General features: G+C 46.7%; 1 protein-coding gene and 1 non-coding gene across 2 annotated transcripts; one reads left to right on the forward strand and one right to left on the reverse strand.

Moving 5' to 3' along the window:
* The first annotated feature begins 5,052 nt into the window (after positions 1-5,052).
* NCAPH (non-SMC condensin I complex subunit H) lies at positions 5,053-32,815 on the forward strand. Its single transcript, XM_016219243.2, has 17 exons — positions 5,053-5,240; positions 5,402-5,492; positions 6,179-6,271; positions 6,598-6,736; positions 7,141-7,265; positions 13,488-13,677; positions 14,659-14,750; positions 15,503-15,708; positions 19,891-20,039; positions 20,623-20,729; positions 21,085-21,207; positions 23,980-24,090; positions 25,641-25,823; positions 27,090-27,203; positions 28,899-28,990; positions 29,355-29,430; positions 32,321-32,815. Exons 1-17 carry the CDS (start codon positions 5,074-5,076, stop codon positions 32,378-32,380), a joined length of 2,118 nt encoding a protein of 705 aa, XP_016074729.2. The 5' UTR covers positions 5,053-5,073; the 3' UTR covers positions 32,381-32,815.
* Positions 32,816-51,078: 18,263 nt separating this feature from the next.
* On the reverse strand, positions 51,079-51,235 carry LOC148091701 (U1 spliceosomal RNA). The gene has a single exon (XR_015715596.1). It is a non-coding gene; the product is annotated as a U1 spliceosomal RNA (small nuclear RNA).
* Between the last annotated feature and the right edge of the window lie 6,241 nt (positions 51,236-57,476).

Consider the following 57,476-nt stretch of genomic DNA (forward strand, 5'->3'; position numbering starts at 1 on the left):
GGTCCCTCCTTCCCATCAGTCCAACCTCTTGCTTCTGTCCTTACATCTCTGACCCTGACCCTTTTGCTTCCCTCTAAAAGGACAGTTGTGATTACATTTGGAGATGAGGATTGCATCATACCTAGTTATTGGTAGTTGCCTCCTAATCCATCTTCCTGCTTGTCAGTTCTCCCTTTTCATCACAACAGCCATTGTGATTTTCTTGAAGCATAAGTTGAATTACTTTATTCCGCTTCTCACCATTGTCTGATCACTTCCCTTCTTGCTCCACCTGAAAGCCACAGTCTTTACTGTGGCCTGTGAATGAAGCTCTATCTCCGTGCCAGCTGTCCTTCCCTTATCCTGATTTGTTGGTGTCCCCGTTCTACCGGGCCCTGGAGAGCCTGACCCCATCCTCTCACTCCACTTCAGCCATATGGCCCCTCAGACATGCCAGCCATGTTCCAGCCTCTTTGTTTACTGTTCCCTCTTCCTCAGTGTAACTTCCCTCAAATATCTGTGCGGACTTGGTTCTAAGGCTCCCTTCTTAGTGAAGCCTCTCCTGGCTACTGTATTGTTTTAAACTGCCTTTACCTACATTTCTTAGTCCTATTTCCAAGCTTTACTTTTCTCCATAGCATTTATCTCCATCCAGCATGCCATCTTGTTATGAAAATGTTTAATACATAGGGACATTGAAAAGCCAAGACAATAAACAGCTTATACTGACTACCTAGATCCAACAATTGCTAATTGGCCAGACTAACTTTAGCCTCACCCCCTCCTTACACACACACATTTTTGACTGATTCAGATGAAACTTGCACATGTTATATCACCCCTAAATTGTTTCTCATGTATCTCCTAAAAGTAAGGATATTCTCCTACATACTGTGATAACCATTATCACACCTAAGAAAATAAAAATTGGTTTTAAAATAAAAATCAATGTTATCTCATATTCAGATTGTATTCTAAATTTCCCTTTTTGTCCCCAAAATATTTATAACTGATTTTTTTTGTTTGACCAAGGATTGGCTGAAAGTTCAGATGTTGTTTTTGGTTTGTATGACTCTTTGGTTTCTTTTCATTGAGAAGAGTCCCGTCCCCCCTACTTTTTATTTTAATTAAATCATTAAACTTTTTTTCAATTACAGTTGACATACAGTATTATATTAGTTTCAGGGGTGCACCCCAGTGACTAGACATTATAAAACTTATTAAGTGATCATCCAGAAAAATCTCATACTCATCTGACACCATGCATAGTTATTAAAATATTGACTATATTCCCTATGCTGTACTTTACACCCCCATGACTACACCGTAACTATTAATTTGTACTTCTAAATCCCTTCATCCTTTTCACCCATCCCCCAACCCCACCCATCTGGCAACCATCAGAATGTTCCCTGTATGAGTGTTTCTGTTCTGCTTGTACATTTATTTTGTTTTTTTAGATTCAATTGTTGATAAATATGTATTTGTTGCCATTTTATTATTCATATTTTTTATCTTCTTCTTAAAGAAGACCCTTTAACATTTCATGTAGTACTGGTTTGGTGGTGATGAACTAATTCTTTAGCTTTTTCTTGTCTGGGAAGCTCTTTATCTGACCTTCAATTCTAAATGATAGCTTTGCTGGGTAGAGTAATCTTGATTGTAGGCCCTTGCTTTTCATCACTTTGAATATTTCTTGCCACTGCCTCTGGCCTGCAAAGTTTCTGTTGAGAAATCAGCCAACAGACTTATGGGTGCTCCCTTATAGGTAACTAATTGCTTTTCTTTTGCTGCTTTTAAGATCTTTGAATCTTAATCAAAGAGAGATCTTTGTCTTTACCTTTTGCATTTTAATTATGATGTATCTTGGTGTGGGCCTCTTTGGGTTCACCTTTTTTGGGACTCTGTGCTTGCTGGACTTATATGTCTATTTCTTTCACCAGGTAAGGGAAGTTTTCTGTCATTTTTTTCAAACAGGTTTTCAATTTTTTGCTCCCTCTTATCCTGGCACCCCATGATATGAATGTTGGTACACTTGAAATTGTCTATAGGCTCCTTACAGTATCTTCATATTTTTGGATTCTTTTTTTTCTTTTTTGGGTTCTGATGGGGTGTTTTTTGCTTCCTTATATCACAAATTCTTGATTTGATTCTCAGCGTCCCCTACTGTTGTTTCCCTGTAAATTACCCTTTTATTTCAGTTAGTGTGCCCTTCATTTTTGACTGGTCCTTTTTTATGTTGTTGATGTTCTCACTAAGTTTCTTGAAGTTCTCAATAAGTTTCTTGAGTATCCATCCTATAACCATTGTTTTGAACTCTAACTGGTAGTTTTCTTCCATTTCATTTAGTTCTTTTCCTGGAGATTTCTTCTGTTCTTTCATTTGTGACATGTTTCTTTTTCTATGCATTTTGGCTCCTTCTCTGTATTTGTTTCTATGTATTAGGTAGATCTGCTATGTCTCCCAGACTTGGCAGAGTGACCTTGTGTAGTACGTGTCCTATAGGGCCCAGTGGCTCAGCCTCCCCAGTCACCTGAGCTGGGCACTCCTGGTGTGCCCCTGTGTAAACTGTGTGCACTGTTCTATTGTAGTTCAGCCTTGATTGATGTTGGCATTACTGGGAGGGGTTGACCCCCCCAGGCTAATTGGTTGCTCCAGGATCAGCTGCAACTACAGCTGAAGAGCTACTGTGCAGGAACTGACCCTATGGAGCAGGACTTGCTTCATTGGGGCTTTGGTGCTTACTGAGTCCACCCCTTGAGTGTGTTGCTTATGGAGGTGGTAGGTAGGGTTGTAATCTGATGTGGTTGAAGCTGACCACCAGGTGCACTGGCTTTGGGGCCTCCCAGGAGATGCAAAGTCAACCACTGCCTGTGCCCTGCACGGGCCCACCCAGCACGAGCTACAAAGCAATCCACAGATGGCTGCTACTTGTGTTGGGCTTGGAGGTGCCCAGGAGAGGCCAAGTGGCAAACCAAGTTTGGCTGCCACTAGTGCCGGGCCTGGGGCCACTTGAGAGGTACGGGACACACTGAGGCCAGTTGTTGCTGCTTTCAGAGATGTTAGGAAAGTCCAAAGCATGAGGCAAGAGAGGAAAGTTGTATGGCACTGGAAATGGCTTTGGATGAGCCTGTAAGTAGGGAGGGGCAGCGTCTCAGGGAATCACCAGGGCAAGGTGAAAAGTTGATGGAGATTCAGATATGGTGCCTGCCTGTTGGCTCTGTGCTGGGGAGGGCTCAGCAAAGGAACAGTGGCCTCTGCTGGCACTTCTGTCTGGGAGAAAGCTGCCCCTCCAGCTCTTGCCCTAATTCCAGACAAGTTAGTTCCTCCCTGAATTCCCTGGTTCCTTTCAAGCTGCTAGCAGTCCCAATGCTAGAGCTCAGAGGGAGTGAGTCTGAGTAAGTCCCTGCATGGGCCCTTTAAGAGAAACTGCTTGGGACTCCAGTAGCATCAGTGTCACTCAGCCACAATCCCCACTGTTGTTGTTTTTCTTTAACCCTCACCTGAGGATATTTTTTCCATTGCTTTACAGAGAGAGTGGAAGGGGGAGTGAGAGAGGGAGAGAGAAACATCAATGTGAGAGAGACACACCAACTGGTTGCCTTCTGCACAAGCCCTTACTGGAATGTACCCTTGACTGGAATTGAACCCAGGACCCTTCAGTCTGCAGGCCGAAGCTGTAACCACTGAGCCAAACCCGCTGGTTTTTATAGCCAGAAGTTGTGGGGAGTTCTCTTCCTGGCACTGGAACCCTGGGCTGGGGGGCCTGGTGTGGGGCTGAAACTCCTCGCTCCTCAGGGAAATCTCCACAGCCAAGATATCCCTTCTGATTTTAAACTGCCACAGGTGGGTGTGGGACCAGTCAGTTTGCGATTCCGCCCCTCCTACTAGTCTCGAAGTGCTGCTTTAATTTCCTAGTTGTAGGACTTCTGTTCAGATAGATTTCAGGTGGTTCTGCAGTTTAGCTGTAATTTTGATGTGGTCGTGGGAGGCAGCGAGTAGTGTGTTTACCTATGGGGTCATCTTGCCTGGACCCATCATTGTTGTTTTTTAAGAGACTAAGTCAGTTGTTTTGTAAACTGTCCCACATTCTGGATTTGTCTGAATGTTTCCTTGTGATATTTAACTTGTTCTTCTTCCCCTATATTTCTTATAAAGTGGTAGTTAGATCTAAAATCTTAGTTAAATTTAGGTTCTCCGTCTTTGGCAAAAATATTTTATGGGCAATGTTGTGAGTTTCATATTTTGTCCCATCAGGAGATGAGTTTCAAGCTATCTCATTTTTATTTTTTTTAAACATTTTATTTATTGATTGATTTTCGAGGGAGAGAGACATCAATTTGTTGTTCCACTTATTGCTGCATCATTGGTTGATTCCTGTATGTACCCTGACTGGAGATTGAATGTGCACCCTTGGCGTATTGGGGGCGATGCTCTAACCAATCAAGCTGTCTCATTTTTAGGCTACATTGATTACTTGGTTAATGTGGTGACTGCTAGATCTTTTGTTTTAAAAACCATCTTTCCCTTTGCAGTGAACGAGTAATCTGTGAGTGATTCTTTGGCACGATATATTTATTTTACACATTTGCGATGTTTGTTCTCTGTGTCCTGCTGGGGTTAGAGCCTAGTCTGTCTGACGCGATAGCCTGGACCTCACCCTTATCTCAGCATCTGTCTACCTCGCCCAGGAGGATGGTTTATGTGTTTTTTGTTCTGTTAGTTTGTGAGCTTATCAGAGGCAGCAACTTTTTCTTACCCTCCTTTATATCCTAATAGTGCTTTAGTTTCACATAGTGGATATTTGTCCCAGATGGGCAAGGAAGCATCAGAAACCCACCATTCCCCCAAGAAACACAAACTATAGAGGTTCTAGCCATAGGCTCTAAGAGTTGACAGCAATCTTGAGCATTGTGCAGTGAACTTACACCCTGTGACGGGCCCCAAGACCCCTTTAGATCTAGGAAACATTCTGTTGAAGGTTCTTGAGCAAGTGTTTTGTTCCATCACTGTGAGCCACAATGAATCAATCACTGTTCTTCAGAGACCCGTGGACACCCCCTCAGTGCCTCACCGTCAAGACGGGTGTTCTCGATGCCCCCGCCTAAGAAGGCCCCTCTCAACACTCCTGGCACCCCAGTTCTTGAAGACTTCCCTCAGAATGACGATGAACAGGAGCGTCTGCAGCGGAGGCGCTCCCGGGCCTTTGAGCTGCAGTTCAGCACAGACTCGCCCCGTCTGCTGGCCTCTCCTTCCAATCGGTGAGTGTGTTCTGGGCTGCCTCCTGGAGTGGCCCGCTACCCTGACATCGGGTATGTGGGTCTGGCATCTCCACACTACCTCATGGGTTCTGGGTCTTCATTTTGAAAAGTTACAGTATCCTGGATCCTTGCCAGAGTTTTTATTTTTGTTTTTTATTTAGGAGTATTGACTTTTCAGCTACAATTCCTAAGTTTACAAACACACAGATTACAGAGCATTATTCTACCTGTATCAAACTCTCCACTGAGAACGTGAGTATCTGCTGGTTTATCAGCGAAGCTTCTGCAACTTGAGCAGGGGGAAATTTAGCGTTCTTGATTCTATAGAGAATGCATGATCCATAATAACTGTGTACTTCTATTCTCCAGCAACTCGCCTTAATGTTAGTGTTTTCAGTATGGTTTTACTGTTTCTTATATACCTTTGGTGTACCTTCTGACAGATTGCCTGCCACCTGCAGTATATTGGCATGGCATAAGGGAGATAATGTGTGAGCTCTGGAGCAGATAGTAGAGAGATAGAGTTCTGGAGCTAATTGTGAGTTTTAGAGCTCACTTGAGTTGGAATCCTATCTCTGACACTTACAAGCTTTGTGGCCTTGGCATGTCACCCAACCATTTTGCTACAGTGTCCTCTGTAAAATGAGAATGAGAATAGTGCCTGCTCATAGAGTTGTTCTGAGGATGATGGGGTCCCTTTGTGTGCTGTTTTTAGAACACTGAACACTCAGGAGTTGTGTGCTGTCACTCTCTAGGCCTTGAGAATGGGAAGGGACACATATGCCTTTAGCTACGTTCCCCAAGTGTTTGTGGGAATTGATATCTGTGGCGAGATGTGGGATATCCCTGTTTAAAAACTTAGCTACCTCTCAGGGTAGCATCATTTATGTGAGCCTGGGCTATAAATAACAAACCTTTCTGCAATTTTTTCTTTCCAGAAAATCACTACCAAGAATGCTTTTGGCTTGCACTTGATTGATTTCATGTCAGAAATTCTTAAACAGAAAGACACAGAATTGACCAACTTTAAAGTAAGTAAGAAGGATTTCCACCTTCTCTTGCATCTGAATTAATAATGATTATTTCTGATACTTAGCATAGCACAATCATTGAATTCTACAAACACGAGAGTCTTCCTTGTTTAAGACATTTTATTAACTCTTTACTTTCTTTCCTAAACTGATGAAATGTGGAGAAGCTATCTTTCTGTTATGTTCTGTCTAATCTCTATTACTTTTAGGGAACCTTTGTGATGTTTTTCATAGGGCAAGTAAATATTTTATGAAGCCTGCTGTGTTTTGCCTGTTCAGTCTCTTTTTATGTATCCCCATGAGTACAGCTCTGCTTGTCTGACTAGGTGGCTGCGGGCACTCTGGATGCCAGCACCAAGATCTATGCTGTGCGTGTAGATGCCGTCCACGCTGACGTGTACAGAGTTCTTGGGGGACTGGGCAAAGATGCACCATCTCCAGAAGAGGCAGAAAGCCATGGTGAAGGTACATGGGTGGGGATCTGGATAAGGTAAAGGCTTTTTAAAGGGCGTGGCAGATTATTTGAGTAATATACTAGAATGAAGTCACAAGAAATCAATTATCTCATCTTGTGAAGACATGGACATTTTTAGATTTGTCTATAAAAAGTTTTTAGATTTTATTTAGGCCAGATTGAGTGAACGTCACCAGTTAGGAAACTTCTGATTTGTGGGTCTTTGGAAATTGACTTGTCTTAGAAGCTTAATTGAATAGTTTGGTTTTTCCCTCAGCTGCAGATCAGATGTGCCTGTTGCTGTGAGAATGGTGTGTGTTTAAGTCACAGCCATTCTTTAGAGTTTTGAGGAACTTGAAGTTGCACCCTCCAAAGCAGTCCTCGCAGTCAGTCCATGGTCTTATTCCTTCTTTAGATGGAAGTGTGACTGAAATGGGAACTACTAAAAAGGCTCCAAAGCCCAAGAAGAAGCACTCACACAAAACCATCGAGCAGAATATAAACAACCTCAATGTCTCCGAGGCGGATCGGAAGTGTGAGGTGAGGAGCTGTGTGCACAGTGCGGTCTCTGACTCATTGGAGACCTGGGGGCTGAGGCTGCCTTGCTGGTTTGTGCTTGTTTAGGCCTCAAGGGGGTAAAGTATTCAGCTGCTCTCTTCAGTGTCACCCTTTAGCTTTGCAGTAAAGATGGATGGGGGCAAGTCCCTCTTTCCCTCAATGTTTCAGAATGACTGAGCAGAAAAAAAATGACAAATTACTGAGAAATCTGATTAAAACATTTCTTTCCTAGTACATGCAGCAGTGATGGTGCTAGGAACATTTATTCTATTCTTGCTGGGCACATTGTGCTGCCCTGAATCTGTGACCAGTATTAACTCAGTTAATCCTTACAACATCCTTGCTACATTTTATGAAGAGGTGATTGAGGTGCAGGGCTGTTAAGTACTTGCCCAAGATGGCACAGCTAGTCTCTAAACCTGGATGTGAAACTCAGTGGTGTGCTCCAGAGTCCTTGCTCTAAGCAGCCAATATGATCTGGCAAATCCTAAGGAATCTGCTTGAAGGCATGGCACTAGAGGCCTCATTTATAATTGTCACAGTTAATTTGAAGCAAACAAGCATCACCACAATTTTTTTTTACAAATTTTGCTATTAAAAACAATACCTCCATGAACATTTTTGCACATACCATCTTTGCACTCTTCTAGGAGTATATCTGTAAGAAAATTCTGAGAGGGAATTTCCACTGCTCTCAAAAAAAGGTTGTACCAATTTACTTTCCCACCAACAATGGACTAGATTACTTCTGTGTCTTATCTCCATGACATTCATAAATGGTAATTAAGGTCATGAGACTGGACTTGATCACCAAGGGGATGTGTGCTTGTGGAAGAAGGACTGGGCCCTGGGATGCTCCAATTTTAAGAGTTCAGAAAGCTGAAGAAGAAACATCCAGTAGGTAGGAGGAAAGCCAGGAGAGTGTGGTATCCAAATGAGGGAGCGAGGGAGTTTCAGGGAGGAGGGAATGATGAGCCATATCAAATGTTGCAACGTGAGGCTTCTGGTGAGCTTGGAGGGGACCCTGTGGAACTGAAGGTCAGACCTCCAAGGAAGGGGTGCCATTCGGCTGTGCTGATGTTCCTGAATTTGAAAAAGGGTCTCAAGGATCCAGGGACCCTGGGACAAGGATCCAGAGGAAATGCTGGTTGGTGCTGGTGTCTGTGAGGGGCACACAGTTTGGCTGGTTCTATGAGTGAGAAAAAGTACAGATTGAATGCAGCTAGTGCTACAGGTAGGACCTGTCGCATCTAGAATGAAGAAGCACTGCTGGGTGACACAGAAATAGGAAGCCTGCAGAAAGAAGCAAGTCTCTTCTCCCTCTAGTCCTGCAATTTCCCTCTAGTGCTCCCCTATTGGTGGATTCCAACAGCAAGCTGCTGGCAAAGGCAGAATGTGGCCCCAGACCCTGCATCAGAGAGGATAGAAGGTAGGTTTGGAGCTGAGAAGCAGAAGTTTAATAAATGGCAGACAGGTAAAGTGTCATGGTCTCTACTTTCAGAAAAGTTCTGTGGGTAGGGAATGGTTAGAGAAAGACAATCTGCAAAATGTTACCCATTGGGGAATCTAGGTAAAAGTTACATGGAGGTTCATATTACTAGTTCAGAATTCTTATAGGCTTGAAATTTTTTCATAATGGGGGGAAACGAATGGGAAGAGACTGAATGTAGGCTATTATTTGGATTGGCAAATGGAGGGGAAAGTAAGGTCTAGAAGTTCTGCATTTTTTAAAATGGGATAATTAACAGCATGTTTGCTTGTTGATGGCAACAATCTAGTGGAGAAAGAATTACTGCCAATCCAGAAAAGAACAGAGAAACGCTAGTTTGGCATCCTTGAGCACGTGAGAAGGGAAGGGAATGGACAGCATAGATGGGGCTGGGCCAAGGAGCCCCACACCGATGGGAGAGGGGCGCATGTCTCCATTATAGACATTCTCTTCTGATTGAGTGTCCCCTTGCCCCCCATTCAGATAGGAAGCCAGATCCTCAACTGACAGTGTGGAGGAAAAAAGTGTTAGAGGTTTGAGGAGAGAAAAAGGTAGGAAAGAATCATCTGGGGGGCGGTGAGAAAATGGACTAAGGAAGTATAGTTTGCTTACCAGACAACACTTTGGGTCCACTTGATGGATTTGGAGTGAAGTCAGTCAGCATACTTCGTTTTTCCACCATGATTAGCTGTGTGGGTACAAGCATGGAGTAGGCAGAAGGTTAAACAAAGGGTTGTGTTTAGCTGAATGAATGTGACAGAAAGAGGCTGGAGTTAAGAGCATGTGCATGGGAGTGGCCACAATCATTGCTTTTGGAATTTCAGCTGGGAAAGAAGGCAGTAAGGGGCAGCGTAAAGTCATTTGATCAGTAGATGTAGGGCCTGGTGAGGTCAGAGACTTGTTGGTGTTGGAGACAACACCTGTAGGCTGTAAAGGTGGGAAGTGGTTGTTAGGCACTTAGAATTGAGGGTATGGAGAGCTTGCAGCCATGGTTAATGGTTCAATTTGGAACAAAAAGCAGAGGAGGTGTGAGGGTCATGCTAGTGTCTCTCTGAGTCTTGGAGTCTTAGGATGAGGCTCAAGACCATTGAAGGAGAGGATATCAAGGAACTGAGAGGCCAGAATGTTGGATGAATCAACATATGGATATTGAAATCACCAAAAACTATGACAGTAGTAAAGTCAGAGACTATGAGCCAAGAGCTAATACTAACAGCTCCCAAGAAGGGGGTAGGCCTGGGGGTTAGAAGGTAATTATAACATGGGCAGAGGGTGATAACATCCCATGTCCTGTTAAAGCTGAGAGTTTTAGAAATTGGGAAGAACAGTGGGGAAGCTGCAATGAGGAGCAAGGAAATCACCAGTCATTGCTTGGCCAGTGGTTTGAGGGTAGTGGGAAAGAAAGCAGCCACCCTGGACAGGCCTCCAGCGCAAGCAGTGTCCTTGGGTGGGCACCGTGTTTCCTTTAGAGTGGTGCTCCTCAGCCTTTTGTCATTGTCTCCAACCCTTAAGAGCCTTTTTAGATACTTTGTTCCTCCCCCTCCCCCTTGAAATTAATTATTAAAGAACAAGGGTTGAGGTTTAGAGAACCACAAATAATTATACTTGCTAAGATTTTTTTCACTCTCTCCCAAGAACCAGTTTTTAGCCCCTTGAGAGTGGTATCATTTCCATTGAGAATAAATGAGTGAGAGCAAGTAGGTGGCAAGACCTTCAGGACAGAAGTGGGGGCTAGAGGGAATTTTGTTAATGACTCAATAGAGCGTCGTGGGGGGAAAATAGTGTTAGAAAGGAAAAGAAGAGATGGGGGCCAAAGGAGATGTCAGAGATGTGCAGATTTTAGAGCTTGGGAAATACAGAATCATGGGGGGGCCTTGGGTCTTTTATGTGTGGCAAATAGATAAAGGGCAATAATACGATTAGTCCTGTTGGTCTCACAGCAGATGGTGAGGCTGAGTGGATGGGGCTAGGTTCACTTTGAGTGATGAGGCAGTTTTATTCTGGGCTGCTTAGTGGCTCTCATCAGCATTGGTGTGAGGACTGTGTGTGGATGTGCAGGGAGGGGAGAGGCAGGGGTGGCTGGCACTCTAGGGGAGAGAGTCAGTGTTGACCTTGGGTGGCACCAGATTTGGAGGCAGATGATGTGACGTTCTGATCCTGGTTCCACTGTCTTAGTTGTGCGGCCAGGGAAAAGGTTCTGAATCTCACTTTGTTAAACTGTACAAGCAGGCAACACTGATGCCACCCACACACAGGTTTTGTGTTAGTGAATCAGTTGATGGCACAGTGTTTCGTCCATGTAATATGCTGTACACATCTGAAGGGGGGCCATGAAATCCTCTCCCACCTTCATTTCCCATCCCAAGTTCTTGTTTTTTCTCCTTCGATAATCTGAATATTTATTTCTCTATCATTCTTGCTTTTGCTTCTGGCCTACAGAAATGTTCTATTCGACAGTATGGTTGGAAATCCTGCTTTCCAGCCATCTTTTTCCTTACCAGGTAGACCCAGTTCTGGGGAGCCTGAGGAGGCTTACAGTAGTCTCTCTTATTGTTATAAAAAGAAATAGAAGAGCAAGCAGCGCTGTTCCTCTGAACTTGTGGCTGTTGGGCTGTGGTATACTTATGCCAAGTGAAATCAACAATCTTGAAGAAACACCAAGTACCCAGACCTGAAGAGCTTTGTTTGCTCTGTCATCTGCCATAAACTTGTAACAGCCAAAGGTATGGATGATGAAAAATTTAGAATTTGAAGTTTCAGTTGTTTATTGAAGTTGGGGGCTATTGGAGGTTGTGTGGATATCAGAGAGCAACTGTTCTGTGGTGTGCCTGGCCTGGTGAGAACTGTTTGTGTGTGAGCTCACCTGTTTTCCACACAGCTTTCTACTGTGTGCTTAGTTTATGGAGAGATGGAATATGAACTGGGCCTTAAAGGAAGGGTAGGTCTTTGCAGGTGGACATTGCCAGAAAGGTGATTCTAGGCAGAAGGAGAAGCACAAGCCACAAAACAGGAAAGTTTTGGTTCTTCAGGGAGCTGGGCAGTATACACACCAGGCTGGAGCTGAGGATTTATCATGAGGCTGAATCAGCCCTAGACCTTACGCATTTGCTGCCTTCCAAGGCCTTTTTTACTGTTTCTCTGTCTTGCTGTGGACCCTTGTTTCAAAAGGTTCATCTAGCCCTAGCCAGTGGCTCTGTTGGTTGGAGCATCATCCTGTACACCAAAAGGTTGTGGGTTCGATTCCTGGTCAGGGCGCATGCCTAGATTGTGGGTGCTATCCCTGGTCAGAGCGCATACGGGAGGCAACTGATTGATGTTTCTCATATCAATGTCTCTCTCTCCCTCTCTCTCCCTCTCTCTCTCTCTCTCTCTTCCCCTCCCTCCCTTTCTCATTCCTTTCCTGTTTCTCTAAAATCAATGAACATATTCTCGGGTGAAGATTAAGGGGAAAAAAGGTTCATCTACCCTAGTTACAGCCAGTAGTAATTCATTTCCTGAAGAAATTACTCAAAGACGTCAGTCAGAGCTAATGTATGTGAAAGAACCATTGTTCTCACATGGGCATGATGCAATTATAGACAAAAGTGAGGAAAATTATCATCGTGTGTTCAGCTTTAATGTGGGTCATTGTACAGTTTTTGTGTTAACTCTTTGAAATGCTGGGTTTTATTAATTCCATACACAGCCCTCTAGGCATGTGGGGCTCTCTGGTGGGAACCATTGATCTGGTTAGCATCCGAGGAAGGGAATTAGACCAGAGACAGGGTTAACACAGGCAAGGACTGTGATGGTGGCAGCGGGGGTAGGAAGGAAGGGATAGATGGTGGAGATGCGCTGGGAGGAAAACCCACTGTACTGTGTGACTGGGTAAGGCTACAGGGAGAACGTGTGGGGACGTATGTGCTACTCTGGGGCTGTTGAGATGGGTCATTGAGAAGGTGAGAGGAGACTCAGTTCTGGTGAGGTCAGGCTCACAGCTCAGGGAGCCAGGAAATAGCCACGTCCTGAGACATCAGAAAGACCTGTGAACCTAGTACCCAGCCTATTCCTGTCACAGGGCCACCTGGAGAGTCCCAGATGACTTCTGCTTTCTTGCCATGCATACATATGCTTGCCCTGCCCCCATTCTTATGCCCTGTTCCCTGTTCTGCCTTTGGGCTTGATGTCACATGGATGTGCCACTCTTGCTCCTTGATGCAACCCAGAGGGCCTTCTTACTACTTCCTGCTTTACCCAGCCATCTCGCCTGGCTGACTGCCTGTTCTTTCCCTGGATCTCTTAGTTGCATTTTCCCAAATCTTTCACAATATTTCTGGTCCGAGGAATAGTGGGGTCTGGTGGACAGATCCATCACATAGACTTTTAAGTCAGCAGATTTGTTGACAGCATTCCACTAGAGATAGCCATTTTAAAATGGTGGCTTATGGAAAGAGACCAACAGGTTACTGTTAGGTTTCAATAAATGTGTTTGGGATCACATACTGTGTACTCAAGTAGTATCCATTTATTCATCTGACTACATGCAGCCTTTCCTTTAACTGGTATCTGTTGGGATGGACCTTTGCCTAATCAGTTAGAAAGCCCCCTCCCCTTTTGATCACGTGCAGAGACATTTCAAGACAGTGTGTGCAGCAGTGGTGAGCAGGCCCAGTGAATGAATTGGTATTTCCTTAGGCTTCATTCCATAACCTTGGGTTCCCTGTGTTTGTGCTCAGATTGATCCCCTGTTTCAGAAGACTGCAGCTTCGTTTGACGAGTGCAGCACAGCAGGGGTGTTCCTCTCCACCCTCCACTGCCATGACTACAGAAGTGAGCTGCTTTTTCCTTCGGACGTCCAGACCCTCTCCAGTGCAGGGCCTCCTGAGATGCCAGATTTAGGTTGCGTAGAAATGACAGATTTAAAAGGTAAGTCCACACAGTGCCTTTCACTGAGCATGTCAGTCATTAGAGACGTTTCTTGTAACCGTGGGATATGGAAAGCGCATCGTGCTCTTGTGTTGTGTATTTAAATACCCAGAAGGATCCTCTGGGGTGCAAGATTGGGCACCCTATAGGGCACAACAGACTTTCCCAACTTTCTGCAGCATGCAGCCTGAAACAGTACTAGTTATGCTACCTTCTCTCAGCCTGGGTTTGCCTCTCCCTCAGGTGCCCCCATTAGCAGCCAGTTCTCATAGTCGCATTTTGGAGCCAACCACTAACCTGGAGTGTTAGAGTTTGGACTTAGGAAAGGGGCTTTGAGAGACTTGTCGAGTCAGAGGAGTCTCACTCTTATTTGTCACCAGTCCAGGGGGACCTGTGGAGAAGCAGGCATTGGGAACTGTTCACTGATGCCTTTGTGGTGGTCTGAGAAAGACCTGCCCTGTGGTCAGCCTCTTATGCTGGCTTGGTAAGGATTTTAACCCCTGGCCCATTCTCTCCCTCGACACCCCCCAGTGCCTTCTCCTCTTTTAGCCTTATCTCAGATTTGCTAAGTAAAATAATTTTGTTCTAACAACCTGTTTTCCAAGTGTATGTGCTTGGCTGGGGCTCTAATGCTGTGACGTAGGTAATCTATAGTCTGGGACTAAAATAATTCTGATGATGGGCTGTGCACTGAGCACACTTTAAGGCAGGGTTTTGATTTCCCAGCTACAGTGGAGGGTACAGGATCCATTTCAGAGTCACACGTATGTGCTTCAGGTTTCTGCTGAAGTGTTTTACTAATCGTTGGAATGCCCTTGTGGAGCCTGCCTTCAGTGGGGAGGCCTGCGCGTCTGCCCCTCACAGAGAGCAGCCACTCTCCCTGCCCGAGGACCCTCGCCATCGTGCTGCTCTGATCCTTTTGGGGGTGAGAAGCGTGCTCTGCTCACCTCTGACCCTCTGTGCTCTCCCTGTCCTCTCCAGCACTCCTGCAGCAGTGTGCAGAAGATCGCCAGATCTGCCCTTCCCTGGCCGGGTTTCAGTTCACGAAATGGGACAGCGAAACACATAATGAGGTGTGGACTTCTGGCCTTTTTAGGGCTCTAGGCATTTCTCCAGCACCTTGTGGTTTCAGTGAGACCATCTGAGATTAGTTCTGCCCAATAGGAACCAAAACTGTAGCATCGTTTTTATTTAGCCACAAGCATAGAAAACATTCCTTTGGCACTTTTGTGGGGACTAAAACATGGGAGTGGTGGGGGGAGGTAGGAATACGGTTGTAAGCTCCAACAAGACCAATGGACAGGTAGGTGAATTCTGGGACCAGCTTTGTGCTCCCCTGGGATAAGGCAGCCCTGCCACTCCTGGGTGCCTATTTTTATCAGATTTACTCTTGAACATGATTATCCCAGTGGCTACTGGTGTCTTAGGCTGCTGTCAAGCTCAAGGAATTTCCTGCTCTTTGAGGTTGAGTCCCTTGGCACAGAGTTTCCTGAGAAATTGTCATGTGTAAAGCTTTCCTCTGTGTATTTTTAGCCTGGCCCCTTTAGCCTACTTACTACAACTTCCAAAACAAATGGTCTCCATGGACAACTCTTTTCTCTAAACATGTAGCTAATGATGCAGAGTCCTGTTTCACATGTTACAAAATGTTCCTGGTGACAGTACAGCTCCTTTCTGGACTGCACAATATAAACTTCCTTGGCACTTTTCTGTTATGGGAACATTGGCTGCCGGGAGAGGGGAGGAGACACATCCATCGAAGGCTGTTCCTCCAGCAGTGACCGGGGTGGTCACAGGAATGAGAACTCTCTCTTTGTCTCTCTAGTCTGTGTCAGCCCTGGTAGACAAGTTCAAGAAGAATGATCAGGTATTTGACATCAATGCTGAAATAGAGGACAGTGATGGCGGCAACTTCCCTGATGGGCCTCTGGAGGATGACTTTGATGCCAACGATGAACCGGACCACACCACCTCTGGGGATCACGCAGAGTTCAGGAGCTGGAGGGAACCCTGCCACAGTCAGAGCTGCCAGTAAGGCTCTCAGGGCCACAGAAAATGTTCCCATGGGAGTTTCCCTAGATTTCCAGCTGGGACAGTCTCATTCCATCTTTGTGATTAGCTGGGTTGCTGTGCTGTGTTGTCCACACAGGTGGAGCCATCCAACTCACGATGGAATTACACCTGCTTTGAATGTCAGCACAGCCACTTATTGGTTATAAAAATGACATTGCAGCCCTGGCCAGGTGGCTCAGTTGGTTGGGTGTCATCCTGTACACCAAAAGGTTGCAGGTTCCATTCCTGGTCAAGGCACATACCTGGGTTGCGGGTTCGATTCCCAGTTGGGGTGTGTACAGGAGGCAACTGATTGATGTTTCTCTCTCTGTCATCCCTCTCTCTAAAATCAATAAACATATCCTTGGGTGAGGATTTAAAAAACACACCTTACATTACAGGAGTCTGTAAGGCTAGAACTCGGGTAGGTAAAGTGCTGGGGAAAAGTAGCTGGGATACAGTAGCTCCTTCAGTGGTGCCTATTGGTAGCACTTGCATTTGGTAACATGGAAGGTACTCCCTTTCTGCACACTGCACTTGGTCCGGCTTTTGACTAAACTGCTCCCTCTTGTTAAAGATGGAACCCGCTGATGTCTAGCTTACAGGAAAAATGGGGCCCCTGCCTGAAAGATCAGGCAAAGCAGGGCAGGGACAAGCAGAGCAGGGGAAACTCAATAGGCAGATAACATTGAGCATATGGGGCAGGAAGAGAGGTGTAAAATGGGTTTGAAATTATTTACATTTTTTTATTACTCTAGTAACTAAGAAAATCAGAACTTTGTTGGGCTTTATTGTATGTACTTAACAGATTAGTATTATTTTAATTTTGAATATGATTTAGTAGCAGGATCTCATAAAATCCTACAGTGCTGAGGGCCCCATCTTGAATGGGCCTGGGTGTAGGACAGGCCCTCTGACGATGCCTGTGCCTATAAGAGCAGCTTTGCAACTGGGATTGGGGACAGCCGAGCTGGTTGAGTATGGGTAAAACCAGTATGATTTCCCACCGAGGCAAACATCCCTTCAAGAGCATTGCTTTAATGTCTCCAAGGTAAAGACTGCTTTCTTGAGCTCAGTTTGCCCGCCCATGTGGAAAGTGATTTGATTAATTAATGTGTCTTCAAATTGGAGTGGATGTCAAAGGGCTAAATGTTTGGTACCTCGAGGCAAAGTTAGCACCTGGCCCTTTAGCACCCTTCTTGCCTGATCCGTGCTATTGACCTGTGATTTGATCCCAGTTCTCATCCTGTCTTCTAAGAAGTGAGAAGTGGCAGGCAAAATAGTGAGACATTTTCAAATGTCAGAGAAGAAGAGTTCTCACTCTTCCTAAAAACTGGGATGGCATCTGAGGAACTGATGGTAGCAAAGTCACTTTCATTTTGTTATTTTGTTAGGACCATGGATGCTTATTTTGAGCAAGTGCCTCCATTCCTCTCCCTAGCTCCAGAGCAAACTCTAAGACTCCATCCTAGTGAGTGCATTAGGGGCAGGGGCTTGGGTTATAGTTAGGGTTTTATCCATCTTGAAGTCCCGTACCCTTGGGAGCTCAGTGAATGTTTGAACTGAACTGGACCTGGACCTGCTGTAGAAGCCGTGATGTGGGGCAAGTGGTATCACTTTTTGGGCTCTTTGTTTTCTCAAAGGGTTGGAAATAGATGATTATAGTGATATCTGATATTTGTTGAGCAACTCGTTCTGGCTTTGTGCTAGACACTATGCTAGGGGCCTTACCTGCATTATTTTACATAATTTATATAATATATAAAATGTGGTCACTTAAACCTCACAATAATCCTATTTCGCCTCATTTTACCCCATTTTACATGTGGAAACAGGTTATGTAATCCTGGTTGCACATAATGAGCTACGGATGGCAGCCTCCACCCAGAGCACTTAGCTGGGAGTCTGTGAGGCCCGCCATGTGCTGCTGTTTCCCCAAACCTCCCTCAGTGACCATCCTTATTTCCTGGGGTTGAGAACTCTGCACCATGCTGAAAGGTCTTCAGGGTGGGGTGGGGGCAGTGCTGGATTAAATCCCCATGTGTGTGGGATGCCCACGTTACCTGTACCTGGGTGGCAACACTGACAGCTGTGCACAGTGTAAAAGGTGTGTGTATACGTTAACAAGGACACGGCTGAGAAAGTGCTCAATGTTTAGGAGCAGGTTGGGTGCTCCCTCTTCTTGGTCTCTGTGGTGAGGGTGTGACTTTGTGGGTTGTTTGCTCTCCGAAGTCCGGTCCGAGACCTTAGCCTGCCCAATGCATGCAGGGAGTGGTAAGTGCTAGCAGCCAGATGGGAGGAGACCTTTAACCCAAAGGTATTAGTGACTGAACTGGTGCTAAACTGAAGGGCAAGATGTGTGTGTGTGTGTATAGATGAAATAGAATTCCTCCAGAAGGTTAGAGATGTTTGATGGAGAGGTAAGCCTTGAAAAAGACTACAGTTAGGTTAGCTGTTGAGTGGGGACCCATGGGGTGCCTGCCACACAGCACTGTGTATTGTAGGAATTATTAAATGGCTAGAGTTCAAGCCTCCAGAGCCTCAGTCAAGCTCTGGCCCACAGACTCGGGATGGAAGCCAAGCTCTTTATAGCTTTGCCTATCAGTTCCTTATGATTCCCAGCATGACCACCAAAGCTTTAGCAGAAGGTCCATGAGGATTGAGTGGGGATGCTGCTGAAGCCATCTTTCTCCATTTGGAGTGCACAGTGCTTACAGTTGTTAGTAACATAGGCCAGGCATTCTGCAGACTAGAAGTGTGAATTTTTAGTACCTTTTAATCTTTAAAATTAATGTTTAATTACACATTCAATATACAAATGCAATTTCCTGGATTTTTAAGAAAAAGATTCTGTAGATAAAGGCAAAGTCCCCTTTTTTATAAATTTTTTATTTTTAAAAAATATATCTTGCCCGGCCGGGCAAGGCTCAGTGGATGAGCGCAACCTAGGATCCAGGCGATTGGGGTTCGATTCCTAGTCAGGGCACATGCCCGGGTTGTGGGCTCGATCCTCAGTTGGGGGCGTGTAGGAGGCACCGGATCAATGACTCGCTCATCAATGTTTGTATCTCTCCCTCTCCTTTCCTCTCTCTGAAATCAATAAAGATATATTAAAAAATACTTTATTAAAATATATCTTTATTGATTTCAAAGAGGAAGGGAGAGGGGGAGAGAGTTGAAACATCAATGATGAGAGAGTTGCCATTGATCGGTTGCCTCCCTCACGCCCCCAACTGGGGATCAAACCCGCAACCTGGGCATGTGCCCTGACTGGGAATCGAACTGCTATCTCCTGGATCCTGGGTTGGTGCTCAACCGCTGAGCCACATCTGGCCAGGCAGGCAAAGTCCCCTTTTAAAACTTTTTTTAGCTTATTCCATAATGCTTGATATAAAGGGGATTTAAACTCATGGCTCACTACAGGTTAAAAACCTCCTGAAGTTCCCTTGTTAACCTTCTCTGTAGAGGGCAGTAGAGCAGTACTCACACACTTGCTGACGTCAGAGGCCTGAGGAGAAAGCTACCTCACACATCCTAGTAATTTGCAGAAAGGGTGGAAAACCAAATCAAAGCTGTCACACTGGACTTGCCAGTTAGACACTTCTTCAGCAAAGAAAGCATTTGCAGAATATAAATTAGAAGAACCTCTTCACTTTTAGTAGAAACAACTGCACTTCCTGGAGCTGTCCTTATGGAATGGTGATGAGGAAAGGAGAGGCTGCCAGCTGTGGCAGAAGCCTGTGTGTGGGAAGACCCGGGCTGCGGTGGAGGGAGGGTGTCAGCTTCCTGCTCTGGCAGCTCATTAGCCGTGTGGCCTTATGTACAAATGTAGCTTCTTTCTACCTCTGTTTTCTTGTCTTTGAAATGGGTGCACTTGTATTTTATGAAGCACTTTGGAACATCCAAAGTACTTGTGTAGATTTGATCATATTGTTATGAAATTAAGAGAAGCAAAATGCTTTGAAGTAAAAACTAAAGGGTTGTTAATGTGGAGTATTTGTATTGGACTGACTTAGGAATGTTGCTCACTTGTGGAAAGGTGGGTAGGTAGAGCCTTCAACCACACCACATACTGCTTTACATGTAAGTACATAGTTGTGTTGTATATATGGACGTGGACATGATTGTATGTGTAAAAACATTACTTCATGTGTGTTACAGGGAAGAAATGATTCCCCTCGGGGATGGAGACATTAGGACCATGTGCCCCTTTCTATCCATGAAGCCTGGAGAATATTCCTATTTTAGTCCTCGCACCATGTCGATGTGGGCTGGGCCGGAGCACTGGCGCTTCAGACCCCGACACAAACGTATGTTCTTCCAGGTGGAACCTGTTAGGAAAAGAGAGAGTATAAGTCACCAGCAGTTAGCAGATCAGCCGAGGAAGGGAAGTACCGATCTCTGTCCTATTGAACCTCCTGGTCAACTGCAAACGCACATAGACAAGCCAGCCTCCCAGTTGGACAGTCAGTTGACCTGGCCTGGGATGAGGGCTCAGTTAAGACTAAGGCCTCTTGAGTGACAAGAGTCAGGAGAGCTGTGTTCCTGACTTGGTACTGCTCTCTAGTATCACATAGGTTTCAAACAATGGCTACAGGTGGGAATGAATGACCACTGGGCTGTGGCGGCCCTCAGCAGGACTCTGAAGGGGTTATACCAGCATCGTTTGTTTTCTGTTCCCCCTTATAAAAGGAGGGATTAATATGCATACATTTTTATTGTGTTTTGTTAGCAAAACCACAAATTATAAATTACAGATGAAAATCAGGCGCATGATTTGCCTCTTCCAGTGCTTTATGGTGGGGTTGGTAAAACTGCCAGTGTGTCTTGTGAGATGCGGAAATAATGTGGGCCCCAGAAGTGAGCAGTGTTGCTCTCTGTCCATTTCTGCAGAAGATGCTGCCTTGAAATCAGAAAACAGAAAGAAGAGCACAAAGAAAGAATTTGAAATCAACTTTGACGATGACATTGACTTTGATGTGTATTTTGGAAAAGCAAAGGTTTGTGCTGGATTTATTACCATTTGTACTCTCTTAAATTACTCTTTACACTCCCCTTTCCCTTGTAGATACGATTTTAAAGAAGTCATTATGAATTCTTAAAACAGATGGCTTCATTGTCCCTCAGTTCTTAGGGGAACTGAGAAATAGTCCCAAATTCAGTGGCAGAGAGAATAAAGTTTAGAATATGAATAATGTCCAGCAAAGTTGCTGCTTTACACAGAACTAGGGACTCTGATGGCAGACTAGTGCTTCCTGTACACCTCCCAAGCTCATTCCAAAAAGGAATAGGTTTTGGCCATTTTTATTAAAGATGCCTATAAAACTTTGTGGGTTTTTTTTTTTTAATTACTAGGCTGCTACTATTCTGACCAAGTCCACTTTGGAGAACCAGAACTGGAGAGCCACCACCCTTCCTACAGACTTCCACTATGAGACGGATAATCTGGTTCAGCTGCACCTCAAACCTGGCACCAGGGTAAGGCTAGTTCTTGGTTCCTCAGGGCCCCTGTTGTCGAATCTGTTTACAGCATTGGAGGTGTCCAGTGGCTGGTGGTGTTGACTCTCAGACTGTGCCTTCAAGGAAAAGGCGAGAGAGCATGAGGAAGAATGTGTGTTAGCCAAGAGAAGTTACCAGAAGATCCAGGGGGGGTGAGGCAGAGCTGAAGGGGAATGCTCATAGGGAGATGGACACTAATGTTTAGGAAATACCTCACCTGGATGGAAGGCTGCACACAGGCCTACGTGTTGAAGTGCCAGGGGAATAAACAGAATCTTTTGTTGAGGTTTGTACAAGGTGAGAGTTGTTTCTTGATTTGCTTATGTTCTTGTTGGCGTGGATTCACTAGCTGGATGCTTTCCCTAGCCCACGTGCCTCCCCACAAGCAGGGTGTAGACGGGAACCCACAGTGACCCATGGGTAATGGAGGTGCCAGGCACCTCACTGCAGTCCTTTGGGAGTGCCCTAGAACTGCACCAGCAGCCCAGGTTCCTTCCACAGCTGTCAAGATGAACATTCTAGACTACCTGGTGCTGCATCCCAGTTACTGTGCACAATTCCTTTGCCTGTGGCTCTTTTGGTGATGCTAAGAGCAAGTGCATGTCCCTGTCTCCAGGGTGACCAGGCAGTGGTTCATGCCAAGTTCCATTTAATTGGGACCCTCTGCTCATTTGCTTTCCTGTTGTTTTAGTCACTGGTATCAAATGTATAGTCTACAGTTTCTCTTCCTTATTTTGCCTGTTCCTCCACAGGGTCCCCGCCAAACCTGTGCCCTAACCACCTTGCCACACAGCCAGAGCTCACATTATGTTTTCATAAAGGAATCCTGCTATAATTTTCTTTCTAGTCAATACCGTTCACTTAACAGAAATATAGTTGACCCTTGATCAACATGGGGTTTAGATGTACCGACCTCCCCCACAGTCAAAAATCCACTTATAACTTGACTCCCCAAAAACATTACTAATAGCCTACTGTTGATGGGAAGCCTTACCGATAACATAAACAGTCAATTAACATATTTTATATGTTGTATGTACTATATACTGTATTCTTACAATAAAGCAAGCTAGGGAAAAGAAAGTATTACTTAAAAAATCACAAGGAGCCCTAGCCAGTTTTGGTTCAGTGGTTAGAGCGTCAGCCCTCACACCCAAGGGTCAAGGGTTTGATTCCTGGTCAAGGGCACGTGATGGTTGCAGGCTCCATCCCCAGCTCCAGTCAGGGCAAGTGTGGGAGGCAACCAATCCATGTGTCTCTAATATCGATGTGCCCCCTCATCTTTGCCCCCCTCTCTGCCCTTTCCTCCCTTCCCCTCCTTCCCCTCCACTCTCTCTAAAAAAAAAACAATGGGAAAAAATATCCTCACGTGAGGATTAACAAGAACAAAAAATCATAAGGAAGAGAAAGTGCACTTATGGTACTGTACGTATTTATTGGAAAAGTCTACATATAAGTAGACTTGCGCAGTTCAAACTCATGTTCAATCAACAGTACTCTTAAAAATGCAGAACGGAATAATATACTGTTATATGTCAGTTATACCTCAGTTTTAAAAAAAGAAATGCAGAGAGATATAAAGTTGCAGCAGTAGTAGCTGCTGTGCATATTGGTTAGATGCCAGCAGCAAGTTCTCTACTCAGAAAACAGCCCTGAGGCAGAGCCAGGCTGCTGGGAGCTGAAGGAAGATGGCAGGGCTCATCCACCAAGCTGGGCCCTGCCTCGAGTTGCCTGTGATTATCCACAGGAACAAATTTTCCCACGTGTAGCAGGGCAGCAGTCACGGGCTGTGGGTCCCCTCACCCTTCCACAATGCTGGACTAGTTAAAGCTCTGTTTACCTAGAGACTCCACAGAGCAACTAGCCGTCCAGTTTAATATCCTAACGGGGCATTCTAATAGCAGCCAGCCAATACATGAGGGGGTTGTGTTCCCTTTCGGAAACATTTCCTATAGACTCTGGACAACTTCCGGTGTGTCCAGAGGAGAGAGTGGTAAATGGAGAGGGAATTAGAAATTGTCATATGAGGAGTAGTGGAAGAAAATTTCTTAATTCAATAAATATCTTATTTAATAATATTTTTGGATTTATATTACAAGAACATTGAGTTTTGAGGGCTGCTTTTGTAGTATATAGTTGCATTAAAATATTCATTGTGCTTTTGTAAACTGTACACAGCTTTAATACCATTTCTTTGGCCCAAAGACACACACCCCAGGTAAAAATCCCCTGTCTAAGGGCCTGCAAATATCTGAAAGGCTGTGGTTAGCAGGCACTCCCAAAAGAGGAGGCAGACTTCATCTGCGAGGCTCTGGAAGGTGGGACAGGACCCTGGATGTAATGACCGGGAGAAGACCTGCACTCTTCTCGCTGTAGCTCTGGGGGGAACCGCCATTGCCTCATTGAAGTAGTGAGTGAGTTTCCTATCAGAATTGTGCAAGCAGCAAAAAGTTGACTTTTCATATAGCTGTAGGCAGACTTGATTTTAGTGAAGGAACTCTTTTTCAAATAAAATTGTGAACAGACTGCATTGCATACCAGCTGCTCTGGTTTATTTGGGATTGATGGTGGCTCTGAGCCCTGCTACCCGGCTTGCTTTAGAATGGAGTTGTGCGGTTGGAAAGCTGGTTGGATTAGATGACTTCTGAGTGCCCTTATAACTCCAAATTTTAGGAGGTTGAGCATAGGAACCCAGTTGAGTGGTTGCTTTTCTAGAAATTGCTTTCTGCAGTTTTTTTTTCTGCATTCTAGATACTTACGATGGCCCGAGGCCAGAGGGCGGGGACCGAGCATTATGAAGAAATTGGAGACTATGACTATAATAATCCTAATGACACATCCAACTTCTGCCCTGGATTACAGGTAAAAGGAAAGAGCTCTGTCCTCTCTTCCAAGCACCACAGTCTTTCTTTCCGACTCCCATCACCTCTGCTGTGTATCAGAGGCTGTAGGGTTTTAATCAGGTGGAAGTTTTCGGATGCCTGCCCTGCCCCAGGCATCAGGGAACTGAGCAGAGCTGAGGATACAACCAGAACCAGGCCTGCCTTACTGTTAGCCCTATTTGCAGAAAAGTGGACATGCTCCAGTAATCCAGTCAACATGTGCATGGAGTTAGCGTGTGCCGAGCACTTGTATTAGCTATTTTGGGATTTCAAAAGAAAACACAACTCTGCTCTTAGGAGCTGATATTTTGGTCAGGGAAACAAAACTCATAGACATGAGAAGATGGTGGGTAGTAACAGGGAAAAGGGTTCATGGGTGGGTCTCAGGAGACCAGGCTCTGATGTTGGTTCTCATAGTGTGAACTTGTACAAGCTACTCCTACCTGTAGGTCCTGGTTAGACTGGATAATGTCTGTGCTCATCCTGTGAGTCTGCTACTGAGACACAAGTGGAAATGACAGCAGGGGGAGAACATTAGGCTGTACCTGGGTCCCTGCATGTGGGGAGGGGGAAAAGAATTGAGAGAGCACGGCCAGCATGGCTCAGCGGTTGAGCATTGACCTATGATCCAGGAGATCTCAGTTTGATTCCGGTCAGAGCACACGCCCAGGTTGTGGGCCCAAGCCCTAGCAGGGGGTGTGCAGGAGGCAGCTGATCAATGACTCTCTCTCTTCATTGATGTTTCTGTTTCTCTCGTCCTCTCCCTTCCTCTCTCTGAAATCAATAAAAAATATATTTAAAAAAATTAAAAGAAAAGAATTGGAGAGTTTATTCACTTTATTTTCTTACTTGGATAAGAGTTAGGTTTTTATATTTTAGTGAAAATCTAGACTGATCTCTTGACCAATGTTTCTCCAACTTTCACCGTGCGTAAGAGTTACCGGGGAAGCTAATTATACCATTCCTGGGTCCCATCCAGGAGAGCTGATCTGTTGCCACTGGGCTTGATCAACATTGACTTTCCCACTGGCTCCCAGCAGTATCCTTGCTCAGGCCTGCTGACAGGTCACACCATTTCAGGAGTGCTTTCTGTAAAATGAAACCCTAAATTTTTTAGAAGTCAAGGGGACACTGTAGCAGTTGTGATGACTGTATTTTTTTTAACTCTAGTTCCAGCCTTAGTTATTAAACACCTTGCTGACCGGTCACAAGATAACTCGTGTCTGCACTTACATTAATTTAAATAATTTCAAAGTCTGAAAGCAATGTAGAGTTGTAAAAGAGCTGAAAAGTAGCCGGCCACACGGGCGAGTTCTGGCTCGAAAGCTCCAGTCAGCAAGGTGTTAACAGATATCTCCCTCATAGGGTTTGTGTGCAGCAGGATGACTATAGGCACCCTGAAGGCCACCCTAGGCTGACTCAGCATAGTGAACCCTCTGCTCTTGCTGTGTAAAGATGGACTCTTTCAGGGATATCTCTAAGCCCCTCCCACAGCTTCTGCCAAACTTGAAGGGCTGTTTCCTTGCCCAGGCTGCTGATAGTGATTATGAAGAGTCGGGTGACTTATTTGTGGGACCAGTTGGGACCTCTGATCTCTCAGCTTATCCTTGCCATTCGCCTAAGACAACACAAGAGAACGGTGACCCACCTGACATCCAAGAATCAGACATCACTCGTTACGGGGAGTCGAACCTGGTAGCTGAACCTCAGAAGGTAAAGGTGGAGCAAGAATCCCTTTCATGGTGTTCTCCTGAGATCTGTCATTTACCTCCTGAATGCGAGTCACGTTGGTCTGGGCTTGAGTTTTTTATTCTCGATTTTAAGCCATTGCTATCCAAGTGGCTAATGCTTAAGTAGGGCTGTGGGAATTAACTGGCACTCATTAGATTTGAGGAACGAGCCCTTTCTCTAAAGGTCGTGATAAACCACACATGACAAACCAATCACAAAGTGTGTGAATGAAGGCTGCGTGCGGGCAGAGAGAGTGGGTTACTATACTCGCTGTTTGGCTCTGGAAAATCTTGGCTAGGTTCAGTTCATATTAAATTATCTGCATTAAGCATCTGTCTGTTTCATAGATTATAGGCTCATGTATAGGGTGTCCCCCAAAAAATGTATACACACTTTAACAGCTGATAACTCACTTAATTTTCACTCCTTTTCAGTTTTAACTAATTTGAAATAATGGGTGAAGCCAGACTCAGCTTTGAAAAAGAAAATTTATCCTAAAGTGCCACTAGACTTTTTTTTAATGGGGATACATAAAAGATAAAGTTTGCCCGGCCGATGTGGCTCAGTGGTTGAGTGTCAACCTATGCACCAGGAGGTCCCAATTCAATTCCCAGTCAGGGCACATGCCCTGGTTGCAGGCTTGATCCCCATTAGGGGGTGTGCAGGAGGCAGCTGATCGATGTTGATGTTTCTATCTCTGCCTCTCCCTCTCTCTCTAAAAATCAATAAAAACATTAAAAAATAAAAAAGACGAAGTTTATGGTACAAAATTGGCAACAGTCAATGAATTGACGGCACACAAATACCAAATGAAGTTATTCTTGATGTTTGCAATTCCATTGTTTCACATTATTAGCAGTGCCTGGACCAGAACGGACATCAGTTTGAGAACAGGTATAGACAAAAAAGTTATTCATTTCTGTAGATTCTGTTAAATTTTGAAAATGAACTGTATGTTAATAAACAGTGATTTTATAATCACTCAAAGTGTATATACATTTGTTTGGGACACCCTGTTTATGAGATTCACTCTTCTCTTACACTGGAGTTCCAGGTTAGCCTCAACTTACATATGTGACCAAGAAGAAGTTAGGTTGAAATGAAGGACTCTGTTTTAATATGTCCAAAGAAAACTCTTTGACTTCATGATTCTTCTTTATTTGAACTCCAGACTCATTTTACAGTGTATTGATAGTAAATGCTTCTTTCTTCTGCTTAGTTTTACTTTTTGTCCCATACCTATTTCAGGTAAATAAAATTGAAATTCAGTATGCCAAGACTGCCAAAAAGATGGACATGAAGAAGTTGAAGCAGAGCATGTGGAGTTTGCTGACGGACTTCTCCACACAAGTGGACGCGGAGGTTAGTAGACATGGAGGTGACGGAGATGAAGGGCTCCACTTCTCTAGGACCCTGGCAGGGGCGGGGGGGTGCAGGGAGCTGCAGGTGTCCATGGCTCCAGGATCCAGGGTGCCAACGCAGAAGGCATCACTCAGAAACACCGGGATGACATCACACCTGAAAGAGGTGAACCAAGGGCGTGAACAGGTCACACACATGGTGATAGAGATAGTGAATGTGGGACATTTCTCATCCCTGCTGCTGATCAAAATGCCAAACAGTGAAAGGATATTTATGTTGCTTTCAAATAACAGCTTGGCAGCTAAACGGATTCATTGCTGGTGTATTTTAAGTTGATAAATGGCCCTTGTGGATAGCAAATTCTGACATCTCAGGTGCCATAAAGTGTTTAAGCCCTTCTATCTAATAATTTGGATTTGGAAAATGTATTTTAAGTAGCAAAGGAAAAAAAAAAAGAAAATGCTGTCAAGTTGTCTCTCCTGAGCAAGGTAAAACCTTGATTAGCACGTTCCCACTGAATGGAACTCTCCGCTAACTAGAACCCTCATTTCCCCTTTCAGACCTCCTCTGCTTGGGGTGGTCTGAGCTTTCCAAACTCTGCCTGCTTTCTTGTACTTCTCTGCTGGCTGACTTGGTGGAGGACCCTGAGCTGTGTAGTCTTGGATATCAGATAAAGCTTCTATTGTATTTATGAAGTTTTATCAACTAAAGTGGAATGGGAAGTGAAATTTTTAAAAAGTAGGAGGGGGTCCTGTTTTCACCTTTTAACTTAAATGACTCATAATACCCTGTCCTCCAAGGATTCTGCTTAATTAAAGGTTGGGGTTTTTTAAAAAACCTTTTATTGTAAAAACATTCAGATTCAAAAATAGAAAACAGAATAGTATAGTGAACATCTGCTTCCAGTAATTATCAATATTTTACCTGTACTCAGTTCTGTCCCACCCCCCCCACCTTGTCCTGTACACATTCTGAGTTTTTTTTTACGCAAATGCCAGATATAATATCCTTTTATAGCTGCTTGCCTGCTAGCAAGGAGGCCGCCATGTCTGTGTTGTGTTGTTTCATGTGTGTTTTAAGTGGAAAGCTTAAGTCTACTTTTAGATATGGATTCTGTGCTGCCCTTAACTGTGTGGTCCTGTTGAAGCTATAAATGACCATGGTTTTTTGTTATTTTGTCTTTTTTTTCTTTTTCTTACTTTGCAGTTTTTCCCTTCCTGGGATATCACTGGCCTTCAACACATTTACCAAAAACTCAGTAAATGTTTGTGTTATAGTCCAGGGCTGAGACACTGGATCCTTTATGGATCCTTTTCCTTGAAAATGTGGTTAAGAAATTGTTTCGGTTTTGTTCAGATATAGACATTTCCTTTTGGAGCTAGAACTTTGTAAGTTTATGTTGCTAGCTCAAAAGTGAACTGGCGCCTGGCTGGGCGTGGCTCAGCGGTTGAGTGTTGACCTAGGATCCAGGAGATCACAGTTCAATTCCCATTCAGGGCACATGCCCAGGTTGTGGGCTCCATCCCCAGTCAGGGGTGTGTAGGAGGCAGCCGATCAATGACTCTCTCATCATTGATGTTTCTATCTCTCTCCCTCTCCCTTTCCCTTCCTCTTTCTGAAATCAATAAAGATATATTTTAAATAAAAAAAGTGAACTGGCCCCAGATGTCTCATCTGTGAATATCCTTCTCTTAGGCAAACCACAGTGAGACTGGAAAAGAAGGGGACCCAGTGGAGGCGGCCGACGAGAAGATGCTGAGCAGACTCACACAGGACCTGCAGAAGAGGTGCGTGGCAGCAAACTCTGGGGGCTGGCGTCCCATCTGCGCATGGCTGAGAGCACTCCAGCCCAAGCTGTTAGTGTGATGGGCCCTCCGCACATGCCCTGCTGTCCTAACACTTGTAGCAGTTTTTCTGTTTCTCTGCACTGATAGATGAGTTAATACAGACCAATTTTCAGAAGGCATTTTCTGCACCAGTGGTTGGAATGGAACAGGAGATATATTTTATTCCCAGATTAAAAAGAAACAAACTGGAAAAACCTGCTTATCAAATGCATCTGAACTGCTTCTTTGTTTCTCATTAGTTTATTCACTGGACATGTTCCTAGAGTTGCAGTGACCTAGCTAAATGCTGCCCTTTGTTTCACAGCTTGCCGCCCCTCATGGCTCAGAACCTCTCTATACCCCTGGCCTTTGCCTGTCTCCTGCATTTAGCCAATGAGAAGGTAGGTGACTGGTCAGCATGGGTGTGTTGTGTTCTCTGTTTGTGTCCACCTGCTTGAACTTTTAATGAGATCTTTCGTGGGCTACCTCAGAGGATGTCTTATGTACAGTGACCTGTGTGGTACCTTTAGCCCAGAGGATTGACCAGGAACTGAGAAGGAACTTAGAAAATGACCATCAGGTGTGATTAGCAATAAAAAGAATGAGGAAGACCCAGATGGGAAAATGTTAGATGTGTCTGTTCCCAACTTGAAAACACAAAGTACTTACACATCACTGAGTGTCACAGGCTTCAAAGGCCAAATCCTGTCAGTGCCGGAGTACAAGGCACATGGGAAACAGGAGGGAGGAAAGGATAGAGCAGAGGGTGGAAGGAGTCAGATGCTCAGGGAGAAAGAAGTAAGGTATGGAGGCAGCAGCCAGCCAGGTGGGGCCACCAAGAGTAGTGAGGAAAGTCTTGGGAATGGAGATAACTGTCACAAGAACGGAGACAGCAGAAGTGCTGCCTGTGATAGTGTGCCAGGCTCCTCACTGTGCCGTGCTGGCCAGCAGAGCTGAGCAACTGTGGCATAGTTATTGAAAGAGCAGGTAGCGGCCCATCCTCTCAGGAGCCTGTTGATGCTACAGTGGGGCACCCCGTCTGTGTGGTACTGCTTGAGACTTGCTGTCCTTTGTTATCCCCGAGCTGGTCCCTAACACAGACTTTGGCACTTGAAGTAGCAGACTGTGGACTGGGTTTGGGCTCTAGCCTGTGCCATGAGCATCACCAGTGCTAGGGATGCCCAACTGCCACCACTGTGGATGCTCACACTTGTCTAGGGCAGGTCCCCTGCCCCGGAGGGACAAGGGGAGAGGAGTGTGACATCTCAAGTGTGGTTTGAGAGGATTGATAAGATTGGAATGAAATAGCAAAAATGAGGTGCTGGTAGCAGTGCCCAGGGATTACTGTGTGCCAGTATCTGACTTCTGACCCCTTAATGACATTGGGAGCAGTGATGACCGGCTTGGTTTCCCAGGCCTGCCTTTGCTTTGGACTGACTGTCAAGCCCCCAAGGAGGGAATGTCCCCTGTAGGGCTGCCTGTGTGGCACAGCCTCCAACCAATCCCAGTGGACCTACCCCTGGGAGTCAGGGACCACTTCTCCTGCCACCTTGTAAGTTCATGACCTCACTGAAGAGGATGCTGTCGATTTGTCAGAGCTAGTTCTGATTTTGGGTGGGGAATTAAGGTAGAAGAGCCGTGGAGCCAGGGCCACGTGCTATTTGTGTCCGACCTTGGGGTGACCATTGGGCCCGTAACCTCCAGGCTTGGCAACACCTGAGGCCTGAACAGAATAAGCCAGCCTAGCTCCTGAGAGGGAACCAGTTGTGCATGAGAGCCAGTGTAGATGGGTGTCAACAGGAACATGACAGCTGCTGGTGGTGAGCAACCGTGCTGACTCCAGAGCTGGCGTGTCCTGGTTGGTCAGGAAGGTTTGAGAGCCAGTAGTGACAAGGTCTCCGTGTAAGTCCTGATGCATCCGTGGTGTCCAGTGTCAGAAGCCAACTACGTGAGGAGAGAATGACTAAGAGAGAAAAAATGAATAAAAAGCTAAATTGTCCTGACAAGAAATCCACAAACAGCTCTGAGGACTCCCCATCTGAGGAGGAGGGCACTCCAGCCGCCGTCTGTCTGACACTAAGAAGGTCGCTGCTGGGCTTTCCTGGGGGAGGCCTGAGATCTCACATCCTCCTGGATGGGGGCTTCTGAAATGTGGGGCACCTCCAAAGTCCCAGTGTGAGAAGCAGAGCGCCCCCGGGCTATGCGTCTCAGAGACCTGCCTCCTCCCTGTGAGAGCAGCTTGTGGCCCTCACATGGCTCCCAAGTAGCCTGGGGCCACGTAGCCACTGCTGAGGATGGCCAGGGGGCTCAGGCTTCAGCACTATTCTATTCCCAGTGCTGGTGCTGGCTTTGTCCCTTCCAGTGTGATCAAGTCTCTGTAAGGGGCCCCAGGGCGCTCAGCATCTGAAGACTAGGGAGGTGGGCCCCGACTGTGACCTCTTGGGCTGAGCACTGAGGCTGTTACTGGGGCCGGCCTTGGGCTTTATGAGATGTGACTGTAACATTTGCCCTGATAGTAACTGAAAATCTTCAGGGATCTACATATGATGATTCAGCTTGGAGCAACCAAGAGAGATCTCCCCATGTTTTCTGGCCTTTCTTCTCTTGGTCTTTCCCTCCCATCTGGACACCCCATCAGCCACTCTGGTAACAAGCCCCTCATATGCAGTGTGGTGGGGCTTGGGTTGACCCACAGATGGAAGCTGGGCCCTCTTCCCTTCATGGCCCTGAGTGCCAGCAGTGTGTCGGTGATCAGCCACACCTAAGCAACTTCTGGACCCCCAGCTGCAAACATCAATGAGCTTTAGCAGCCTGGGAGGAGGGTATGCTCTTGCTAGAAAAGCGTGGATGCTGAGCTCAACACTCTTACCCCCCTCCAGTGCCAAGAGAGGGAGGGGGCATGTGAGGTTTAGTCCTGAGGGAACAGTTGCCTAGGGTTGGTGGAGACTTCATGGGCTGGGAGAGTGGGGAAGAACTGGGAGGAGGTGGGGAAGGTCTGCACAGAGATGGGGGAGAGAGAACAGATGAGTGGCCATCACTAAGGGATGGGACTTGGGGTGGGGGAGGAGGGCCTGGAGGTGGGAACCAGAGTCAGAGAAGGCTTGCTTTCTGCTTTTCCCCCTGCGATTGGCGAGGATTTGGAACTAGCTCTCTCATGCAAATTATATTTGTTGTGACAGTTTTACTTATAATCATGGGATGAACCTCATGCTTTGTTACCTCAGTTAGGATTTGTTTTGTGATTCTTGCATTCTTGGTATATCAGTCTATGTGTGTTTGAACCTCTTTCAGAATCTAAAGCTGGAAGGAACCGAGGATCTTTCCGATGTTCTTGTGAGGCAAGGGGATTGAGCTCACCGGGAGAAGTCAGCTGGAGGGGGCTCATCACTTCCTGCGGCCAGGACGTCTCCACTAGGTGCTACAGTGTGGGGCTCATGGCAAGGCCATAGCCAGCTCCCAAGGTGCCCAGTTGTCTGTGGCTCTTCCCTCCTGCCCCTCTCAGTCTGGGAACCAGCACTGGAAGCTCACCCTGTGAGCACCTAGGTGGGAGGAGAGGGTGAGGGCACGTTTCTCATGATGAAAACCTACATGCGTTCTCTGTATCCATGTATAGTTTTAGTCTCCTAAACTGAACTGTTGTTCTGCCCACTTTTTGCCCCTTGTAGAAAAGGATTTGCCAGTAGGCATATGTGTTTTACCAGCTGCCTGATTCATGTACATAAAATACGTCACGTGAGGCACATAGAGATGTATATATAATGCTTAAAAATAAAATTCTGAGTAACATGCTTGGAAGAATATTTGAGTACCCGCTAGTTAAGTATTAGACCTGGTCTTTACACTCAGGAGTGCCGTCTTGGTAGCTAGACAGGATACCCATGTGTCAGTGTGAGGCAAGAGCCGCTTAAAGGAGCGCTGCGATGATGTCTCGTGGCAGAGGAGGGGAGAAATTGCTGGCTGCAGACCCAGAGTTTGAGATTGGACCCATGCGGCCTATGAATTCTGCACAGTGATGGCAGTAAAAGTTGCTGGCTCCTAAATATGTTCTGCGACTTCCTTCATTTAGCCTTCTTAGCACCACTGTGAGGACTAGTATTACTCCCATTTGAGAGAGGAGGAATGGGACACAAAGGTCAAGTAACTTGTATAGGGGCAGCCAGCTGACCGTCCGGAGCTTGGCCCTGAACCAGGAAATCTGCTTCTGGGGTCCTTGTTTGTAGCCACTCTCCTATATATGCTGCTCAGATCACAGACTCAATGCTTGGAGGTGTGGATCCAAGTGACTCTGTCCTCAGCAGGCTCTGGTCTCTGCCAGAGCATTCTGTCACCATTCACTGGGTAAATGGAGGCTTTGGATGCTAGGGCAGAAGCAGTGAAGTCTAACTGGCAATTACTCTTGATAATAATGAACTTGCTCCTAAGCCAAAGACCACACCAAACAGAAAACAAGTAATCCCGTCTACCCAGGAATGTGCTTTCCAGACTGCATCCTAAACATGGGGTGGGAAAAGTAGGTTTACAGTTTTTTGGATGGAAAAGAATACAGTAACTAATAAATAATACAAGGATGAACTCTGTTTTGCATACTCACAACGGTAAATCTCCTTTTCCTGCTCTGCTCTGTTGAAAGGGTTAGACTTGTAAACACACCAAGGGAGAACCTGCACCCTGTCCTGCTGGGCTGGAGCCTCTGACACCTTTCCCCCTGTCAGGCAGTGCTGGTCCTCTTGCTCTGTTCTCATTTCTGGGAGTGGAACAGCCAAGCCTAGTCCTGCTCTGAGTCCAGCACACTCCTCTACCATGAGGCTGGGCTAGCGTTGAGTGACCAGTAAAACTGCTGGGGTAGTGGGTGGTCTCTGCTCCAGCAATGAACTCCCCTCCCCTCCACCCCGCTTCTCCAAAGTTTCTCCACCCTCATTCACATGGTTGCTCCATCAAATTGTTTTAGCCTCATATAATAGAAAGCCCATATAAGTGGGTATATAAATAAGTGGACTAGTGTGGTAGTTTCATGAATCATGAGACTAATGATCATTCCAGCTCTTCTCTGCCATCCCTAATGTGTAACTCTCATCCTGTGTTTCAGTGTGGCTGCTGGAATTCAGCTGTCACATCCATACTCTAGGTAGCAGGATGAGGGGTTCAGGGGGAAGGCAACTTCCTTTGGATCTATGGATTTGCCTTTTCTGGACATTTCATATAAATGGGAGCATACAGTATGTAGTCTTTTGTGTCTGGCTTCACTGAGCACAATGTTTTTAAGTTTTATCCAAATTATAGTGGGTATCGGTACTTCATTCCTTTTTATAGCTGGGTAATATTCCATTGCATAGACGATGTTTTTGTTTGGCTGTTCACCAGTTGCTAGGCATTTATACTGTTTCTACTTTCTGGCTGCGTGAATAATGCTGTGATGAACATTCATGCACAGGTTTCTGTGTGGACATATTTTTAATACTTTTGGACATACACCTAAGAGTGGAATTGCAGGGTCATATGGTAACTCTGTAACCTTTTGAGGAACCGCCAGACTGTTTTCCAGAGTGGCTGCAACAATTTTACACTCCCATTAGAGCATCCAAAGAAGTGATCCAATTTCTCTACATCTTTGCCAGTAGTTATGTCTTTTTGATTCTAGCTGTCCTAGTGGATATGAACTGGTACCTGATTATGGTTTCTATTTTCCTTTCCCTGAAGGCTAATGTATATTGATTTTTAATCTTTTTCCCTGTGTTCTTCAGATTAGGTCATTGTTACCAGTTTCTCTAAAGTTTCACTCTCTTTTTTCCTGCCACCTCCAATCTGCTCATGAGCCCATATAGCAAAACTTTTATTTCAGTTACAATTTTCAGCTCTAAAATTTCTATTTCTGTTTTAAGGTAGTTTTATTTATTTATTTTTTAAAATCTTCACCCGAGAATATATTTTTTATTGTGGGTTTTTTGTTTGGTTGGTTTTTGAGGGAGAGAGAAAGAAACATCTACGTGAGCAAGAAACATCAATCAGCTGGCTCCCATAGGCGCCCCAGCCGAGGATCAAATCCATAAACCGGGCATGTGGCCTGTTCAAATCCATAAACCGGGCATGTGGCCTGAACAGGAATCGAACCTGCAACCTTTTGGTGTATGGACGATGCTCCAACCAGCTGAGGCACCCGGCCAGATTCCTTATTTCTTCATTGATTGCACATTTTCCTTCAACTATTTGAACATCTTTTCTTTTTAAAATTCTTTGAACATATTTAAATGGCTACTTTGAAGTCAGTGCTAAATCCAACCTGGGCCCATTTAGCATCAATCTATTGATTGCTCTTTCCTGGATACAGATTTATATTCCTGTTTTTTTGGTGTATTTAGTAATTTTTGGTTGGAAATTGGAGACTGTAGATAAAATGTTGTAGTGACTTTTTGAGTCTGTCATGTCCTGCAAATGCTCAGCTGTTTATTCTGGTAAGCATTTAATCTGCCTGGATTCTGACCACAGACTGTACTCCCGCTGGATGCAGATTTCAATTCCTGTTTGTTTGTTTGTTTGTTAATCCTCCCCCGAGGATATTTTTTCCATTGACTTTTAGAGAGAGGGGGACGGAGGGAAGGAGAGATGGAGAAACATGGATATGAGAGAGACATATCAATTGGCTACCTCCCACAGGTGCCCCAACCTGGGCAGGGGATCAAAGCTGCAACCCAGGTACGTGCCCTTGGCTGGGATTGAACCGGGGACCTTTTAGTCCAAGGGCTGATGCTCTAACCACTGAGCAAAACCGGCCAGGGCCCCACTGCTGCTTTTAAGGCCTGGTCAGCCTTTTTCCTGCAAAATGTGGCCATGGCCAGGGATTTGGGCCGAGATGGGCTCCTCCTCTCTGTGACTTCCTTGCTAGGATAGGAGTCCCCTGTCTTCTAGCTGCTCTACCTCCTCTGGGCTCTGAGCCCCTCCGCCTTCAGAGTTTGGCCACGCAAGGTGCACGTGGGTGGGGAGTGTGCTCAGGAAAGAGAAGCACCTCTTGCAGCATGCTGTGCATCGGCGCTCTCAGGAGTCAGCGGCTCTTCCCAGGTTTCCCCATCTACCTAGTTGAACTGTCAGTGGGGGGGCAACTTATGCTCCAGATTTGTGTCTTGGTCCTCAAGGTCTCGCTGCAGGATTTCCCTTTCAATGCCCCAGCCTTCCCAGCCCTCCCGTCCATGCCACCTCCTGCTCTTCCATTGTTTACAGGATTCTCACTGCTGTCTGAATGATCTGTCATTATCCCCTGTACCCACTGCCTCCAGCTCCTAAAAGAGCCCATAGCTCGTACTCAGCACACCCTGAATGAATAAATGGCCCCTTTGTAAAACTGAAAAACAAAATGTGTCAGTCCGTGAACAGTCGTAGGGCAGAATGGGTGGGTGTGTGCCAGGACGCATAGCTCTAAAAGTAGCTGCTGTGGAACGTTGGACCAGACCCCTAGCCTCCCTGTGCCTCAGTTTCCTCACTTCTCAGGCTTAATCGGCCCTTCTGTTCCCACTTCACAGGCCTACAGTGTGTAGAAGTGGTTGGGAAAGTTGACGTTGCACAGGCATACAATGCTGTCTACCTGGGGAGCCTCCCAGCATCTTTACACACAGCATTCCTAGTCCCTTGCTGAGGAGGGCGGGGTGGGGGGAGAGGACACGGACAGGATGACAACACTGCTTCCTGCTGTGGTCAGAACATTGGCTCTTCTGTCAGGCGAGGACTCCAGGGTCCTGGCGTCCAGAGTGGGGTCCTGTCTCCCAGTGATGATGTTAGTGGAGCAGAGAGGAGCTGTCTGCTCACCTCACCTGCCCATCAGGTGCGCTGGCCGCCCAGGTCACAGCCAGCTGGAGCAGCAGAGGGCTTCCTTCGGCATCTGCCATCACCAGACTTCGCCTTGGATGCCCCCAAGCCCTGAGCTCATTACAGCCTAGCCTTTTCAATAGAAATGATTTATGAGATAAACGGTTGTGATCTCATTTGCATACCTTTATAAGATATTCACTGGGAAACCCTTGTCAGGGAGCAAAAGCCTTTGTCAATTCAGTGGGACAAGATGGCATTGTCTGTTGGAGCCTGCCACAGGCCCGCCCTACCTCAGTGGGCTGCCATCTCACGGCTGCTTCTGGACTCATGATTCCTATCTTTTGTTTACCACGTCCCTACCCCATCTCCGCAGTGACAGTTCAGACTTGATGTGGAACTTCACTGGGCAGTGGTGGCCTTTCCAATGAAGATAAACTTCCTTTGTTCTGTGGGGATGGTTGGCTGGAAAGTCTGCTTCTGGAGCTCTGCTAAACAAGCCTATTTCCTGAGAAGGAAGCCAAGTCTCCCAATTTTCCTGCTGGCCCGAAGGCTCTGGGGCAAGTGTCCCAGGGGTCTGAGTCCCAGCGCACAGGACCCTTTTCTAACAAATCTTTCCTAGGGGCAATTTTCCCTGGGTGAGGTTAAATGAGATTCATTCACCACCGGGTTTCCCAGTGGGGTCTGGTGGCAGTTCCTCAGGAGTGACACAGGTTGCAGAACCAGGGAACGGGAGGAGAGCCACCCCTCCTTGGGGAGGAGCTCAGGGCAGGAAAGCAGGTGGTGAGGCCAGGAGAGATGCACCCACCGAGGTGCAGCTGCAGCTGCGCATGTCCTCAGCAGAAACAACTACCCTCCGTGGAGCAGGAGCCCAGTTTGGAAACCACCTGTCCTTAGGGATGAATAGGAGCATGGAATCCATGATTTTGCCTTAAAACTGGCCCTCGGGATCCGCACCATCTGCAAAACAGATGGGTGTCCTATTATTAACAGTGGCTGGGCCAGGTCGGCCTCGCTCAGAGGTTGAGCATCAACCTAGAATCCAGGAGATGGCGGTTCGATTCCTGGTCAGGGCACATGCCCAGGTTGCGGGCTCAATCCCCAGTCGGGGGCGTACAGGAGGCAGCTGCTCAGTGAGGACTCTCATCACTGATGTTCCTATCTCTCTGTCTCTCTGCCTTCCTCTCTCTGAAATCAATAAAGATATATTTTTTAAAAACAACAAAGAGTGGCTGGGATACAGAAACATCGTGAGCTGTTTACCAGGTGTACAGAGTCTTGGACACTTGAAAAGGTAAAAAGAGAACTCTCAGGTTCAGGTGAGCAGCAGCTGCTGGGAGCAACCAACCCCACCCCCTCCCTGGGGCTGGGAAATGAGGGGAACAGAGAGAAAAACCAGGCTTGGAGGGAGCAGACACTCTGACCCCTGGGGAGGGGCTGCCCAGGGTGCTGTCCTCCAGGGTCACAATGTTCCAAGTGTTGGGAAATTGAAAAGCTGCTACGAGAGGAGCTGCCATCGTGGGGTGAAGAAGCTGGGGACGCCCGCAGGAGCAGGGAGGGACTTCTGCCCAGCCCTGCTGTCCGCTCCCCTGGCATCACCTAACATCACCTAACGGGAGCTCCTGGCAGAGCAGGTGGTCGGAGGGCCAGGCTCGGCATCAGCTGCAGAGGAGGGGGGGCTGGAGCTGAGAGCGGTCACCTAGTAGCCGGCACAGGGTGGGTCTCATCTGAGGGTTTCCAAAATCCATCCTTCCTTGCTCCTGTTTTTGAAATGGTGTTTACTGATACGTGTCTACCTATCTTCAGTGATGGGATGGTGACCGTCCTGAGGTGAGGCCGGGGAGGCCTCTGGGGCAGGGGGCTGGCCGCAGGGCTCGGGCTGAGGGGGTGCGGCTCTGCACTCCCGTCCCACCCTCTCCCCCTCCTCCCTCTCCCCCTCCTCCCTCTTCACAACCCTGGAGCTTGGCTGCCTTTCGCCTCCACTCTTCCTCCAGCTCAAAGCGCCACCTGCCGCCTGGGATTCCCTTCCAGCCCTTCCCCCTACTTCTTCCTCTCACTCCATCGTATGCTCTGTGCTTCTAGAAGCTTTCTCGGGGCCCAGGCAGCAGCCGAGTTGGGGGCTATGTGCCGCGGGATGCTCCAGCCCTACCTGTGCCACCCCCACCCTGATGCTCCGCATGGGGCACCCTGAGCCTCCCCCCCAGGACTTAAGACACCTCCACAGCCCCCACAGCCTCCATCCCAAGGACTGCTGCCACCCTGCTGAGATCCTCAGCCCCGCTCTGTGGGGGTGCTCTTGCTCTCCTGCCCCTGCACTGAGCACCTGCAACCAGAGGCCACAGCCCAGCAGAGGGACAGACGTGTGATCCCATCGTGTCACCCAGGACCAGGCACCACTTGCTGCTTCTGCTCTGCTCACACCTTAGTGAGTAGTGACTACAGAGCTGCCCAGCCAGCCCTCTGCCACCTATGGTAGGGTTTCTTTGATATGAAAACCAAACCAAACCCATGGATGTGTCTGAACCACTGTAACACCATCCTTTCTGCTAAACCAGCCGGGTCTCATCCTCCCAGACACAGCCGCAAGGGGGCAGTTCACTCCAGAGGACGTCATTCCAGTGTCGCCTCAAAGGTGGCCAGGGAAAGGTAGGTCGACTCAGCAAAGGGATCAGACAGGGAACGACAGATGAAGTCGGGGTTTCGAGACTGTGGGGACTGCTCTCCCACTGCCGGTGGGAGTGGAGCGTAAGTGATATGGCCTTTTTGAAGGACACTTTGGCCATAGATGTTTTATAATATAAACCCGCATACCCTCCAGCCCAACAATTACATTTCCAGGTCTTTGTTTAGAGATTACTCTCCCAGGTGCTCAGAGAGGATGGTAAAGAATGTTCTAAACATTGTTTGGAGTCTCTAAATAGCTAAATTCCTGTTATTAGTGAGAGTGTGAAATAAACAGCTACACCATGTACTAACATGCAGCAGCTAAAAAGAGTATCCTGAGGAAGAAACAGCTCTAAGACATACTCTTACACAAAAAAGAAGTTGTAACAAAGTAAACCATTTATGTAAAAAACAAGACATAAACAGCATATTTGTGTATATGTGAATATAGGGTGTCCCCCAAAATGTATACACACTTTGAATAAATCCAGTGGGTTAAATCTGAAAAGACAGAAACATCAATTGAGCTATCAGAAAAAAAGTGTATACAGTTTTGGGGGACACCATGTATGCATTATGGGTTAAACTGTGTCTGTAAAAATATGTTGATGTCCTAACCCCCAGTGCCCATTAGTGTGGCCTTATTTGGAAAGAGGATCTTTGCAGTTGATCAAGTTAAGATGAGGTCACAAGGGTGGGCCCTAATCCAACATGACTGGCGTCACACCCATTAGGATGGCTACTAAAAAACAAAACAAAACACCAGAAAATAACAAGTGCTGGTGAGGATGTGGAGAAATCGGAACCTCTGCACTGTTGGCGACATGTACATTGGTGCAGCCACTAGGAAAACAGTATGGAAGGTCCTCAAAAAATTAAAAATTAACACGTGATCCAGCAATTCCACTTCTGTGTATATACCCCAAAAGAATTGAAAGCGTAGTCTCAAAGAGATATCTGCACACCCATGTTCACTGCAGCATTCACAACAGCCAAAAGGTAGAAGCAACCAAGTGTCCACTTGGGAGAGCCACACTGGGAATGTTGACCCCGTGTGGAGGGAGCTGCCTGAGGCTATGGGCCGAGAGCCACCAGCAAGCCCTGGCTCTGCCACCAGTTGGGTCTGTGAGGCGGGTAGGTCACTTCCCGTTGCTCTGGCCCCAATAAACACTGGAGCTGAAGGCCCTCTTCCAGCTGGCAGGGTTTCCACCGACTGGAAACAGAGGCCCCATTGTACCAGCCAGGCGTGCCATTCGTGCCCCAGACTCATTCAGCCTGAGGAACCGTGGGGACTAGCTTCCTCAGAGTGGCCCAAGGACACTAATGTCATACCTGTGACGTCAGCACCCACACACTGGCTGAAAGGACCCATACAGCTCAAGTTGTCACTAAATGGTTATCTGAAAGGACACATGAGTCTGGAATGAGGGTCTCTTCTCTGCTTTCTCGCATGCAGCCAGCCTTGCGCTTGGCACCCAGCAAGCAAGCCCTGCCCTCGGGGCCCTGCCTGATGCTCCCAGGGCACACATATTTCTCTCCGCTGAGCTGACTCAGACTGTCCCCTTCTGCCAGGCGCTGAAAGTTCAGGGGGCTCCCAGCTAGGCTGGCCCTGGCCTATCTGCTGCGTCCTCTCTTGCTCGCCGGGGTGACCCTGCCTGTTGGAGCCCTGCTCTCTGGTTTCCCGTGTGTGGGTGTGTGAGTCTGAGGGGCAGGAACTGGGCAGAGTCCCACTCCCAGGTCAGCCTGTGTGAGGGTAAATACATGCCTGACGCTCGCATGTCTCCACCTGCTGCCTGTCTCCACTGCATGCAGACAGCTCTGCTATGGATGGTTGTAGAAATGTCAGCTTGGCTCTAGGTTGGGTGGTGAAGAGAGATGGCCCGGGAAACAGCCAAATTCAGTTTGCTGACTTTGCATAAAGCACTGAACTGAAACACAAACAGGGGCCTCTGGGCAAAAGTTGGGCCAATGGGGCTTGAGCCTTGAACAGAATCCCCAGGCGCCGTCAGTGCCTGCTCCCCTTCCAGTAATTACCTGGGAAGACACAGTCGTGTTAGGCAGGCCTGACTGTGGGTAACTTGAGTGGGCGAAGGGTTAAGGGAGGGCTTTCTCCATTAATTTTGACTAAAATGTTTTCTCTTGAGTAGAATCAACACTTTACTGTATAGGGGAGGGGAAACTTTCCTCTTAACCTCTTAGGTTCTGCACCTGGATCCTGCAAATTAAACTACAAATGACAAGTTAGCAGGAGAAAGGGTGTGCCGTTTTTATTTTATGTGCCTGGTAGCTTCACAGAAAAGGAGTGAGAAGCCCAAAGAAGCTGCTAGAATTGTGAGAAGTGACTAGAGACAGGAAAGAGTGTTTGGGCCCCCAGAGGCTGTAAATTACGAGAAGGTGACTAGGAACCCTATGGTAAATAAGGATTGTTTAGTAAGGTCTGTTATGCAGACTCCTCTCTGCGGCCTCCAGTCTGCTTTTTACGAGAGGGAACACCTTTACAAAGAGAAACTATGTCCTGCTCTTCGGCAGGAAGCTTAGGGCAGAGGCCTCTTCCTATTGCTGCTTCTCGCAATAACCCGTATGCCAAGGTGGCATATTCTGGACCCCGTCAGCTGCCTTAGCTGAACAGATCATTGCAAACCCTATATACTTTTGGCACCTTGTTTTTTGTTTTTGTTTTTTTACCCTCACCTGAGGATATGTTTATTGATTTGAGAGAGAGAGAGAGAGAGAGAATGGCTGTGAGAGAGAAACATCGATCAGTTGCCCCCCCATACATGCCCTGACTGGGGATCGAACTCACAACATTTTGGGGTACAGAACAATGCTCCAACCAACTGAGCCACCTGGCCAGGACAGCACCTTGTTTTTTAAGGTATAGAGAAATTAAATATGTTTGGATCTGTTAATGAATGTGAAAAACTGTACTATCAAGAAACAGGTTTCAAAAAACAAAAACCAGCTTTCTAAAAATCACGTGATGGGATATATTCATAAAATTTGCCAGCCTGCTCAACAGAGAATGCCGCTACATGAAAGATAGCTCACTATTGTCTGCTTGCCAGTTTTCTCTCTAAAAGAAAGGCTACAAATGGCTAAAAATTATAATCATTGTATGTCATTAACACTACCAGAAATAGGTGTGTCCACTGAAATTTTAAAAACTGTGAGAAATAATACAGGTGAAGGGAAACAACTGTGATGACCTTTGCAAGGAAAGCAGTGTGTTACCTACAGGGAAAGGTGAGGGCAGGAAGGGAGAGTTTTCGGTAAGTCGTCTAAAGCAGAAGGAAAGGGGGAGCTGGGAGAGCAAACGCCTGAGGGAGTAACGAAGGTGCCAAAGATCTGCCGAAAGATCTTCTCTCTCCTAATCAAGCTCAATCAGATCTGAATGAATTAGTTTTTCTTAAATGAAGCTTAATATGAAAGTACACTGATGCAAAACTAGAATTTGGTCTTCTCCCTGTTAGAAGGACAGAGTTTTCTCAGGTTTCTGGTCTGCTCGTAATGAGAGATTGTAAAAGGTTTTCTCTTTACCTTTGAGTCATCTGCAGGACACAGACCAAGATCTGGGTCTCATCAGAATGAATTTCCTGTGCTTTATGCTAATCTTTATCATGCCCTTGCCTATTAAAGAGAAACAAGAGCCCGGCCGGGCATGGCTCAGCGGTTGAGCATCGACCTAGGATCCAGGCGATCAGGGTTCGAGTCCCGGTCAGGGCACATGCCCGGGGTTGCGGGCTCGATCAATGACTCTCTCATCATTGATGTTTCTATCTCTCTCTCTCCCTCTCCTTTCCTCTCTGAAATCAATAAAGACATATTTAAAAAAATAAAATAAAATAAAACAACTTTAAAAAAAAAAAAAGGAGAAACAAGAATCATCGCCCTGGCCAGTGTGGCTCAGTGGTTAGAGCGTCGGCCGGTCCACCGAAGGGCATGTACCTGGGTTGCAGGTCCGATCCCAGGCCCGGGTCGGGGTGGGTGTGGAGACAACCAATGGATGTGTCTCTCTCACATGGATGTTTCTCTCTCCCTCTTCCCTCCTTACTCCCTTTGACTCTCTTTAAAAATCAATGGAAAATATATCCTCAGGTGAGGATTAACATAAAGAAATAAATAAAATAAAAGAGCTAAGTCTTCTTAGTTTAAAAAAGTTTATCTTCCCCAAGTCAAATATGAAATGAATATTTTTTGAGATCTTCCAGAGGGCTCCCTGTGAAGATGCATTTGATTCTTTTAAGTGCATGAAAGGCCTTATCAAAGAGACGCTGTAACCTTTCCTAGGCTGGATTCATGTGGGTAACTATTATTCATGTAAATATTTTAGAAATGGTATAAAATTCATAGAAATTTGTAAATGCCCTTGGTGCCCATGGTATGTCCCGGTATATAACGCTGTCAGGCCTAATTCAGGTTATTATTCTTGTTGTGTCAACATAAGAAACGTCCAAACCTGTAGGGAAGTTTTATGCGTTTATTTGAGCCAAACTGATGACAACTGCAGGGCAGCAGTCTCCAGAAAATGGCAGTTTTACAGTTTATTTTATACGTAAGAATCAAAGGAGGAGATGAAAGGGGGGTTGCATGAAATCCATTGGTGATAGATCAGGGAGGAGGGAGAAAGCAAAGTGGGGAAACCTCTGGGATTGGATAAAAAATAAAATGATCGACACACACTTCTTTTACTTATTAGGTGGGTGCAGGAGAGTTAAGAGTCAACGATTAACTCAATAACAGTGAGGGGATTTGCGGTCTCAGGGGCAGTGATTGTGCCCTGAGGGGTCTGGAAAAAGGAAATTATCCTGACTTTCCAAAGGTATGTTATTGTAGATGCAAAAAGATAATAGGCTCAGTTAAGGTAAAGATTGACCTTTGTCAGGGAAGATATCGGCCTAGGCCATGACTACCTACCACGGCCTGCTTTTAGTTAAGAAAGTTTTAATTTCAGACAATCCTATGTGTTTACTTTCGGTTTCTGAGTTTGTAAGGCCACCACTCAGGTCTCCCCTGAGCTGTCAGGTTAGTCACCATACACCTTAACTTCCAATGCAGGACGGACAGATAACAGCACAGCCTCAGAGAACAAACCAGGCCTCTTGATCTACTGTTCTCCCTCCCTGGATAGACTTCCTGCCCCTCCGCCCTGGCTCTTCCCTTCTGTTAGCAAGGAGGGTGAGCCGGGCCTCTGGCCCCAAGGCTGGCTCCTGGGAAGAAAACGCAGGTGCTGGCTCAGAGGCTGCAAACTGTACCCCCCCCCCCCCAGGCTGTTTTAATATACCCCAACCAGAGAACAAGTTTGCCATTAAAAATTGGAAGGTTTCCCATATAAACCTAGATATCCAGCTTTTTTAATAAAAAAGAAAAAAGTGGGCCCTGGTTCTGGCAGGGTGTGGAGCTGAACAGTGACTGTCCCCCAGACTCCCTATGGTCCCCATCAGTCCCTGCTACCTACCTGATCGCTGCCATCCTCCCTCAGCTTCAGGGCTCGCTGGCCCTGGGGGTATCTGGTGAGGGCAGCAGCATCCAAGATCCTTCAGGAGGGGCCTCCTCAGGCAGTGCCTGCCCAGCGCACAGAGGCTTTGCTCGGCCAGCAGGTGGCAGTGCAGCGCAGGGAATGGCCTTCTGGGCTAAGGCACAGGCCACCAGCTCTCCCCTCTGTCCCTGCCTGGGAGTGGCCCTGGGCACGCATTCCTACCTAGGCTGCAGCTTCCCCTCAGGTGAAGAATACTCATTGCTGGATTTTTTAAAACAGCTTTGCCGTATAATTGATATACAATTAACTGCACATATTTAAATTGTATGGACAGATTTTGATTTACATATAAGCCTACAACACTGTTACTGCAGTCGGGATCACGAGCATAGCAATTACTCCCAAAAGGTTCCTTCTCCTCTCCCCTCACTCACAGATTTGTTTGTATTTTCTAGAAATTTTTGTCTCTTTTCACTCACCATAATTATTTTGAGACTCATCTATGTTGTTGCTTTTATAATAAATCACTCACTCCTGGTTTTGCCCATATGTCTGCCTGTTCACTTGTCGATGGACATTTGCATTGTCTCCAGTTTGGGGCAATTACAAATGAAGCTTTTCTGAATGTCCCTGGACAAGTCACTAGGTGGGTGTCTGCTTTCCTTCTTAAGTAAACAGAGAGGTGTCAAATGGCTGGGTCACATAGTAGGTGTATGTCTAACTTAGGAAACTGCCAAACTGTTTTCCAAAGTGGTTGCACCATTTACATTCTCACCAGCAACATATCAACGGTCCAGCTCCCCCACACCCTCACCCACACTTGGCATAGTAAGTCTTTTTCATTTTAGACATTCCAGTCAGTATATAGTAACCTCTCAGTGTGTTTCTCATTTGTAATTCTCTCATGACTAGTGGTGTTGCTTGCCATCCATGTATCTTCTTTGGCGGAAATTTCCAAATCCTTTGCTAGTTCTTAAAACTCGGGCGTTGGCTCTCTCGTTGCTGAGATGTGGGAGCTCATCTTCCGGACACAGGTCCTTGATGGGGCATGTGGTTTGCAGATCTCCTGGTCTGAGGCCTGTCATTTCTTTTCCACTTCTCAGGGATTATTGTCTTCTATTGTCTTCTGTCCAACACCTTGAAAATCATTGTTTTATATATTTTGTCTGTGTGGTTTTTTCAGTTGTTTCAGCTGGAAGGTAATCTCGTTCTTGCCACTCCGTCTTGGAAGCATGTAAGTCTCCACTGGCTGATTCTAACTAAGCCACCCGGATTCCTAGGACACGGCTCCAGGTGCAGAAAAGCGGTCCTATAGGCCACGGAAGTCTCCTGCGCCTCCGGGAGGGCCTCCTCCTGCTCATCTGCAGCCACACCTCCTTGAAGTTCAATGTCAACGTTTCAGTGCCCTCAGAGTTCAGATTCAGAAATGAGTCTGGGTAACAGTTAACAGCAGCTAACTCTGGTCGGGCTCAATTCTACTCCTGTTCTTAGAATTTCCACATGTATTACTCACTGTCCTTCCATCCACTATCCCCAAGATGTAGGTACTGCTATAATCTTTATTTTCATTTGAGAACACTGAGCTTCAGAGGGGCTAAGTAACATGGCCAAGGTTACATGGCTAAGGACCCCAGATCTACCCTTTTCTAACTGTGTAACCTTGGACATGCCTCTCACAGACCTCAGTGCCCTCAGCTGCAACAGGGGGATTAGAATAGGGGCACACACGTCCTAGGACTGCGCGGCCACAGCTCACTCAGTGTCTGGCTCATAGTTGGTGCTAGGGAAATGTTGGTTATATTATTACTGTGAGATTAAGCCCATTAGGTGGGAGTTCAGGTTGTCTGTTTCCAGGAGTCCTGCTGAGACTTGTAACCTTGAGCAAGTCACCTTTCCTCAGAGTACCTCGATCCAGGACATCAGAACCACCCTGTCTTTGTATATTTTCACTCCCATTTCACCCTCACGCTCTGAGGGCTCAGCACCCCATGCTGCTCCCCGATCATCTGAGTCCCTTGCTTCCAGCCTGTCACCTTGGTCCGCCTTCTAGAGCAGCTTCTGCCTCAGGTCCCGTTCTCCACATCTGTCCCTGGCTAGTCTCCCACTGGCAGAGCTCCAGCCCCAAGGTCTTTGCTGCTTGGTCCCTGCACACAGCAGTAGCAACTTTATTGAATGAGTCAGTGGGCAAGGAAGCTTTGAGAAGTCAGGCCTTCCGGTCATCCCTCGCTGCCAGCGTAACCCTCACGTGCTCTGGGCCCCACTTCCTGAGCACATTTCCTCCGTGGCCAGAGTACTTGGCTTAGCTTAGCCTGAGGCCAAGGACCCTGTGCTCCCCTGGCACAGGAGCACACAGTAGGCACTGATCGGGTGTGCCGCCGGGCTCTGAATGAAATGGGATCACAGAGCACACATCTCCCTTAAGCCTCTGGGAAGAGTCATTTGGGCACTTAAGCAGGGTACCCAGGCAGGACAGTGGGTGCCCCAACGACCCAGGAGTTCCTGGTGACATGGCTAGGAGACTGGCTCTGGGCTGTCCTAGTCCAGAAGGAGGTTGCCAAGGAGGAGTGCCGGGCTTACGAAGGACTTTGACCCAAGTCTGGCCTTGAGGTGAGGGTGGGGTCGAGGAGGGGGCTGGTTAGAGAAAGGACAGCACCATGGCCTGGCTGTTACCTACACAGAGGCCTGGCCCCCTGTCTCAACCTCCCCCGGGAGTTGCAGCGTCAGCCACAGACACAGAAGGGTGCTGAGGATGAGAGGAGATGGGGTTTCTCTTCCAGCCACCCTCCCAGCTCCCTTGGGTGGAAAATGCACTCATCTCAGGGCCAAGCACCCCTCCATTGAAGGAGCCCCCCAGGCAGTGCTGTGGGGAGGAGGGTCTCAGTGAGGAGAAGGCTGTGCTCTCTGCTGCCTGCCACCTTTCCCCACGCAGATGGGCCTGGCCAGACGTCCAGTTTACCTGGGGCAGGTTTCTAATGAGCAGGTTTGTAGTGCAGGGTAGGACCCGAGAGGTCTCAATATCACTGCACACCTCCAGCTGCTGGTGACCGACCCCCAGTGATGGGCTGGGCTGGGGCCAATGCTGTCTGCCCTATTCCCAGCCTTCAGGGTGCCCAGGTGCCCGAGTTTCAGGTGGGGGTGGGGGTGGGGGTGGGAGGACACCAGGAGGGGGTCAGCTGGCATCTTGTGCTGGAGAATCATTCCTGCTTGAGTCTGGCATCAGAGATCCCCAGAGGCCCAGGCAGGTAGGTGGGTGTGGCCATCTATCCAGGTAAGAAGCCCGGAGTCTTCACCAGCAGGTAAGCACAGGAACTGGGGAGTGAACTTGGGCCTTGGAGCAGCTGGGCAAGGATTAAAGTCCCTGTAGGAGCTCTGGCTGCTCCCTTTTCCTCCCTTGCCCACCCCCCCCCATGCCTGCTTGAGGCACCAGGGGCTTTTTACCATCACAAAGGAGTGCCACTCTGCCTCTCTGGTTCCCACACCTCAACCAGTGATATCAGAGCCCTGAGCAAAGGCCTTGGCACTGAGAAGGGCCTGCCAGAGGTTTAGAGCAGGCCCTGCAGCTAAAGGAGGGACCACAGGGCCCAGGGACAAGCATGGACCCTCCTCAGAAGCTCCTGAAAGCAGCCCCCACCACACTGCTCAACCCATGTGACTGTGTCCACATGGATGGACCTCTTCCCAGTTCCTGTCCTCCCAGACCCCTCAGGGAGGAAGCCAGCTGACCCTGCCCCATCCTTCAGCCCTGGGCCCACACCGCTTGCCGATGCTCTCAGCCCGGCCTGAGCATCTGCTCTCTGAGAGCACATGCAGCCTCGACCCTGGCAAAGCCCAGGAGGTGCCCTGGTAGGACCCAACTTCTCCTTGCCTGCTGCATGCCCACACAGAATTTGCACCTGTTCTGGGCTAAATTGTGCCCCCCCCAAATTCCTTTGTTGAGTTTCTAACCCCCAATATCTCAAAATGTGACTGTATTTGGGGATGGGCCCCTAAAGAAGTGATTAAGGTAAAACAAGGTTCCTAGGGTGGGCCCTAATCTAATCTGACTGGATCCTGACCAGAGGAGGAGATTAGGATGGGGACACACACAGAGGAAAGACCCTGTGAGGACACAGAAGACCATGGGCCAGGGGCAGAAGGGAGGCTGGACCAGGGCTGGGCCTGCGGGAGAGCTTGGAGACGGGTCTCCCTCCCGCAGGAGTGGCTGCCCTACAGCCCACGGTGTCCGTCACCCACACTCCCCACAGCACAGGTCTCAGCAGGGCGTTTCTTTCTTTAAAAGTAAATGTATTGGGGTGACGTTGGTGAACGGGATCATGCAGGTTTCAAGCGTACATTTCTATGACGCATGATCTGCAGATTGCACTGTGTGCCCGCCACCCGGAGTCCAACCACCTTCTGTTAGAAGGCTGTTCTAAGGCAGCCACAAGCACTTGGGTTGTTTCACATTTACCTCTACTGGGTTTACCCCACCCAGCCCAGCCGGCTGCATCCACACCTGTTTCTGGGCCTCATAAATCCACGGAGGGGAGAAGGCCAGCCTCAGGCTTCTCCCTTTCAGGGAGCTCAGGGCTCCTGGGAGAGTCAGCCCCAGGACCACACACTCTTTGATGGGACACGTGAGGAGCAAAGTGTAGCTGATCCTCTCTTCGGCCAGCAGGACCCAAGAGGAGCAGAGGGAGTCAGGAGGGTCCTGGAGAGGCAGCCAGAAAGGTGGTCGGGGTCCACGAGGGAGACTGGGAAGGGCTCTCACTGTTGGCCCTTTCAGTGAAATCACTGTTTGTGTCCAAATTGGCTCCATTTTGTTGGGAACTCTGTGGGGGTGGGAAGAGGTGGTATCTCCCTGGGGATCTGTATACACATGGAACCATAAATGGCACGGCCTGAGGCAGCAGAGTCAGGCTCTAGTGGGGCAGCACCCTGGACTGCTGAATGGCCTTGGGCAAGTCCGACACAGACTCTGGGCCTCAGTTTTCCTGGCTGTGAAATGGAACTATTACCATCTGCTGTGGCCCACCTGCTTCATGCAGATCTGAGCCAGTGACAGGCAGGCTGTACCCGAGGGTCAGAGGCACCACCTCCAGGCTCACAAGGGGTCCCTACCTCCTCCTCTTTCGAAGGAAGGGGTCGGGGAGCAGGACGGCTGGCAGAGAGGACTGGATTTGGTGTGCAGGGCCACGGAGGGTCGGACAGCGCCTCCTTCTCTTCACCCTGATGCTGGGCTCAGGAGCCGTCTCCTCCCACCCTCCCCGCCTTGGCTGTGAACTGTGAGTGGAATTTCCTGAATCAGGACTGGGAGGCCTCGCACGCAGTGCTAGGTTGGGTGTTGATCGGGCGACGATGCTGGTGGAGGCCCCTCTGAAGATGTCATCTGTGTGTGCGTGCATGTGAGGGGGAGGGTAGACAGGGACACAGCGACCCTGGTCCCCGGGGGTGGGCTTGTTGTTCCCACACCCCAGCTGGTAAACAAGAAGCGGACTCTGTGAGTCACCTGGACAAGGGGATTTTTCTCCAGGCTCCAGGAAAGTCCAGTTTCGCGTCCTGGACGGAGCCCAGGGGCCTCCTCCTGAAGCAGGCGCTGAGTGTTTTCAAGGTTCAGTAGTTTCCCTTTCCTTTTACCCTGCGTTTTGCCCTCCTGACAGTGATTCCCTGCACACTCCCCCTCTTGCTCTGTCTCATGACCTCATCTCCACAACCTCTAAATCTTCAACTTCTAAGAAAAAGAAACCTAGTAACGCCCATTGTCGCCTGGACAGGCAGCTGGCCTCCTGACAGGCTGGCCCTCCATTGGCCAGCCTGGTGGCAAAGGCTCCTCCCCACCCCCTGCCACCCCCCTGCCGGCCTCAGCCACCGTCCTGGTGGGTTCCTCTGCGGCCTCTTGCTCCTTCTGTTTGGGCCGCTCTGACCTCCTCCCTGTCCGCTGACACCTCCTGCCTTGTCCCTCTGAGCTTGTGCTGTGCCCGCAATGCCGAGGTCCTGATTGTCCCTCCCCTCCCCAAATGGCCATGTGCCTGTAAGACCAGTTCAAATGTCACTTTCTCTTTGCGCTTCCTGCCCCCAGGGTTAAGGCTCCCTCCCCCTTTTTCTCCCAGTAGTACTTCTTTTTATTTTCTTTTTTGGGGGGAGTGCGAACGCAGTCCCCCCCCCCAAAATGCAGTCGAGTTTCCCACACTTGGGGAAATCGCAGGGGTCAGCACACCCCCAGTGGAACGGGCACACCTCGCCCTGGGAAAACCACCTTTGCGATCACAGCAGCTCCCCTGCCAGGTAGGTATCCCCAGCAGTACTTCATTCTTTAATTTTTTTTCATATAATTTAAAAATTAAGGTATAATTTGCATCCCACAATATCCATCCCTGTAAAGTGTGCAGTTCAGTGGTTTTTAGTATATTCACAAAGTTGTGTGACTCTCAGCACAATCAATTTTAGAACATTTTTCTCACCCCAAAAAGTAACCCCACACCGCTCAGTTGTCACTGCCACTGCTCCCTTTCCCCAGAGTCTTTCCTGTGTATGGATTCGCCTCTTCTGGGCATTTCGTATCAATGGAATCATACGGGATGTGACCTTTGGTGACTGGCGTCCTTCGCTTAGTACGTTTCCAAGGCACATCCACCCTGTAGCATGAGTCAGCACTTCGTTCCTTGTTCCAGTGGAACAACGTGCCATTGAGCGGATGGCCGCATTGTGTTTGCCCGCATTGTGTCAGGGGCCGGGCACTTGGGTTGTTTCCCACTTTGGGACCATTAAGAATAACTGTGCTGTGAACTTTCACGTTCAGATGTTTACATAAGGGTGTGCCTGCAATCCGAGTGGGGCCGTTCCTAGGAGTGGAATTGCTGGGTCACATGGTAACTCTATGTTTAACTTTTTGAGAATTGACAGAGTGTTTTCCAAAGCAACTGTTGTTTTGTTTTGTTTCTAACTAAGAGAGAAACTCATTGTCCTTGTAAAGAAAAGTTCAAACATTACAGTGAAATTTAAATTTCCTCTCAATCATAGCTCCCCCATCCCAGTCCTTTCCTTGAGGTAAATTTTTAGCCTTCTAGATACACACACACACACACACACACACACACACACACACACTTTATGTATTTTTACATACATAAGACTTACTATATATCACATTCTGTATGTGGGAAATACAGGAATAACTTACCCTTTGTAACCAAGGCACAGTGTTCCTCACGAGGAGAAACCTAGCCAAGGCAACTGCTTGCCTGATGGTGAACATTCAGGGTGTGCTCCCAAGCTTTCTCTGTGCGAGGCCCGCTGCCAGGATCACCCTTGCGCGCATGCTCACTCCCTCTGTCCGTTTGTTTTATTTTATTTTTTTTAAATATATCTTTATTGATTTCAGTGAGAGGAAAGGAGAGGGAGAGAGAGAGAGAAACATCAATGATGAGAGTCATTGATCAAGCCCACAACCAGGGCATGTGCCCTGACGGGGAATCGAACTCTCATCGCCTGGATCCTAGGTCCACGCTCAACCGCTGAGCCACGCCTGGCCGGGCCCGTCAGTTTGTTTTAACCCAGTAACTTCCCATCCCAGCCGTGTGAGGACTTTCTAGAGGAGAATCTACTGGGGCAATAGGGTATGAGACGCCACATTGTAGTAGAGAATGTCTTCAATGTTTCTGCTCAATCAGTTTCAGTTCTGTTGGTATCTCCTCATTGCCTTGATTTGCATTTCCCAGGCCCTGGTGAATGAGTTTGTTGGCCACATGGATGCATGTCCCCAAATGTGATTATAGCCACTTTCATGGGGAGCTACTTGTGCTTTTGTTATTGATCGTAGGTGAGTGCTTTCTACATTTGGACATCAACCCATTCTCTGTTATATATGTTGAAAAACTTGACTGTCTGTCTATTAACTTGCCTATTAGTTTTATTTATGATATCTTTTAGCATATAGAAGCTTTAAAAAATGTATATGTAGCCCTGACTGGTGTGGCTCAGTGGCTGGAGCATTGGCCTGTGCACCAAGGGGTCTCTGGTTTGATTCCCGGTCAAGGGCACATACCGGGTTGCAGTTTTGGTCCCCACCGCCCCTCATACAGGAGGCAACTAATTCATGTGTGTCTCTCTCTCCCCCCTCCGCCATCCCTTCCACTCTGTCTAAAAATCAATGGAAAAAATATTCTCACCCATCTAGGGAGGATTAACAAAAAATATATATGTAATCCAACTTATCAATCTCCTCTCCATGGTATTTGGTTGTTGTATCTTGTTTAAAAAGGGATCACTACTCTGAGGTCAAATATTATCCTATTTTGTTTTCTAATTTTTTAAAGGAATATAAAACTATTTATTGACTATTGTTTACCTGTATTTATTTATTATTTATTATTTATTTTATTTTTGTTAACCCTCACCCTCGAATATTTTTTCTATTGTTCTTTTCGAGAGAGTGGAAGGGAAAGATGGGGAGGGGGAGAGAGAGAGAGAGAGAGAAACAAATTGACTGGTTGTCTCCCACAGGTGCTGACCAGGGCCTGGGAATGAACCTGCAACCCAGGTACATGCCCTTGACCTGGAATTGAACCTGCAACCCCTCGGTACATGGGCTAATGCTCTAACCACTGAGCTACACTGGCCAGGGCTTTTTACCTGTATTTACAATAAAATAAACAATATACAGTTGGATCACATTCTGTTTACTACGAAGTTATTTTTTTTCCTGGCTTCTGCTGAACCAGTAACCCAAATACTGAGATTGAGCCCTCACATAAGGAATGAGTTGGGGTAAAGAGAAAACGTGCAGCTCAGGAATTTAGATTACAGTCCTGGGCGGTGTGGCTCAATTGGTTAGAGAGTCATCCTGACACACCAAGCTTGGGGTTCCATGCCCAGTCAAGGTACATGCAAGAATCAACCTATGAATGCATAAGTAAGTGGAACAACAAATCGATGTCTCTCTCTCCCTTCCTCTCTCTCTAAAATCAATAAATAAAAATGTTTTAAGAGTTTAGATTACAAAAGTTTGTTCACCCATTTATTCCAGCAGGTCCTAAACTGCCAACATTTCTAACTATCTGATTCGGTTTCCATGAACAAAGTCTTAACACAGTTCACGAATTATGACTTTTTAGTCAATATAGCACTGTGATTTCAACTTCTTGTATAGGGATGCTCACTAGGAGGAACCTTTAAATAAATCTGGCTTGTCTAAATAAACCCACCAGGCTTTGCCTAGTTTTCTCATTGGGTGGGGAGGTTGTTGGTAGTGATCAAATGTTCCTTTCAGAAGTTTTGCAAATAAACTTGCATTTATGATTGTAGATATGGATATGTATTATGATATGGCTGCTTTTAAATTGTCCAGTTTAAACTGCTTACATTATATTTAAAATTTTTCCATTGCTTTTCAGAGAGTGTGGAAGAAGGAGGGGGAGAGAGAGAGAAAGGGAAAGAGAAACATCGATGTGAGAGAGACGCTTCGATTGGTTGCCCCCGTATGTGCCCCGACCCAGGCCAGGGATTGAGCCAGCAACCAAGGTACATGCCCTTGGCCGGAATGAACCCAGGACCCTTCAGTCCATGGGCCAATGCTCTAACCACTGAGCCAAACCAGGTAGGGCTATTTTTTGTTCTTTTACCTCCTTTCCTGATTTTGTTGGATTGCTAAAATTGGAATTGTATTTCTTTCAATGGTTTGGAAATTATATATTCTGTTCATATGTTCTTCAACATACCAATTAAGCTTATGTGTGTTTTTTTTTCATTTTTATTGTTAATAATTACCTCTTTCCAATGAGAAAAGAACCATAGCATCTTTTGCTTCCCTCCGCTCCACCCATGATATCATCATTCCAGATTATTGTTAATTTTTTTTTGCAATCAACATTTATGTAGACTCAATTTTTTTTGCTTTCATTGATCACCATTGCATTAACTTTCTGTTTTTTCTTCTTTGTGAATCAATTCCTCCAATAGTTCTTTCACCAACTGTGAATAAAAAACTGAGTCTTTTTATATCTAAAAATTTCATTTTGCTCCCATGTTTGAATGAGAGGGTAGCTGTTTGTAGAATTGTAAGTTTCAAAATTATGCCTTAGCAAAGTGGAGACTTAAGAACTGTACATTTTACTGTATGTAGATTATACTTCAGTAAAATTTTTAAAAATCTCCCTGAACTTTGAAGATATTATTCCATTGTCTTTCAGCATCCAGGATTGTTGAGGAAAGTCTGCTGTTAATGTGATTCACATTCTTTTGTATGCAATCTATGTTTTTCTCTTTGGGTCTTCTCTTTATCCTTAATTCTCTGAAATTTCATCAGTATATGTCAAGATGAAGATCTTTTCTTACATATTGTGTTTGTCAGCTGGTGGACTTTTTCAATCTGAGGAGTCATGTCTTTCTTAATATAAAATTTTCTCTATGCTTTCTTTGAGTATTCTCTTACCTCCATTTTCTCTAGCTGCTCCTAGAATTTTAGATATTTAAAGTTCTGCTTCTATTCCCTTTCCTTTTGTAAATTTAATGTCTTTGGAATTTTGTAGTGCCTTCTGTTTGATTCTATATCATGAATTCATTTTTTTTAGCCATAATCTTTCTGCTTCTCAGTCCATCTGAGGGACTAATTTTATTTCAATGATTAAATTATTCATTTTTAAGGTATCTAGATTTTTTTGATGTAATATCCTATTGCATCTAATTATATTTATTCTGAAGCCCAGGTCTGTCTGCTCTATTAATTCTATCTTTTTTGTATGAACTCCTCCTCTTGTTGAGTTGGGTGCCTTTCCCCCATGATATTAGCTTTCCTCAAATACTTGGATTTTCTTGGCTTTGAGCTTCCCTTATTAGCCTGAGGGTCTTACTTGCAACAAAGGGTAGGATATGCAGGTGTGAACCGCACTGCACCTGTCTACAGTGATAATGAGAAATGGATGAAATGTGCTGCTGGACAAGATGAGTCCATAGTCAGCTTTCTGGATATAGAGGCTTCTGTCCCCCTAGGGAGCTGTCAATTTCTGGGGCTTTGCCTTGCCTCTCTTACTTAGACATCCCACCCCCTGCTCCTGCCCATGGGAAGGTACCTCTCTGGCTCACTGCCTGACCTGAGATGAATATTCCTGGCTGTCCATTCTGTGATCCTCAACCATTCATGGTTAGTCACACATGGGTCCTCTCCTCCTCATTCACTAGTTCTGGGTTGGAAGCATCCCAGAGCTGCTCCCACCTTTTGCAGCAGTCGTCTCCTCTGTGGAGCTTTGGTCCCTGTTTTCCATCTTCATTCTGATCCCATCTGGTTTTCATCATTTATACTGGTTTTGGGTGGTTAGGTGTTCCCTATATTGTTTTCTAGTGAGGATATGAATTTATTTGGATCTCTTATGAGCAGTTTATAGAGAACTGGAGTAAAAAGAAACAAGTATATGGGCTCAGTCTGCTGTCTTGAACCAGAAGTTGAAAAGCTCTTTGTATAGATTATCATAACGCTTACCACTTTGCACTATAATTGCCTATTCCCCAGTGTGACCCCCAAGGACACAGACAAGGCTGTGCTCATACTAGGATGCCTTCTAGTGCCTGGTGATAGAATGTTGAATAGTTGATGTGAAGTCTTTGTAAGTCCAATATTTGGTCTCACTCAGGAACAGTTTCTCCTGTGACTAATTTTTTCCTGTACATGGGCCATACTTTCCTGTTTTTTTGCTGGTCTCATTTTGTTGGGGGGGGGGGACTGGTTGTTGTTTCTTTAGATAATATAATGTGGCAACTCTGAATATCAGACATACACCGCCCCCCACCCCCACTGTGTTTGTTGTTGCTGCTGTTTGTTTGGTGACTTTCCTGGATTAATGTTGTGAAGTATGTATTTCCTTTCGTGTTCCACCACTGGTGCCTCTGCTCTGTTAGCTTAATGGTCAGCTAATGATTGCACAGAGATATCCTTAAATGCCTTGAGCTAGGAAATCTTCTACCCTTTTCCAAGGAGTTCCATGTGGCATGCTTTCTTTCAACGTCAAGTTTACAGCTCTGCCTTAGCCTTTACTTCCTGCCTGCAGAGACCCTCGAAGCCAGCCAGAACTGAGAGATTGAGGCCCTTTCAGGCCTTTCCTGATCATGTGCACACTCTTCTAGACCCCTAGGAATATGTCAGAGCTTTTCAACCTCCCTTATAAGCATTTCATTTATCAGATCTTCCTTTTAAATTTCTGGCTGGGCTTTTGTTTGTCCCAGCTGTTATCACAGTCTTGGGCAACCGCAATGTTGAATAATTAAAGCTGATTATGTTTGACAAACACCCTGGGAATAGGGTTTTTCCCATGAAGGGAGCTCTAAGTAGGGATATGACTGCTGGGGGGGTAGGGGGTTTCCCATGAAGAGAGCTTCAAGTTAGGTGAAATAATAAAAACACCCCTAAGTGAAGCTTTTCTAGGGAACTGCAGTCCAGGTCAAACAGTAACGACACTCTGGCAATGGGGCTTCCTGAGGAGCCCCTGGCCCAGTCTGTTCCTTCGGATAGCTACAGGCTGCTGGGTTTCAAGGCTACTGTGAAGC

Source organism: Miniopterus natalensis, chromosome 13, assembly GCF_054644295.1.
Source record: "Miniopterus natalensis isolate mMinNat1 chromosome 13, mMinNat1.hap1, whole genome shotgun sequence".
Taxonomy (NCBI): domain Eukaryota; kingdom Metazoa; phylum Chordata; class Mammalia; order Chiroptera; family Miniopteridae; genus Miniopterus; species Miniopterus natalensis.

Bases quoted from the DNA above. Each gene is read 5' to 3' on its own strand.
- NCAPH (XM_016219243.2), top strand. From the start codon at position 5,074: ATGCCCCCGCCTAAGAAGGCCCCTCTCAACACTCCTGGCACCCCAGTT. The intron at 6,272-6,597 runs GTAAGTAAGAAG...TTGTCTGACTAG, and splicing joins CAGAATTGACCAACTTTAAA to GTGGCTGCGGGCACTCTGGA. The intron at 27,204-28,898 runs GTTAGTAGACAT...TCCTTCTCTTAG, and splicing joins CCACACAAGTGGACGCGGAG to GCAAACCACAGTGAGACTGG.